The following is a 71,257-nucleotide window of genomic DNA, read 5'->3' as shown; positions in this document are numbered from 1 at the left end:
GGCCAGAGCTTTCGGCGTCACTGAATCCCCACACCAACCCTGAAAAGTGGGTGCTAGTTTTACATCCCCACTGGACAGGTTCAGAAACTAAGGCTCGGGGGTGAGGAAAGATCCCAGAGCTGGCAGGCAGTGGCAAAAGAGGGATGAGTGGGTAAGATTTGGGGCCTGAGGGAAGAAACAAAAAGCAAGCCAGTCACTTGGTCCGACCACCTGGGGGAGGACTTATGGTCGCTGTGTGTCCGCTACAAATGGGCAGTACCCGTGGCAAGCTGGTTATTAAATATGTCTAATATTCCTCCCCCTCCCCACCGAGAAAGGAGCCCATGGGTGGCCCAGGAGAGCAGAGTGCTCTGTGGGATGGGGGCTGGGGCAGGGGAGGGCTCTTGAGTAGGCAGGAAGGCCCCTCATTCCTGGAGCTACGGGGGAACTAGAAGGAGCCACCTCCCGTGGCTTGCCCTCCCTGGGGTGGTGGACTCTGTGAGAGGGAAGTCCTCTGCTTCCTTCCTTTTTCTCCTAAGCAGATTTGAAAGCAACCACTCCGGGGTCTTAAGGGCAAAGGGGGGAGCTGAGAGAAACAGCCGCCTCTGTCACGTTGGACAGAGGGCAGTACCCCAACCCGGATAGGGCCAGGCGAGGGACAGGAGCGAGGTGTGCAAGCCAGCGTGCGCAGACCAGGCCAGACCTGGCCACGGGAGGTCAGGCCGGCCCCTGTCTACAGGACTGTGAGGGTCCCGGGGGTCTGCGGAAGGCCCCCCACAGTCCCTTTGGCTCTGGGCCTGGGTGCGCCAGCCCCACCTCACAGGCCTCCGCTTTCTAACAGGAAGTGCCTTTCTCTTTCTATGCTTCCCCCCTTGGCCTACACCCAGCTATCCCCAGCCCTGAGTCGGGTGACTTTCAGGAAACTCATTGTGAAAAACCCAACGACTCCCAACTGGCTGCCTCCAGCCACCTGGGGTGAGGTGCCAAGACCTGGGCAAGCAGGGCCACCGAGCTGTGAGCATGGCCCCGACTCCCCAAGGCTGAGGCCGAGGAGCTAGGGTCCTGGGAGTCCCCTCCCCACAGGCCTCCCCCTCCCCCAGGCACTACTGTAGGAGCCCCAGGCAGAGAGGGAAGACACATCGCCTGAAGTAAGAGACCTGGAGGAATCACAGAAGGCTTCCTGGAAGATCCTTGGATCCAAGGTCTGAGGGATGCTTGGGAGTAGCCAGCCAAAGAGATGGGAGAGGTTTTAGGCAGAGGAAACAAGCCCATGCGGAAGCCTAGAGGAGCGAAGACCGGTGTGACTGGGGTGGGCTTGGAGAGAGGGACAAAGAGTAGCTGGGTATAAAAGTCAAAGTCTTTGCAGACGTTTAAGATGCGAGGCCGAGGAGGGACCCCATCAGACTTGCCATTGTGAAGATCCGCCAGGCAGCTATGGAGGAAGGGATTCTCAGCTCCCGCCCGGGGTGATTCTGCTGCCAGGGTACATGTGGTCACGTCCACGGACGTTTCTGGTTGCCGAAACTGGGGGTGGGCGCCCCACAGGCATCATTCACCCACCCCGGGTGGAGGCCAGGTTGCTGCTAAACATCCTACAGTGCACGGCAATCGATTATCTGACCCAAAATGTGGATAGTGCCCAGCTGGAGACACCGTAGATCACGGGAAAGCAAAAATGGCAGCAGGGAGGGTGGTGTCGATGACGGTGCAGTGAGCCTAGCGGGAGAAGAGGGTATTGGCTGTGACAACAGAGAGAGCAGACAGATCCGTGCCAGCAGGACTCGGTGATGGGTTTCATGTGGGGAGAGAAGGAACCGGCGCCCAGTCCCAACCATTCTACCCCCGTGAGGCTTCTCACTTCCGTTCTGTCCTTGGTCATCTTCTATTCCCACTGCCCTCTCAGGTGGACACGTGCAGTAAGCCTCCAGCTGGGCTCTCTGGCCTCCGGGGACACCCTTCCACTCCATAACGATGCCAGAGTGATCGCTCAAAAGCTCACCTCTGCTCAGGTCACACCCTTGCTCTAGAACCTTCTATGGCTCCCCAAGCCAGAGAAAATTAACTTACAAGACCCCGCTTGGCATTCAAGTCCCACCCAGCCTCCCTCTCCCATCCCCAATCCCACATCTCTCATGGCATACGTTTTTGGTTGCTTATCCAAAATCCATCTCCTCATCTTCCTAGCTAACAGAGCCCCAGTGTTGTCTGGTCACCTAGCCCCGTCCACACACATGCTTCCCTGGGCCAGTTCAATCCCGGCCTTGGAAACACGTGGAGAAGAAGAGGAGTGAGAACTTCCAGGGAAGGCTTCTTCACTGATACATAGACACTCCTGGGAAGACATAGTTCCTCGTCCTCTGCTAGACACTTCTATCTACATCTGAATCAGCAGCAGCCCTCCTGGGGCCATGGGGGGGACAGGCCATGGCAAAATCTGGGAGTTGAGGAGGGCAGGACAGGGAAGGGAAGAACTCGGCTCCCTGGCGAGATAGTTGAGCCATCTTATCAGCCAACCTGGCAGTGCCCTGCCTCAGGACTTCTTTCTGGCTGCAGTGAGCTGGAGTTTTCTATTGCTTGTAGGCAGATCCTGATACAAATCCCTGGCTCCAAACCCAACTCTCTTCCCACTTCTAGATTCATACTGTGCTTTTCCACTTCGGCGCTATCCCTCATACTGTTCCCTCTGCCCGTTTGTGGGACCTTACCCCTCCCCTAAGGACCAACTCAAATGCCCCTTCTGATCTTCCCTTGAGCCCAGTGACCAGAAGCAGCATCTCCATCGTCTGCACACGATCTGCAGCTTTGCCCTGGTGCGTACCGCTCTGCACCTGCCATTGGAGTCATTCGCCTTATGTCTGATTGCCACAGCTCGACTGTGACAAGAGTCACAGAGAGGAGAGAGGACAGAGCCCACGCATTAGTTATACTGGGAGACCTCATAGCACCCTGAGAGGTATCTACCAGCCACTGTACCAGCTTCTGCTGACCCCTATTCCTAACTGTGTTCATTTCCTTTTCCTACTATAACAAATTATCACAGATTTAGCAGCTTAAAAAAACACAAAGTTATTATATCACAGTTCTGGAAGTCAGAAGTCCGAAATGGGCATCCTTGGGCAGGACTGGGCTCCTTCCTGGAGATTCCAGGACAGAATCTGTTTCCTTGCCTTTTCCAGCTCAAGACCACTTGCATTCCTTGGCTCCAGATTCCTTCCTCCATCTTCAGCACCATCAGTGACATCAACCCAACTTCTGCTTTCAGCATCACACCTTCTCTGACTCAGACCCTCCTGCCTCCCTCATATTAGGACCTTTGTGATTACATCAAGCCCACACGATCATCCGGGATAATCCTCCCCATCTCAAGAGCCTTAACTTAATCACAGTTGCAAACTCCCTTTTACCATGTGAGGTCACATATTCACAGGTTCGGGGGATTAGGATGTGGACATTGGGGGTGGATGATTTTGCCTACCCCACCAACTAGAGCCCCAAGTTAAACAGCCAGAAATTCACTAGAAGGACAGTCATTCCAACAGCATCATCAGGATTAGAATAGAGACTGCAGGGTCGATCCAGGTTCCTAAATATTAGAATGCAAGTTTCCACTTTGGCATGTCCCAGGATCTAACTAAGTTAGCTCGAGCCATAAAAGACTTGAACCCAGAACTGGGACAAATAAGGCAAGAGAGAGCTGAGGGACAGCGAAAACAGATGCAAGAGACTTAAAATCTGAGACCCATCTCCTCCAGGTCAGGAGTGGTCCTAACACCGGGGATGGGTCCAAGGGGCCCCAGAAGAAGGAACAGCAAAGACACAGACGCTGGAAACTCAATAGAGCCTGTGACATTCGAAACTTAGCTGTCCTCCATCCCACGGCCCCAAAGCCCTGCTGTCTGTTATCAAATAAATAAGGCCACCATAAGGTGTTAGTGGGTGGTGACAAGTTGTTCTGTTATTCAGACTCTGGTAGGCATTTTCCGGTAAATAAGAACCTTTAGCCCAAGGAAGAAATCTCACATGGTGGAAATTCACTACCAAAGCAGGCTGATGGAGGAACCATCTGGCCGCCCCGGGCTGGCATACATGGTGGTGAGGCCCCACCTCGGGTGCCCTGGGCAGGACTAATTCATGGTCCCTCCGTTGGACTTCTCCTAAGCCATTCCCAGGACAGCCAGCCCCGCGGCCATAGCTGCTAGTTCCCCTGGGTGACCGCAGCAAGGCCCAGCTCCTCTGCACCTAGAGAAGGCCTCTCTGTCCAGGAAAAGAGAGGGAGACAGAGACAGTCAGCAGAGTTTTACAGAACTGAAAAGTGGTTACCATCAAAATAATCAAGGGCAAAGCAGGTCGTCTCCAATTCCCCTTTGAAGCGATTTCACAAACTGAATTCCTCCCTTTGACCAACTTTCCCAATCCTCACATATTTACCTTGCGGGGGAGGCTGCTAAACCCCCCAGCCCCGTGGCAGTGCTCAGCTCGACACGTCCCCCTGACAGCCACCCCCAGCTCTCCTCGAGAACCAGCAACCCCCCCAGCAGAACGAGGGTTCCAACGAGTGCGCCGAAAATCTCACCATCGCCCTCTGAGGGGGATCGGGTTCCCATTTTACAGATGAGAAAACTGAGGCTCCGAAAAGTTAAAGAACTCGCCCAAGGTTCACAACCAGCTAGTGAAGGGCCGGGCTGGTATCGGAGTCCAGGACAGCCGGCCTCCAGGCCCAGGGCTCTGCCCACCGCAGGAGCGGTTCTTGGACCTTCGGCCTCAGGCACGCTTTGCGCTCTTAAAAACGACTGAGGCCTCCGGCAAGCTTTCATTTTTGTGGGTTATATCCATTCATATTTGCTCTATTAGCAATTAAAAATAAGGAAACGTTTATCTTTATTAACTCGCTTAAAATAGCAATTAACAAACCCATTTTATATTAGCACAAACAGTATCCTTTCATGAAAAATAACCCTATTTTCCAAAACAAAACAAAAATTAGCGAGAAGCGTGGCACTGTTTGACATCTGGCAAAGCTCCTTAATGTTGAACTTCAGAGAAGACAGCTGGATTTCCGTATCTGCTTCTGCATTCAGTATGTACAACGTGCTATATGAGGCAGAGTATAGGGAGAAAGTCCTAGAACTCACAAAAGTCCCGAAGTGTCCCTAAACAAGACTTTGAGAATCGTTGCACTACGTATCCTGCCTCGTTTCTGAGGCTCCACCAAGTTCCTAAAATGGGGCTTGCCCGTGGTAGATGTTTATTATGTCTGTTGAATGAATAAACTGAGTAAGTCCAGGGCAAAGCTGAGCGAGGAAAAAGTGGATTCTTAGGTCCAAAAGCAGGTTTAGGCTTTATCTGACCCAGGCCCTGCTTTGCCAAGGGGTGAAGAAGGAGAAAGGAGAGTTAGCAAAACTTTTTAAATCAGAGTTGCTGTGAAGGCTTGTGCAGGTTGTGGATTCTGCAAGAACATTGGAGATGGTAAGTGGAAGCGGAGCCCAGCCCGTGTTCTGCTCACCAATCCTTATGCCCTGGAAGGGCTGAGGAAGGGTTGCATTTTTCTAATTTGTGCAATGCCACTGAGTGGGCCAACAGCAGCCAAGGCCTTGTCCCATAGGTGTGAGTCCCCCCAAACACACCTGGATGTAGCAAAGGGCAGGTAAGTCCCCATTTCTTAGCGAGGGTGCCAGGCAATTCTGCAGCCAGGCAGGTAGGACTGCAGAGACCGGTCATGAATGCTTATTTTAGCACCTCTTACAGAGTCTGGAACTCCCTCGGGACCCACCACAAACCCACACAGCCAAGGCCTCTGGCAGGCACCCACACAGATCAGCACCCACTGTCCATGCAGCCCTGAACACGAAAAAAGGACGTCAAAGCAATAGCAGGTACTAGCCTTTCTTGTACAGCAGGGGTTCTCAACCCTGGGGTAGCAATTGCCAATGTCTGGAGACGTGTTTTTTTGTCACAGCTTCGTGGGGGGGGTGGGGGGCGCAGCCGGGTGGGGGCGGGGCGCCCGGCAAGTACTGGGCGGGGACTGAGGATGCCGCTCAACATCCTGCAACGCGCAGGAGAGCCCCACACAGCAAAGAAGATCCACCCGCAGTGTGAATAGTACTGAGGCCGAGAAAACGTACTGCAATGAAAATACGGGCTCTGAGCTCGGAGGTCGTGGGTTCAAATCCCAGCTCGGCCACTTTCTCATTCTGTAAGTAGGGGCAGGTCCTTTAACCCGCTGTCCTCTTCTGGCAAATGGAGGAGGAATACCTCTCCTGCACGATGGTTGTGAGGCTCAAACCGCGGGAGTGCCTGCCCTCGCCAGAGGAAGGTCGCCCTCCCTCTACTCAACCAAGCTAACAGTGATGGTGACAACCCGGTCCCAGGTGTCTCTCACTGGCTGGCACTCTGCTGGCTGCCTGGTGAACGACATCGGTCTCTGCTTCCTCTCCGGAAGCTCACGGCGGGGCAGCCAAGGAAAGTTCCACGATTGCAGCTATTTAAATCGGCATGCATGTGAACAGAGACTGGAATGTCCAAAAATAAGAATGTTTATGGGCGGAAAGGTTGTTTTTTTTCTCTTTTTTTTTCCAAAAAAAGAAATCTTTAATGTTATTTTTATGTTGTTTTCCCATCAAAAGGAGAAAGGGGGGACGGGGAAAGAATTCAACTTGTTTTTTAAAAAATAAAAAATGTAGATGATTGAATAGGAACACAAGTGCCCTTCATCTAAGGCCTTCACGGTGGTCTGGGCATAAAGCTAATGTCCGTACATCAAATCATCTTCTACCCATGGTTGACCCTTAACAAAGGCAGGTGCTGGACCTTTTCTAAAGTGAAGAACAGTCCCCTTTACTCGTCTGCCCTGAGCAGCTGCGTTTTCATTTTGTGTAAAGCTGGACCCTCCTGCAGAAGCCAGGTGCCCTCTAAGTGCTGATGATGGGTAGCAGGTGTGTGTGGTGGGTGGGGACAGTCAAAGAAGACTTCCTGGAGGAGGCAAGATTTGTGCCACATTTGTGAAAGCAGGCCTCGGTGGGCAAGAGGGAAGGCCACCTGAGGGATGGAATGTCATGTGCAAAGGCTCAGGGACAACAGCCCCAAGGAGACCAGCCCTGGGGAGGCCTTGGAAGAACACTCTGAGCAAGGTCCTCCCGGAGCTGCCTGCGCTTCTGAACTCTCAGGTGGAAAAGCCAGTGGGCCAAGTGGAAATGAGTCCATGAGGTTTCCTCACCACTGTGCCCTCAGTCTCTTCACGGCCTACCACTGGGAAGCTGGGTGTCCTCCTTCTCACACTCACAGCACCCCATGCCCACCTACTCCAGGAGGCTCCAGCCCTGGGGATTCTCCACCTCCAACCCCACAGGCCCTGAGCCCTCCTCTGCCCTCCAGGGTCCACACACACCCAAGCTGCGCCACCCTGGAGACCTAGCCTCCCCTCTCCGAGCCTCAGCTTCCTAGCATTTAGAATGGGGGTGATGACATTCACCTTCAAGGGCTGTTGGAAGGAACCTTAAGGAAAGTGTTAAACACCCTGCCTAAACCCACTCCTTCTTAAGGAAGGGTGCGATCAGCCTCTCTCCCACACCTCTACCCCTTCCAGTGGCCTCCTCTGTGCTCTTAGGGTCTTCTGCCCTGCGGGGGCCAAATGCCAACCCCCACCCTACATGCTCTTTTGAGAGATCCTGCCTGAAATACAAAAAGAAGTGACCCAAGACTTAAAAGATTACACAAGATCAAGTTTCTGGTCAAGGCAGCAATGAGGGAAGCCGACTTTGAATATTTCTCCCCTCCTTGTTGAACCTACCACACCTCGGACGCATTGACACGAATAATAACAAAATCCCCATTGCTGGGCACCTCCTGAGTGCTGGGCCCATGCTGAGTATTTACACACAGCAGTGCCTGTGGCCCACAGGGAGGGTGCAGAGACACATGGGGAACCAGAGCCTAGACAAGGTAAGTAGCTCGTCAAGAGCTTCCTGGCTAGCCGAGCTGAACTGCATGATGCCTTTAATAAAAAGGCCGTGTTCCTTCTGCTAGACACCTCCCCAAGCACCGTCTTACCTACCCTGCAACCCTCCACCCCCATGCATTTGCATCTCCCATTTGGGGCAGCACTAGAGTTTGGCTGACCCACACTGACCCCCACCTCCCGCACCCATGTCCTCCTTTCATAGAAAGGCGGGAAAGCCAAATAATCAACTTCCCCATCTCCTTTGCAGCTCAGGGTTACCATATGGCCCGGTTGTGACCAGTGAAATATAAGCAGAAGTCGGCCGGGAAGGGGGGAGGCGTCTGGGAAAGTTTATGACTTTCCCAATAAAAAGTCAACAGCCCCAGCTGGTGTGATCTCTCCCGCCTTCCTCCTGCATGGCCCATGTGCATGATGCCTCAAGGCCCAACAGCTCTCTCTCAACCAGAAGGCCAGCAAGTCAACACACCAAGATGGCAGAGCACAAAGATCCAAAAAAGCCCGGATCTGGATCACATTGTTGAGTTTCTGCACCAGCTCGTGGCGGCCCACCTCTGGACCTCTTGCTTTGTGAGAAATAAATAATCCCCTCATTATTTAAACTGCAGTAAATTGAGTTTTCTATTACTTGTCCTGAACACACTCTTAATACACTATTCAAATTCTAATCTACACTCCAACCAAAACACACAGACAGCCCCAAGTCCCACCCCAGCACTATCCCTTAATACCATTAACCTCTGTAATCCCTCCCCCACTTCCGGCACCACCCCAAACGGCACCCCCCTAATTCCAGCATCCATTACCTGCCCCTAAACCTCCTAAACTGAATGCTCTTCTCCACAGGGAGCGGAAGGGCTCATTCCGTCATCCGTCTCCAACTCCACCTCCCACCTTCTGGCCTGGAGCTATCCCTGTCCTCCCTCACCCTCCCCGCTCCCTGAGCCTCATTAACTGCCTCCACCATCCTGCAGTCACTTTGGGAGGAGAACTGATTGCTCCCGAAGGCCCGAAGATCAGGTTTCTCTTTTCTGAGTCAGGACAGAGTTCGTTGTTGACCTGAGATCATGCACCCCTCCCACAGTGCAGAAGAGTTCTGCTCTGTGTGAAAAACAAAAAACAAAACAAAACAAAACAAAATTAAAACAAAACAAAAAAACCTTTTGCCTTCTCTTTAAGAACTTTATTTCAAAACACTGGACCACGTCGATCATTTGACAAACATGGCTTTGGGCAATACCTCTGGGGGCCGAGAGAGACACTCGGGGAACATCCTTCCACGTAGGGGTGAGCAGTCGGAGTCACAAAGGGCTTGGAAGTGGCCAAGCCAGGGTCACTCACTTAGGTAGGTGGGGGACAGAGGAACTGGAGAAAGAGGAGGAAGAGTCCGCACAGTCAGACACAATACCTTGCGTTCTACAGGCCACCATCCTGAGGACACCAGGAAGGGCTGCTGCCCTCAGGCTGTGATGGCGGGAGGCAGGCACCAGCCTCAGCTGACCTCGGAGGCTCACCTAGACACCCCATTGCTTCAGATCCAGATCCTGAACCTCTAGCCACCTATGGCGTGATTTACCCACCCACAGCTCTGCCTGCTAATGCAGAACTGGCTTGTGGGCACAGATCCCGGCCAGGGAGCCCTGGAGAGGGCGATGGAGACCAGGACAGAGTCAGGACAGAATCCCAGTGACATCCCTTCCGAGTTGCATGATCTTGGGCAAGTTACTAACCTCCCTGTCTCAGCTGTATCTTTTCTAGAATCGGGATAATGCACATAGTAGGTACTTCCTAAGACTATTTTGAAAATGCAATGAGATTAGATGAGACACTGCAAAGAGCACCTCATGCCTGTGGGTACCTAGATGCTGGGACAGGGGCAGGACCGGGCAGCAAGCAGAAAGGTCTCACTTCCCCAGGAGACACCTGCCTTCAGCCTCCTGAGAGCTGAGATGGGCAGCCGGCTGGGGAGCTGGAGGTTTAACCAGGTTAAAATGTCTCGCCCACTTATAATCTCAATCCATGAATTAACAACAGAAAAAGTGTAGGAATTAAGAGCTCACCCCAGGATTCCTCTGAAAGAAACAACTGCCTTTGTTTAAGGTGTTGGGGGAGGAGAATTATAAATACTTGCCGGTCCGTGGGAGGCAGGGTGAGGCTGGGAGGGGCCATGGGAACCTCTTGATGGTGGCTGTCAAACTCAGCAGCACCAGAGCCGGTGGTCAGAAATGCTTCTAACACAGCAACCCTGTAGCGGAGTGTGCAGAGTGACGTGCGTGTGCGCACACATGCTCAGAAAAAAAATGGCAGATGGACTGGAGTTTGGGTTTGGGGTGTCCCTGGGAGTTTTATCTGGATCTCAAGGGGCAGGATGACCCATGGTGACAAGTGGGTTTCCTGTGCAAGAACAGAAAGAAGACCCTCAGGGTTGCCATGCCCGTTCTCCCTCGCCACCCTCTGGGGGCTGTGTCTCTGTGTTTGTAACCGTGGGCCGGGTGTCAGTACCTGGGCATCTGGGGGAAGGCGTGTCCGTGTGCCTGTGTGTCCCTCCATCTGCGTGCCTGTCACTGTCCACCCCTGCAGGCCACGGAGGAAGAAATACAGCTGCCTGTGGCAAGTTTCAGGGTTCTCGGTGTTTCCTGGGTCCTGTGTCACGGGACTAAGAGAATCCTGGGCAGAAAGCCTGGGCAGAATCCTGGCTTTGCCTTGGAATCAGAGAACCTCAGAGCTGGAAAGACCTTGGAAATACGTTGGTCCAAGAACCTCCTTTTAGAAATGGGAGAAATAGGATGCATATTACAGGAGGGCAGAAAAGCTGTGGGGAAGGAGAAAGAGCACAGAGTCAGAAGTTCTAGAACTGCGCCGTCCAATACAGCAACCACGTGTCATAGAGACCGGTTAGGACTAGAAACGTGACAAGTCCAAATTGAGAAGTCCTATAGCATAAAATACACCCCAGATTTCAAAGATGTAATATGAATGAAGAATTTAAAATTGCTCAATAATTTTTATATTGATTGCACGTTAAAATGATTATACTGGGAGTATACTGGGTTAAAAATATATTATTAAAATTAACCTTACCTGTTTATTTTTACTTTCTTTAAATGAGACTACCAGAATCGAATTATGTATGCAGGTCCCATTTCTGATTCACTTTCTATTTCTATGGGACACACAGACTTAGAGTCTTGTACCAGACATTTAACTTCTCTGAGCCTCAATTTTCCCAACGGCAAAATGGCTGTGATAATGCCTATCTCTTGGAGATGTAGTGAATATTAACTGAGAAGACATATGAAAGTACTATTAAATCATAAAGAACTCTTCAGACAAGGGGATGAGTGGTGGTGGTAGTTCAGGCTCTGGCCCAGAGAAAGGGTTAGAAAGGATAAAGGATTGGATAGTTTGACCTTCAGGCAAACACCCACAAGACCAGCCCTAAGAGTAGGCAGGGCATATGGCTATCTACTCACCACGGTTTTGGTGCTAGAGAATGACCTTCGAGCCCCGATCACAACCCCATAGACCCATTACCCAGACCAACCCTTTCAAAAGCCCTTTCAGCAACTGGCCTATGAGCCAGACTACATTATTCTCACCCTCCACAAGTCCCAACTACCCCTCCAGCCTCCTCTGATCTGCAGGCTGTCTCTTTCCAAGGGCAGCATGAAGCTTTCCTCCCCGGGGCATTCATCCTTAAAAGGACCATTTGTCATCCGAGTGGGATTTCCCAACTATGCTTGTTCTCTGTTCTTTCACAGAGACCCAGGGTCCCAAGGGTTCTGAAAAGAGGGAGATGGCCCCAAACTTGGCCTGGGGGGGACCAGCCCCTTCCTGGGACCATCATCCAGGGCCATCCCTGTTGCAATGGTGGTCTCGTAACAATCGCTTACAAACCAGGTTAGGCAAGCTGCTTTTGCGTGATGGGGCTATCTTGAGTAAACAGCATCCTATGTCCCCTGCCGGTCACTTGCTCAAGACATTGCTGGACATTGCATTAGAGTCACTGACACACAGAGTTTTGAAAATGAAAACAGGCCCTCTGGCTTATGATCAGATAGCATTTAACTCATTCATGATTGCGCCAGGTTTTCCAAGGCCCTGGGGCCACAGAATGGATCCTGCCACAATGCAGACAGAGGATGGTGGAGACAGTTGGAGACTCAGGCCACCTACAGGATGAACAGGCCGGTTGGGGTCTAGATCACCTTGACCCCCATAGCCCCCACATGTGCCTCTAAGGCTGTTTAGCCCATTGGGCGAAACCTGAGACCCAGTTCAACCCCTATGGGGTTGGGGGGATAAGTGTTGTTCATTCCAGTCCATCAAAGTTGCCCCTTATTCTGAAGGCTTTTCCTACTGATGGAGATCCTGAGTTGAAAAGAGAGGATAAGACATACTTCAGGCATTTATTACTACATAACAAACCAGCCCAAAACATAGTGATGTGAAACAATAATGACTAAGGATTCCTCACAGTTCTGCTAGTTGGCTAGACAATTTCTCTGCTGGTTTTGTCTGGGCTCACTCACTCAGGCCACTGTGTTCAGTGGGCAGTCAGTTGGAATGGAAGGCCCCAGATGGCCACACCTGTGAGTCTGGAAGGTGGCGCCGGCCCCTGCCTGGGACACCCCAGTTCCCTTCCACGTGGTCTCTCGTCTTCCAGTTGGCTAAACGGCTTCCTCACACAGTGGTCTCAGAAGAGCGTCCCATGGGGCAAAGGTGAAAGCCACAAGGCATGCGGAGACCTGGGCTCCCGAATTCACACAACCTCACTTCCACCACATTCTGCTAGTCAGAGACACTCACAGGCCAACTCAGGTTCAAGGGGTAGTGGAATAGACTCTGCCTCCCCATTGGAGTTGCAGCAAAATATGTTTTTCAATCCAGCACAAGGTGAGAAAATATGAATGTCTTCATGGAGAACTTTCCCCACCACTAGAAAATAATTTGGCAAAGTTATATTGTCTGAATCAAAAACCAAAACTCCCAGACTGACAAAGAACTTTTGTCTAATTCATGAATGTGTGTGCAACGACAAGTCGATGGGCTCACTTTGAGTTATATGTTGCGTTATACTTGAGTTATAACTTATCGCATTGAGTTATTCAGCCCCGGCTGAACATTAAAGTCACTTGAGAGGCATCTCCAAATCCCTGGGTCCCACCCAAGACCTCCTAGATGGGTACTGTGATTAGGGATAGGGCAGTAAGGCGGGGGGGGGGGCGGTGCTGGGCCTGGGGATCTGCATTTTCAAGAGCTCTCCCAGTGATTCTGATCCACAACCAGGATTAGCTGGATTAGGAAACAAGCTTTATGGGAAAGATCAAGGCAGGATATCTAGACAAATGGGACATATGCCTGTCTTTTATACACAGGCTTCTCTTTAATCCAACCTAAGAGGTCGTTCTCAGAGCTAGCAGAGTCTGGAATGAACAAGATGCAGTCCCTGCTCTCAAATTATAGCTGACACTCACTGCCTGACGAGCCCTGTTCTGTAGACTGTCCATGCATCACCTCATTCGATCCCCACAGCTCCTTGAGTTGGGTACTATCATGAACTCCATTTTACAAATAGGGAAACTGAAGTTCAGAGAGGTTATGTGGTTTATCCCAAGTCACACAACCAGTAAAGAGGGAGAAGTAGAATTCAAACCCAGTCCACCTGGCTTCAAAGTCCATGCCCTTAACCTCTAGACCACCTGCCTCATTCAGAGCACATCATCCAGGACAAGGAGACTGATAATCCACTAGGTCAGGCCATGAGCGCTCTGGGCAGGGGGAAAAAAAAAGGCACCACGAGTTTTGGGTCTCTGCTTTCTCTGGTTCACTCACTTTTTCTTAAATTCAATTAATTAACATATAGTGTGTTATTAGTTTCAGAGGTAGAAGTCAGTGATTCATCAGCTGTATAGAACACCCAGTGCTCATTATATCACATAATGCCCATCACCCTGTTACCCAATCCCTCCACCCCTCGCCCCTCCAGCAATCCGCAGTTTGTTTCCTGCAGTTAAGAGTCTCTTATGGTGGGGCGCCTGGGTGACTCAGTCGGTTAAGCATCTGCCTTCAGCTCAGGTCATGATCTCAGGGTCCTGGGATCGAGCCCCTCATCAGGCTCCCAGCTCAGCAAGGAGTCTGCTTCTCCCTCTCCCTCTGCCGCGCCCCCTGCTCATGCTCTCTCTCTCTCTCTCCCAAATAAATAAATAAAATCTTTAAAAAAAAAAAAAAAAGTCTCCTATGGTTTGTCTCCCTCTCTGATTACTCCTTGTTTTATTTTTCCCTCCCTTCCCCTATGCTCCTCTGTTTTGTTTCTTAAATTCCACATGTCCCTCACTGTTCTTAAACCAGTGGCTCTCAACTCCGCACAGTAGAATCACCTGGGGAGCTCTGATTAAAATAGGGATGCCCTACCCCCAAAGATCTTATCTACCTGCTCCAGGTAGGGCCCAGTCATGGGTTTTTGGTTTTTTTATTTTTTTGTTTTTTTTAATATCTCCCCAAGGGAACCTCAGTGCACAGAGCTGAGAACAAAGGGTCTGAGAATGGCTCATTCTCCGTAGGCAGGGTGATGGCCCCCATGTCAGCAACACCTGTAATCACCATAGCCCATGAACTTCCTAAAAATCAAACAAGCTCAAGCGAAAAGGGGGCTCTGGATCAAGTGGACAGATGTTCGCACACGATGTTGTGCAGTGGCGATAAATGGGTAGCTTGGAAATGATCCGGATGCCCCACCCCCGATACTCTAATTGGGTTGGTCTGGGACAGGGTGGGGCGCCTCTGTCTCTCATACTCATCCCCCCACGTTGATTCTAATGTGTACCTGGTTTGGGAATTGCTGATCCAGCCCTAGACACTCCTTTTACAGATGGAGAAAACAAGGCTCGGAGAGAAGTGACTTGCCCAAGGTCCCACAGCACGCTGGCTCCAGAGGCAGAACTAGAGCCCAAAGCTCACAGCCAGCATTCTCTTCATGCTGTCGCCCCTTCTAGTTTGCAAAAGTATTTCACACATGTTACCTACTTGGTCTCTACCTTGCCACACTGTGTTGCTTCCTGTCACCATCCTCTCATTTCCCAGAAGATGAAACTGGGGCCCAAAGAAGGAACATTACCTGCCCCAAGCCCCCCAGTAAGAGACCAGATAAGCACTCAGGTTTCCTGACTGCAGATAGGGATACGGCCACACTTGTAGATGCCCAAGACCAGCCCTCTACCTGTCAAGTTCCACCAGCAGGTGAGCTTCTCCTGAGCCTCCACACCATGAACTGAAGGTTTGTACATCCCCGAGGGACAAGCTGTGCGGAGATCTGGTGGGCAGTTGCCAGGTGTACGGGAAGTTCGACTCTGTGGTCACCCCTTACCCCCTGTTCTAAACACACTGAACTTTCCTGTTTATAATGTGTTTGCATCTATTGTTTCCAAGGTGTGTTAATGACAAGCCCCCATTTTACCAAAGGGCAGACTGAGGCTCAGAGAGCTTTCAGAACTTTGCCCCAGAACCAAAGCCAGACCCAGACCCAGAACCTGATCCATGGGCTCCGAGTCCAGTGCCCAGGCCACCTGAGGCCAGACCCTGGGGCCTGGGCCTGTGCCCACCTGCTTTGTGCTTTGTGGACAGAGGGGCAGGGGTGCGTATAACCAGTGGTCGGGGGTGGGGGTCGGGAAGGGGGGTAGAGGAGGGGCTCCCACCTGACCAGTCCTGGTTTCTGGTTACTCGTTGCCAAAAGACAAATACTCCCCAAAGTGGTAGGTGTAGCAAACAGACCTCACTTTTCACTTTAGGGCAAGATGATTTCTCCCTTCTTCTAGCCTGACCAATGGAGGATGAGGGAGATTAAAGGCCTGCTTTCTTCTTGTCCACACCTTCTGACAGGAAGCTGTATCTTCAGGAAGGGCCCAGGTGGGTGCTCATTTGTTTTACTGTAAGCACTGATGTAATGTTCCTCTGGGCGCTCTGAAACATTTACTCATTTCAGTTGTCACAACAGCTCTATGAGGAGGGCACTGCTGTTACCCCCACTTTAGAGATTAGGAAATGAGGCACAGAGAGGTTAACCGACTTGCTCAAAAGCACACAGCTAAGAAGAGGTCGAGATGGGATTTGAACCCAGGCAGCCTGACTCCAGAATCCGTCTTAGAATTACCACGACTTACTGAACAACATTTGCGTGGGTTTCTGGTGTCGGTTCTGAGCACAAGGCAAAGCAAGACCTCACAGCCCACAGGCTCTTAAATCTAGAGGGAGGCAGTGCAGAGACTAACCGTTTTTCGAGGGCTGTTGTAATGCTTGGGCGTCCACTCGGATGCCCATTTCAGGACCTGCTATGGCTTCCCACCTTCCATCTCATATGCACTGCTGGGCTTGGAGTCTGCCCACCGCCCGTGCCAGACCCAGCTGCTGGCACGGTAATAACCCATTGTCCAGGAGGGAACACTGAGGCTCAGAGAGGGCATATGCAACTTGCTCAAAGCCACAAAGCTAATAAATTGCAGAGCTTGAAGTGAAACCCTCAGCTTCTGCCCCTCGCTTCATTTGATTCTTTCCAGGACTCTCAAAGGGCTTCACCAGGAACTGCGGCCACCTTCGTGGGAAAACTGAGATCAAGGTCCTGGGATAAGTATGACAGTGCAGCCTCTTAACTTCTCAGAGGGCCCTCTTCCTCCTCCTTCTCCCACCACTGGTCTGTGTCTGTTGTCAGCCATTTCTTCTCTCTGCTTCTGGAATGGGGAAGCACACGTTAGCCTGCTGAAACCTGCTCCGTGTCGAGTCCAGTACCTGCCGATGGCCCAGTGGATGCTCGGTCCCAGAGGGAGGAAGTCAGGTCCCAGCTGCCTGCTATTTCAGGGCCTGAGATGTCCAGAGAGCCAGTTCCTCCGCCTGCAACACCCGGAGAGTCAGTTCTGCCCTCCTGGGTGGATGGTGGGCCTCGTCATCAAGGGAGGAGACAGGGTGTGGATGGATGGCGCCATGTTCTAGGGGAGCCGGCGCCCAGCAAGGCCAGGCGCGGAGATCTCAGGAATAACAATAGCTAACACGGGCCAGGCATTGCCCTAAGGACTCTAAGCCCGGCATCCCTCTGGGCCGTGGGCGCTACAGAGCACTCAGATGGTTCGCTGCCCTTACAGGGAGGGGGGCCCGAGGATCACTTGTCACTGAGGCTGGCGGGGCACTTGGCTGTGGTCAGAGGGGCTGCTGGGGTCCAACCACAGTCCTAAATCCCAGGCCCTGCCCCCCACGCACCCTTTCCCAATCTCCGTTTTGCAATCAGTTAGCCTGACCCAGTAAACATCCGCGGCCGGAGCAGAACCCATTTCCCTGACCCTTTTCTATGTGTTTCAGAGACGAGCTGGGGGTGTGAGAGGAGGAGGTGCCCCAGCCATCAGACAGGAAGCCAGGAGAAGGCCTCTGGGTGTTGGTCGGGCAGCGCAAGCACCAGCCACCTTGCCAAAATTTCCAGACTGGCCCCAAACTCAGGGAAGAAAGGGCATAAGGGCATCACTGGAGAGGAAAGCGGACAGCACTCTGTTGCCACGGTTTAATGTGGAGGAGCCGGGGGGGGGTGGGTATGTCAAAGTTCAGAGAAATATTTCTCACTGCCTCCTGCTTGCTGTGCAAACTTAGGCAAGTCTCTAAATATCTCTGAACCGTTTTCCCTTCAGGAAGGGAATCCTGGCCCTCCTTCTGCTTCATAGGATTAATGATTCCTTACAAGGAGTCACCTGAGCCGTTTGCCTCACCAAGAGGCCATACTTCTCTCATTTCATTCCCGTGAGAGATCTGTGGGGTATACAAGGAGTCCTGGATCTTCCTCACAGTGCAGTTGAGGAAACTGAGGCACAGACAGGTTTACTACCTCCACCAAATGCTTGATAAGTACCTACAGGTCTGTGCTCAGGAGATGGGAGACTTTGGGGGAGCCTAGAAAAGAGCAAAAGATTTGCTTGAGGTGCCAGGGAGGGAGCCGCCGGGACCAGCCCCGGCTCTGCCTTCTAGCAACCGTGAGTTCCAAAGAGAAGAGAAAGACGCCTAAGCCCAGCTGCAATCCATCCGTGCTTCCTGTGGGCCCCATACATCTTCCCCATATCTACCCAAGCGCTTGGACTGTTCTAATACATTGACGCCTGGCCCTCGATAGAAGCTTAACGAATGCCGCATGCATGCGTGCGTGCAGGAACGGATTGCAGCAAGGGGATATGTGGGAAGGGCATTCTAGGTGAAGGAAATTAAGTCAACAAAGGTATGGAGGTGGGAAAGCCAGACCCGTGTAGCATTCCCACAACCTCTCTCTGTAAGGCCCTCGGGCCCCTTCCCCTGAACCTCTGTGTGCTATTGCTTTAAAAAGTCAGGGACGCGGCTAAGGAAAAGCGGAGATGTAAGATGGGTCAGGGCCTCTGCAGAGTAAAGAACTATACGGTGTGGCTGATTGCTGCCTCCCTTTCCCTGTGCCAGTCTTTCTTCTTTGGCCATGAGAAGGAGGGATAGATCTAGAACTTCTGGATATTGATCCAGAAGTTTCTATGAGCCTGATATCAGGGAATTTACATATATATTACATTACCTTTTTTCCTAAAACGTCACTGAGGTTGGAGGGACTTTTTAAAAATGATTATTGTCATTAGTATAAAAGTAATCCATGGTGGTTGTTTTAAGAATTCTAATCAGGAAATGAATGAAATGCCAAGTTAAAGGGAGAAAGTGCCACGCCCACTCCATCACCCCCTCAGCCTGACGATGAAAGCAGCAGGTGTGCACGCGTGCGTGTGCGTGTGTGCGTGTGCGTGTGCATGTGTTCTCCTGGCTCCTGGCTCCTCACTTGGAGCACCTCCCAGCTCCTCTCCCCAGCACCATCTCCCACTCACCCCCACCCGGGGAGGACCATGATGGTCCCCACTTCCTCATTCTGCAGAGCAAGTGGCCCGCTCCCAGCAACCAGCAGAGCCTTGCAGCTCTGACACGGCGGGACGCTGTTTTTCCCACAGGGAGTCTCAACCCATTAGTGAGTCAGGAAACCATTTCAGTGGTTGATGATTAGCAATGCTCTATATAAAACAGAAGATAAGAGAAAACATCAAGACGGCATCGTCAGAACTCAGCTATAGCTTTGGCCCAAGGGGAAAACTGAGGCCCAGAGGACAAAAAGGACACACCAAGGTTACACAGCAAATTCTATCTGGGTATCTGGGTCAGGATTGCACATCCATTCATTCAGTATTTATCACACACCTACTATGTTGTTCCAGGCATCAGGGAGTCTTTGGTTACTGTATGATCTCACGTCTGCGTGGAACCTAAAACAAATGAACTCAGGGGCACCTGGGTGGCTCAGTCAGTTAAACATCTGCCTTCGGCTCAGGTCGTGATCCCAGGGTCCTGGGATCAAGTCCAGAGTTGGGCTTCCTGCTCAGTGGGGAGCCTGCCTCCCCCTCTCCCTCCCTCTGCCTGCCACTCCCCCTGCTTGTGCTCTCTCTCTCTCTCAAATAAATAATCTTTTTTTATTAATTAATTAATTAATTAATTTAAAAAATGAACTCACAGAAACAGACCAGATTAATGGTTGCCAGGGTGGGGAGGTGGGGGAAAGGGGTGAAGGCGACCAAAAGGTACGAACTTCCAGTTCTGAGAGGAATGTGTTGTGGGGAACTATGATTATTGCCAATAGCACTGCTGAGAGAGTAAATATTAAAAGTTCTAACCAAAAGAAAAGGTAATTATGTGAGATTACGGATGTATGTAACCTCTTTGTGGAAATAGTTTAGCATTATATACAAGCATCGGATCGTCACGTGGTACGTCATAAGCTTGTACGATGTTAGATGTCAATTATCTCTCAAGAAAGCTCGGGGGGAATATTTTTGAAGAGAGAGAGAGAAGTGTGTCCTGCTGGAAACCAAGAGAAGCGAGCATCTCCAGATGACAGATGCGGTCAGCCTCACCAAATGTTGACCCGCGCCTCTTTTCCTGAGGAATGTGGCCCCTATTCGAACAAGCTATTAAATCCCCTCAACTCTTAAGATTCACTTTTCTTTTTCAAATTCTAACATTGCGGAAATCAGGGTACCCCTCGCTATCAGCGTTTGTCCCCACCACACACGCCAACCTTGCCAACAGATAAATAAAGGCTCTTACTAAATCAATACAGCATCTTACAATCAATCAGTGGGGGAAAAAAATAGGTTGTCATGACAACAAGGAGGAAGGCACCAGAAGAGAGGCCATCCTCAGGCATCTACTGTAGACCAAGATTTGTGCTTAAAAGTGTCACACTTTATCTCATCAAACATCAGGAGCAGGGAAAGAATTTATAAGGGAAAGAGAAACATTTTTCCAGTTTAGCATGATAAAGGACCAGAGCCTTATTCCTGAAAAGCAACGGGCTCTCCAGCTGGAAAAGAGGAAAAGCCAAGTTTATTTCTGTTTACTTTGCACATCCCAAGAGCCCTTCCCCCCACAAACATCATCAAAGAAATGACAGTCTGACCAAATTCAGGGTTTTCTCAGAATTTGTAAAAAAGCTTTTAACATATGTGAACACTGCAAATGTTTCCCAGTTATGAGTGTTTGCAAAAACCAGGAGACAGATTTTCTAAATAGGTAGGAGATAGAGCACTTGGTTTTCTGAGACGATTCTTTCCAAAGTTTTGGCTCATCTCTGCTTGACTGACCAAGCTACACCGACTTGCTGCTGAGCTGGGTTTACTCAAATCTCAAATCTGCTATCTTTGCACAGAAGGTCCTCTGGGCTTTGAGCACCTGCAAATAGGGCAGAGATTCAGGGAAATGGACGGGGCTTGTTTTGCTAATTTGTACTTGCTTGCTCACTATAAAATAGAGCTTTGTGAATGACACACTGATCTTGGGTTTTCCCTTCCTTCCTTCCTTCCTTCCTTCCTTCCTTCCTTCCTTCCTTCCTTCCTTTCTCCCTCCCTCCCTCCCTCCCTCCCTCTCTCCATTCCTTCCTTCCTCCCTCCCTTCCTTCCTTTCTCCCTTTCTTTTAATAGGTGTGGCCAATTCCAGCCATAGGGAACAGGAAATAGAGCCTAAACCTTTACCAGGTTCAGAGCCAGAAATATGGTGAAACTTAAGATCAAGGGTGCAACCAGACTTGCCTTGCCCTTCGCAGGGATCAAAAGCCCCTCAAGGACATGTTCTTGGCAGTTTTCCTTTCTTTTCTCTACTTCCAGGGGGCTGCATTTCCCTCCTTACCTGGGAGGTGCACCTTTTTATCATTATCAAGCCATCTGTCAGCAGCCACTCTGGCCGGCCTCGGAGCTACCCCTCCCCGGAGGGCCCATCTCTCCCTCGGCAGCCCCGCCAAGATCCTGCTGGGGACACAGTCTGTCACGGGGAGCCGCTGTGAGGGGCCAGCCACCTCAGGAACTGGCTGGGGCAGCTCGGTTTTCCCAGACAGCACATCGATGAGCACACCGAGGGCTGGGTCCCACAGCACCTTCCCACAAGGGCTCCCGGAGCCCGATTCTATCTGCCATCTCCCAGTGAAGCAATCCACATAATTAGCCGCATTAATACCAGGGCTGTCTGAGGCTGCCCGTCGCAACCCCGGGCCTGGGCGCCTGCTGCAATGAACCCTTTAATGATTATTCAGCTCCCTTCCCACCAGCTAAGTGTAGAAAAATGGGGTCTCACTCTGGGATGGCTGCCTAGCACCCTACCGTCCAGAACAGGTTTTTCTAGAAAGCTGACCCCTATGAGCCAGAAGAGTAGTCTTTGGACATGGCAGCCAAACTGCCAAAAGAACTGCAGGGATTCTGGACCTTGCTTTGGCTCTGGACATTTTTTTGTTAACCAACATCTTTCGAGACTTTTTTTTATGGGCAGAGCCCTCGAGAGCTTATTAAACTACTCTAAGGAAGGTCCTCTGACTGGTCCAACCTCCTACCATTTCAAAAACTAAGACCCACGTATCGGAAAATACAAATGGGGTGGGTGGGGAACAGGGCTGATGTCTACACTGACTTAGCAAGGAGGGAAATGCTGCCCCTGAAACATACCACTATCACCGTTTTTAGAGGCTCAGATTTGTTACGCAGAACCAGGACTCTCTAAGGAATGCTCTAAGAATATTCTGTGTGGCCTGAAGTGATTTGCTTGACCTCTCTGAACCTTCAATCCTGATAAATCCAGGACTAGCTCAGTCACTCTCTTGATTATTCTGCCAGCTTCAGGGCAGGTGGGTCTGCCTCCAGAGACCAGAGTGCACCCAGGCTCACACGGCCCTCCCAGAATGATGCTGATAATGGTGCACACAGCCACTGGGCACTGGGGAGGGAGGGTGGCTGGCTGGCTCTGCCCTGGGGACGGAGTGGGGGTCACAGGCAATGAGGGACCTTGAAGGGCAGAAAGGGAGGAGGTAGAATTAGGTTTTTTAAGGTCTAAGAAACAGAAAAGGCTCAGACATGGAGAAACCGGCAGGGGAAGTTTAGGGAAGAGTAAGAAAATTAAAGGGACCCTCATACCTTTGGCTCTGCCTCTCCAAACTCCCAGAACCTTCCTTTTCAGAATTGTCCATTTCCTTGGAGATGAAGCTGCATTGCTCAGCTATTGTGCTCAGTCTCTCACGGGGGTCCGAGGCCCCTTCCCAAGAGGATATCGGACGTGGGTCGTGGATGAGCGCGGGGATTGAGTTCGAGCCAGGAAAGATTTGCCGGACACCCTGTCATGGGTGTCTCTTCCAGCTGTCCCTGTCTCCCCTCGACCTTTTGTCTTTCAAAGCCCATTCCAAATGCTACCCCTGGCATTCCTCCACCCCGCATAGCAGCATGGGGAAGTGGCTCTGCGTTCAAATCCGGGCTCTACCGTTTAGGCGCCATGCCCCTCAGTTTCCCAGACTGTAAAATGGGGGAGTATCACAAAGGCTCATTGTGAGAACCAAGGAAGTCTAAGACACGTACTGTCTCTAGAAGAGCACCCAACACCTCGTGAGCAATGCATCAATGTTAGCAATGCCTAATGATTGCGTGTGGTTTTCCTTTATTCCCTCCTCTGGGAATCACCGTGTTTCTGCATTGGCATAACGCCTTTTCCAGAAGGTGCCAGAGAAGATGGGCTAAGTCATTGATGAGACTTGAATCGGAAGCCAGAGACAGCATGGCCCAGAGGTTCGTGGGTGGGTCCCGAAGTCCCACAGCTCGTGCGTGAATTCCAGACCCAGCCTCAGTTCCTTCATCTGTAAAATGGAGATTAAAATCACTCCCACCCGAAAGGGTCCCTGTGCAGATCAGCAAGGTAAGGCCACGAAGACTTCACCAGAACACAGTGAGGGCTGCTATGGTTCGGGCTCGCACAGCCACGTGCTCTCTGAGGGGCCGGAGGCTGGGGCTGGAGCTCCAGAGCACAAGATGAAGAAAGCGGCGGGTCTTGGTGTCCTCCTTGTCCGCTCTCCCTCCCACTGCAAAACAAAGATCTCCTTGCCTTAGTCAGTCAGGTAGCTGTGGGAGGGGCAGCCCTGGTGCACAGAGGACAAAAGTCCTTGATCTGCCAAGTACTATGTGTGTGGCCTTGGGCAGTCACTGCATATCCCCAAACCACAGTTGCTGGTAAAACACCACACCAATTAAGTCATTCACATAATTAGACAACCTGGGCCTTCCCCAAAGGAAATAGCCAGAGAAGCTCCTTAAGCATTGGTCCCTACACAAACATTTATTGATCACTGGGCTGGAGGCTGGAGATGCGGTGCTGCATGGGGAGGGTGGGAGGTGCTTCTAGAAGTTCCCAATCTCCTACAGGAGGCAGAGGCTCAGACAGAAAGCTCCACTAAATGTGCCGAGAGGCTAACGTGCATCGAACACTCACTGCAGAAGGCACTAGGCAAAGAGCTGTTCAGGCATGATCTCTTTCCACCTTGCTACAGCTCTGTATTATAAGTACGACTGCTATCATAGCCATTTTACAGCTGTGTACACTGAGGCTCAGAGAGGTTACATACTGTACACAGAGTCACACAGCTAGTCAACTGCTCCAAGAAAGGGGAGCACAGAGGAGGACCCTAGCAGGAGCAGAGGGTTTGTCAGGAGAGAAGGCTTCCTGGAGGAGGTGGTGTCTGCATCTTGGAACATAAGGAGTCAGCAAAGGGGCAGATGTATAAAAAAAAAGGGACAGCAAGGGCAAGGGCCAAGGGAACAAAGAGACCACAAACAATACAAAAGGGATATGACCATGTAAAGCAGGAAGATAGAGGTCAGGTGGCTAAAGGCTTTGCTGCTGAGCTAAGAACTGGGGTTTTTAGATAGAAGGCAATGAGGGCCCATCGAAGGGCTGGTTGTAAACAAACAAACAAACAAAAAAACAGGACCAGATTTATAATTCTGGAAGCTCTGCTCACACACCCCCCCCATAAACATCCAGGCTTCCTCGGGCTCCCTTCTCCTGCAAGAGGCTAGGGGGGCCTCTCAGACAACAAAAGGCCCCTTTTCTTTAGGCTACCATGGCCAGCCCATTCTTTTGACTCCACACTACCCACTGGCCCAGCTACTTTATCTCTCTGAACCACAATTTCTTCATCTGCCTTGTAAAATACCAGCAGCCCTGGGGTTACACTCTTACAAGCAGGAACCTGGGATTACGTCTGTAAATGCCTACTCAGTACATCAGACACACTCAATCAAGGAGCTGCCTTCCCTTCTCCTTTTCCAGAGAGGCATCCTTCTTGTTCCTAATCTGAAAATAAACAATTCACATGCATGTTCTTCGACTGACCCAATGATCGATGGATTGATTGGACCTTTATTGTTTTCCATATGGACTAGTTTGGACTATTCATGAGCATCCCTGAAGGCCTCTGACATGTAGTGGTTTGTAATTTAGCTGAGGCCTCGCTGAGAATGGCAGAAGCAATAAAGCTGGTGAGAGGAGCAAATCTTTTAGCCAGTGAGAAAGTCTCCCTGTATGATTTAGGCGGACACTGAGCTGCCATAACCAAGGGGTCCCAGCATGCAATGGCTTAAACAATACTGAGGTTCTCTTTCATGAGACAGACCCGAGATGAGCCATTCCGGTCATCGATGAGGCTCTGCTCCACGTGGTCATTCCCACATCTGGTTTCTCCACCATTCCCTAGACTAGAATTTTGCTGCTGTCTGCATGGCTGAGGTTGGGCCACCATCATGGCTGGGTTCCAGTTGTCAGAACAAGGAAGAAGTGTGCCCAGTGACTGAAGTCTCAGACCCACTAGGGGTACACATAACTCCCACTGGCAGGAACTCGGGCACGTAAGCCAGCCAACTGCTGAGAATGATGGGAATGCAGTCTAAGTGTCCATCCACAAGCCCAGCTACAACTCTCATGGTAGAAAAAATGGAAGAATGGCTTTTGTTAACCAACTGACAGACAGCAACTGCTTCACAGGCTGCCATCAACCACCCACAGGATCCAAGACTTTGTTGTGAGTCCCCATTGGTGGTTCTCAGATACATTTTATTTACCCAACACTAGGTGCACAATTTGGGGGAACTGATGGGCCATTAGGCAGAGAACGTTCTCTCCAGTTCGGCCACAGAGCTCACCACTCCCTACTTCTAGAATGTTGGCCAAATGTGCATAGTTTCTCATATCCTTGGCCACTGTAGGCATTTGAGCCTAGGGCCATTGTCCTGTAGTACCACTTACAATAGTAACTATTAAGGCTGGGAAATAGTGTTGAGATGTTATGCCTGAGAGGCATACCCACCATCTTACCACTTACTATGCTCTATCGTGTGTCATATCATTTTATTCCCATCTGCTTTTTATTCCCAATTCCTGTTCACCAAACCCACGCTCTTCTCTTCATCCTCAGCACACAGCTAGACTAAAGTATATTTCCCAGCTAGACTATAATTCTCAGCCTCCCCTGCAGTGAGGTGTGGCCACGTGACTGAGTTCTCCCTAATGCAATATGAGTGGAGGGGATACTGAGGCCAGATGCATAAAACCTCCATGCACTCTTTAACTATGGGTTGAATGGGTGGCTGAAATGAGCCCCAGGATGACCTTGAAAGCTACATATTTAAGATGGCAAAGCCACTGGAAGCCGGCATCCCCAAATGACTGCAGGGAACACAGCCACCAACAACTTGGGACAACCTGAGACTGTTAGGTGACAGAAAACACCCTTCTTGACCCCCGATACACGTGGGATCTATTTGTTACAGCAGTTAGCCTACCCTAACCAACACACTCCATTTTATAAATAGAGCAACAGACACATTGAGAGGTCAAGACATCTGCTCAGGGTCACCAAGATAATATGTGGGACTCAGGGATTCAAACCCACCGATTCCAAAGCCTGGGCTCAAAATGATTCTTATGACTTGTTTTTTTAGGCAGGTTTATTGAGGTATTATTTACTGCAATAAAATTGATCTTTGTAAGAGTAAAGTTTCATGACTTTTGACAAATGCAGTCACATACCCCTCTGCACAATCAAGATATAGAACATTTCTGTCATTCCCCAAAAGATCTCCTGTGCTTTCTGGCAGTGGACCCCTGTGTTTCCCCCTCTCCTAGCCCCTGGCAACCACTGACCTGACTTCTGTCTCTATATTTTTGGGATCACATAGTATGTGTATATGGCCTTTTAGGTCTGGCTTCTTTCACTAAGCATAATGATTTTTTTTTTTAAGACAGAGAAAGGGAGCATGAGCAGGGAGACGGGCTGAGGGAGACAAAGAGAGAGAATCCTTAAGCAGACTCCCAGCTGAGCGTGGAGCCTGACACAGGGCTCCATCCCAGGACCCTGAGATCATGACCTGGGCGGAAATCGAGAGTCAGCCACTTAACCGACTGAGCCACCCAGTCACCCCACCAAGCATAATGACTTTAAGATTCACCCATGTTATTGCATATATCAGTACTTTATTCTTTTCTGAGTAGTATTCCAATGCATGGAGGTACCACTATTTATTTGTCCATTCACTAGCTGATGAACATCTGGGCTGTTTCCACGTTGGGGCTATTACAAGTAAAGTTGCTATAAACATTCACATACAGGTATATGTATGGACTCATGTTTTTATTTCTCTAGGGATTGATGGGTCATAAAGAAAGTATAGGTTGAACTTCACAAAAAACTGCAACCATTCTCCAAAGTGGTTTCCCAGATTTTTATGAAGATGGCAGCAAAAGTGAAAACAGAAACCCTTGTCTCTCCCAAAAACCTAATCCAAAGCAAAGGCTTCAAAGACTAGGAAGACAGTGTTGAAGGGTGTCCACAACCACCAAAACAGTGAAGATCCACATGTCACCTGCTTTCAGCCCAAGATGCTATAGCTCCAAAGGCAATACAAGTCATCTTACAAGAGCATCCCTAAGAGAAACAAGCCCAACCACTACGCCACCATCAAGTACTCCCAACCATGAAGTTGGCCGTGACGATCAAGTCACCCTGGTGTTCATCATGGACATCAAGGCCAACAAGCACCAGATCAAACAGGCTGCGAAGAAGCTCTGTGACCTTGACTGGCCAAAGCCAGTACTCTAACCAGGCCTCATGGCGAGAAGGCACATATTTGATCCCTGACTACTAAATACTTTCGGTGTTGTCAAAAAAACTGGGATTATCTAAACTGAGCCCAGTTGGCTAATTCTAAATATAATAACCCTTTTTTTTAACCATCTTAAAAAAAAAAGCAGTTATCCCATTTTTTCTTCCCCTGAGCAATGTGCCTGAGTTCCAGTTGCTCTGAATCCTCACCAGTAGCTGGCATTATGTCTTTTTAATTTTAGCTATTCCAGTGGCTATGTACTGGTATTCCACTGTGGTTTTATTTATTTATTTTTTAATATTTTATTTATTTATTTGACAGAGAGAGTGAGAGCGCACAAGCAGGGAGAGCGGCAGGCAGAGGGAGAGGGAGAAGCAGGCTCCCTGATGAGCAGAGAGCCGGATGCGGGACTCAATCCCAGGACCCTGGGATCATGACCTGAGCCGAAGGCAGACTGAGCTTAACCGACTGAGCCACCCAGGCACCCCCACTGTGGTTTTAATTTACATTTTTCCAGTGACTAATAATACCAAGGATCTTTTCATAGACTTATTGGCCATTCATATATATTCTTTGGTAAAGTGTTTATTAAAAAAATCTTTTGACCATTTCTTACTCGAACTGTTTGTCTTGCAAATATTTTCTTCCCCCTTATGGCTTGTCGTCGTACTTCCTTAACAGTGTCTCCCAAAAAGCATAAGTTTTCATTTCGATAAAGTAAAAGTGATCAATTTTTTTGTGGTTTGAAGTTTTTTTATGCTGTCATTTTGTCTTGTAATGATTTAAAATTGTGTCTCTGCCTCACCTAGGGAGAGCTTTCTTTGCAGGATGACACTGGGAAGTGGATTTGCAGCAATCACTGGGTGATTTTAGAAGGTTATATTTACACATCAGAATTCCTTTGTTGGAGGGGGTATTGGGTTTTCATTTGGCGTGTTGTGGCTTTTTGAAATCTTTGTTTATGACAAGGGCCACCAAATGAGAAAGAAAAAAATTAAGGCAATTTGAAAAGGCAGCTCAGAAGTTTTGTGAGCCCAAGACTCTCTTGGCAGAAGCCCGATGCAAAAAATAACAGAGGAAGGAGTCTTGCCAAATGAATAGGAGAATGTGACAGGCAAGACCCATGGGCCTGGCACCACACACCTTAAACCTGTGGACAAGCCAACCCCCAAACCTGGGCTTGTCCAAGAGAAAACTATTCTACTGCTTAGCTAGACTCCCTCAAGTTCCCATTTATTGCCTCCCGTGTTGGGCAGACTTTAATAACCAAAGCACAGGGCTTCTTGCAAATGGCCCTTCCTTCCCCTGCAGTTATAACCGGCCAGGTAATTCCGGAACAATCTGACTCCCAGCTTACCAAAAAGGGAGGGGAGCAGATAGCATATTTTCCATGGCTTTCTCCATGTCCCACTGGCCCTGGAGCTCACTGGTGCCAGCCGAGGTATTTCAGGGCTGACAGTTCATGATATTACATGGCTGCTAACACCCAAACCTGCAACGGCCGACCCAGTTAATTCGAGACCGCGTCCGTGCCTGCTGCTGGCTTATGGGCCCGTTCCGCAGCTCCGAGATGGCATAAAATGTCACACGGTCTGGACTAATTGGATTTCCAAGGCCATCTGTCCAAATCTGGACTTTGCAAGAGAAAGATACCCAGGATCATGAGAAGAGTGCCTTCACTTTGGTGTCAGAAAGCTTGAGCTTAAAGCCCCTGGAGCACCACATCCCAGCTGTGTGACCGAGGGCAATTCACTCCACCTCTCGGGTCCTCTGTTTCCCCATCTATAAAGCAGGGATTCATAAAATAACAAAGAGGTACATGGACTGGCACACAAGTGCCCAGCACAAGTAGTCCCTGGCACGTTGTGAGCTCTCAAGCAAGCACCTTTCCTCTTCTTCCCCCTACAGACGGTCTGACAACAAGTCCGTGAAATCAACCGCTGGGGTTAAGGTGGACACAGACCTATTTCTCCATGTCTGTGCGTCTCAGCTTCCATATTGATAAATAACGCTCTGAAGCAAGAGACCTGGAGCTGGAAATACCGACCTGGGCAACATCACCAAGTGGAAGTAGAAGCAACTGCTCAGGTGGCGTCAGAAAAATGGTTGGCCCAGTGACACACCAACATTCAAGGTCAGCTGAAGGACGGGAGACAACAGTTGAAGACCAGTGAGAGTGGCTAAAGCGACAGGGAGAGTGTGGACACCCCACCACAAAGAGCACCAGGAAGAGAAGATCTAGCACATGCTCAGGGTGCTTGGCTTGGCTTTTGGGAGGTCATGTATTTCAGGGCTAGTGATGGGGGGTTGAAGGTGGTGGAAACATTGAGGTAGGCAGATGAATGAGTTCAGAACATGGGGAGAGAAAAAGGACAACAGTTCAAAAGCCAAAGCCAAAGGGGTCAAGCGATGATGTCAAGACGGGGAAGATCTTGGCACATTAAAATGTTGCAGGAAGAGAAGGAGACCAGACAGTGACAGAAAGCCATCAGGAACTAGGAGTTTCATTGGATCCACGTGTGGAAGCCAATGTCCAGGCCGCGGTGATGTTCGGTGCAATCCTTCACAGGGGCTGTTGGATGAGCTTGCACAACTTTGACTCATGAGTGATTGAGAGCAAGGTCAGGGCTGTAAACAGCTCTAGCAACCTTGTGACACAGTGCTGGCCCCGGAACGATCAGGCAATGCATGGATTCCTCCCGGAGTCCCAGTCTCTAGCAGTGTGCCCAGAGCAGGGAAACGGCAAGTTGGAGAATCACTACATTGGCCACATGATCCTCAGAGGACAGTGAGGATGAAGTCCAGTCAGGAGTGTGGATACTATCTCAATTCTCCCCTGGGATCTGTGAAACACCACGGGGGCCATGAGGGACGGAAGCATTAGGAGGAGGAGCAGAGAACCTGAGACTGGAGGCAAAAGCTCAACCCTCTGGGGTTCCGTAGCCATAGTGGGTTTGACTAATATCTGTCTTATCCTTTGCAAAGTGCTTTCACAGAGTGTATCTGAATTTGGGGAAGAATTAGTCCCATTTTACCGAATTGAGAAACAAGTTTCGAAAAGTTCAGTGGCTTGTTCAAGGTCATGCAGCTGGGGATGGCAGGGCTGGGACCCAGCCCCCTATTTCTGGGATTCATGGTCTAACTCCGACTCCCCACCCAGGGAACTTCTGAAATCAACCCAAGCAAACACACATTTCTTAAGCACCCTTGTGTCCTAGGCGCCATGCTAAGGCATGAACAATGAATTTTGTGAGTGGTAGAGGTGTTAGCTGTTTGCCCAACACCCACCCCACACTCTTTTATTGCTACAGAACTCCGATTTCACTTGGGGGAGCAATGTACCTTTGGACTAAACCAGACGTGACGATCCTGCTCCCCAGTGTCCTCGCAACTTACGGGTTGTAACATGACCCAATTCTGGCCAATGAGCTATAAGGAGAAATCTGCCAGGTGGGGTTTCTGGGAGGATTCTGCTTTCTTGATAAAAAGGGACAGACTCAGCTATCTCTCCCGGTCCTGCTTCTCTATGCTTCTTTCCCCGCCTCCCTTGCAACCTGAGACTCAGGGATTCATTTGTGACCCAAGGCCTGGGGATGGTGACCTTGCATTCTGCAATCATGAGCCCACAACACCAGGATGATATGGAAGATGAAAAAGAGGAAAAGCTCACATCTCTGGTAGCACCATGGAACAATAGAACAAAGGCCAGCATCCACCCACCTCTAGACTTCTAGCCTTGTAAGAAAAAAAACACAGACAAACGTCTATTTGCCCCAGCCATTGATATTAGACTTTTTATTGCCTGCAGATAAATACCTTCCTAATTGACAAACACGCCCACTCCAGGAAGGAGGCAAGCCTCAAAGCCAAAATCAATAATCCAATTCAATTATATATTTATTTGTGCGTTTACTGATTCCTAGCTATGATGGTTAATTTTAAGTGTCAGCTTGATTTGCCCGCAGATATTTGGTCAAATATCATTCTGGTTGTTTCTGTGAAGATGTTTTCAGATGAAATTAACTTGTGAAAAAGTAAAACAGATTGCTCTCCCTAATGTGGCAGGCTTCACCCAATCAGTTGAAGGCCTGAACAGAAAAAAACACTGATCATCTCCCTAATAAAAGGAAATTCCTCCTACTTGACTGCCTTTGATCTGGGACATCAACTTTTTTCCTGCTTTCAAACCCAAACTGAAACATCAGCTCTTTTTGGGTCTCAAGCCCGCCAGTCTTTGGACAGGCACCACACCATCAACTCTCCTGGTTCTCAAGCCTTTGGACTCAGACTGCAACTACATCATCAGCTTCCCTGGGTCTCCAGCTTGCCAACTGCAGATCTGGGAACTTGTCAGCCTCCATAATCATGCGAGCCAGCTCTAATAAATAAAAGATAGACAGATGGATAGATAGATAGATCGATCAATCGATCGATCCTATTGGTTCTGTTTCTCTGGAGAACCATGGTTAATGCAGCTGCCTTTTTTTTTCCTACACACAAACTGTATATAAATGGTGATAACAGCTATATTCATATTAGCCCAGAAATGGAAATAATAACTTTTATGTCCATCAACAGGGGATAGAGAAACAAATTATGATCTATCCATACAATGAAATTCTACTAAAGCAATAAAAAGGAACCCCTGTTGGTATACACAAGAACACGGATAAATCTCAAAAGTATTATGCCCAGTGAACAAAGCCAGACACAAAAGACCACGTACTATATGGTTCTATGTATGTGGAACTCTAGAAAAAGGTGAATCTGATATATAGTGACTGAGAGCATATCTGTGGTGGCTGGGACCAGGTACAAGAACATGGGGGTGATAGAAATGTGTCCCATATCATCGTTATGTTGGTAGTTACATGGGTGTATACATTTGTGAAACTCATCAAACTATATACTTAAAATGGATGCATTTTATTTAGGTAAATTTCACCTCATTAAAGTTGAAAATGCAGGGGCGCGTGGGTGGCTCAGTCAGTTAAACATCTGCATTTGGCTCAGGTCATGACCCCAGGGTCCTGGGATTGAGCCCCTGCATCAGGCTCCCTGCTCAGCAGGAAGCCTGCTTCTCCCTCTCCTCCCATTCGTGCTCTCTTTCGCTCTCGCTCTCTCTCTCAAAATAAATAAATAAAATCTTTTTAAAAATTGAAAATGCAGGGGCGCCTGGGTGGCTCAGTCGTTAAGCGTCTGCCTTCAGCTCAGGTCAGGATCCCGGGGTCCTGGGATCGAGCCCTGCGTCGGGCTCCCTGCTCCGCGGGAAGCCTGCTTCTCCCTCTCCCACTCCCCCTGCTTGTGTTCCCTCTCTCACTGTGTCTCTTTCTGTCAAATAAATAAAATCTTTTAAAAAAAAAGAAAAACTTTTTTTGATAAAATCTTTGGAAGGTGGTGTGAGTTAAATGCCTGGGAGTGAGGGCACCTAAGGATGGTCAGGTTTGGCTGTTTAAAATACAAATATTGGGTGCCTGGGTGGCTCAGTCGTTAAGCGTCTGCCTTCGGTTCAGGTCATGATCTCAGGGTCCTGGGATCAAGCCCCACATCGGGCTCCCTGCTCCGCGGGAAGCCTGCTTCTCCCTCTCCCACTCCCCCTGCTTGTGTTCCCTCTCTCACTGTCTCTCTCTCTCTCTGTCAAATAAATAAATAAAATCTTTTAAAAATGCAAAAAAAAAATGTGTTTTTTTTTATTTTGAAGTGGGTCACATAGGTGGATATAATCCAAGTATATATAAATAAAGAAATGGAGGAAAGAGAGGCTGAATGTAGGATGAAGCCAGGAGAAAGTCAACTCACAAAGCGCACATTGATCGCTTGATTGCAGGGAGCTGCAAATTGGGGCTGAGCTTCCCAGAAGCCAAAGCAAAAAAAGAAAAAGAAATGTTTACAAGCTTTCATATGTCCACAAGAGAACATCACAGTGCTCATAAAATAAAATTGCATCACAGAGATACGGTGGCTTGGAAATATTATGGGAACACAGAGAAGGAAATGACTAATTCTGTTTGGGAAAACCAGGAAATGTTACAGAGATGAGGGCTGGGGAAAAAAAAGAGCTAATGCTTGCTGTTTGGGGAGTATGGATGTTCGGGGAGGGGGATTGGGCTCCTGGAGGGGAAACAATCCGCTTAACTCATTTCCTAGATGCCCTTCAACTCCAAAGAGGTCGTGGTCTCAGGAAGCAGGAAGAAGGCTGGGGCCGAGCCCGCGTCTCTGCGGGGGCCCAGGGAAGGAACAGTTGCCCCAGAGCCAGGAAAGGCCGGTCGTTTCTTTACCCACCAGTTCACCACGATCCATCCAAACGAGGGTCAGACCCCAGCTGGACTTCGTCTGGAAGGCCTTTGCCGGGTCAGCACGACCCCTTTCGCTGCAGGATTCAGGGGCAGTGGGGTGGGGGGGAGCCCAGAGAGTGTGGCGCTGCTGGGGAGGCGGAGCGGATTACTAGCCCACACAGAGCACTTGGGTCTTTTAGCCACCACTCTGGCTGGACTGCGCTCAATTATCAGCTGTGGGTCGTCCCTGCCCACACGGATGACCTCTCCTCCCAGCCGCGTTCCGCAGTCCGAGTCATGCCTGATTATCACCAGCTAATGAGAATTCCTGGCCTTGGTCAACTGCCCACACTCAGGAATTCGCTATTCATGAGAAATGTCAACTTTACGAAAACGAGTCCTGTGTGTCAGCTCTTTTTCCCACATTCAGGGTTTACAGCTGACAGGACTTTGTTTCACATGATTTGCTGATGGGGAAGAGGCCGTAATCCAGGAAACTGCTCTGACAAATCATCCCCTGGGCCAGCAAAGCATTCTGGAACATTCTTTTTATTTGTCCCCTTAGAAACCGTCTGGAAAGGGAAACCTTGGGATTTAAACAAGGCTAGAGTGGAAGACGGGATGCCTAAAGGGAGAGGAGAGCAGTACTGTGAGGACCCCCGCCCCACGCCCCTTTCTGTACACACAGAACGGCCCCCACGCCAAGAGGAAAGCCAAGACCTCCATGTCAATCCCAGCATCTGGCAGAGACGAGAGCCGCTACTCAGGACGAGGCCATTCCACACCGTGACCTTATTTCTCCTTCATTCAGAGGTTTGAAACTATAAAGTCATTGCTACCGAAGATGACAATCTGCTTTCTGGCCCTGGGTAGATAAATGGGGACAATATCAACAAAGCGCCAACCCCCCTCCAGAGAGCACACCTGTTCCACCTCTAGCCACGTGACTGTCTCTCTTTCTCCGAATCTGACTTCTGGACTAACAGAGGACGCATTTCATAACTGATAACGAGGGCCGTCCTGTAGACGGCCAGCAGGGCCTGTCCAGAGGACGCATATTCTAGGCCAAGAGGCTGGGAAGGGATGCTTCCTCAGGAGGGACCTTCCTTAAATGCAGAGACCCTGCATTGTAGGATGTTGGACATGGTAATTCTGGATGGAGCAAAGCACAGGAAATACTAAAGCTGTACAAACAGCGAGAACAGGAGGGCTGGGCTCCCACGGGCACCTACCCGGCCCCCACCCCCAAGCAGTCCCAGCTCCCCCAGGGCCCATCCGGCCCCTGCCAGGTCCCCAAAGACCGTTGATATCATAGTCAACTACATCCTCATGGCTGTGTTTGTACGGCCCCTCGCAGCTTAGGACGGCTCTCCACCAAGCTTCCCACAGCCCAGCGGAGGAAGGCCCAGTGGCTGTGCTGAGATTGGGAAACCGAGGTCCAGAAAAAGGCCCCACATCGCACAGGTAGTCAAGGGGAAAAGAGCCTAGCAGCCAACAGCCGGGACTTTGCAGTCAGAGGAAACTCTCTGAAATCATAACCAGCTGCCTTCAGCTTGGTCGCTGGCTCGCTGGAGCTTGCCTCCTCCTCTGCGGTACGGCATACCCTCCAGGAACAGGGTCCCAGGACCACCCTGCCAGGCTTCACAGCTCAACCACTTGCCAGCTGAATGACTGTGGGCAGGTTACTTACCCCCTCTGCGCCTTCCTTTCCTCTCCTGTAAACCAGGAAGGGTATTGGTACCCGGTGCACACACGACCCGGGAAACTCTCACACACATATGCGGAGAGAAAGAAGCCAGACGTAAAGGACCACACTGCATGATTCATCGATTTGATGTTTGAAAACGGGCCAACGGCTTCATGAGTATGGGGTTTTCTTGTGGGGTGCTGAAAACGCTTTGGAACTAGACAGAGGTGACGGTTGTAGAACATTGAGAATGTACTAAATACCGTTGCATTGTTTATTTTGGAAATGGTTAATTGGAGGGTGAGCCTGGCTGGCTCAGTCGGTAGAGCTTGTGACTCATGATCTCGGGGTTGTGAGTTCGATCCCCATGTTGGGTGTAGAGATTACTGCAAAATAAAATCTTTAAAAATAAATAAACAAACAAATAAAGTGGTGAATTTTGTTACATGAATCTCACCTTAGTAAAATTGTATTTATTTACTTACTTGTTTATTCAATGGGCCAAACTCACCTAACAGGCTAGAAGTCAAAAGAATGGTTACTTGAGGTTTAGGGAAAAATGGTAATAACTGGGAGGGGTAAAAATGGTAATAACTGGGAAGGGAGCCTTCTGGGAGATGCTCTGTATCTTGATCTAGGTGGTGGGTGGTCACATGGGTAAGAACTAATCAAGTTCCATGCTTGAGATTTATGCACTTAGAGGGTTGTTGTGATAATGAAATGTAATCCATGGCAAGCTCTTTAAATTAGCCCTGACACATAATAAGTGCTCAATATTTTTTTTTTAAGATTTATTTATTTTGAGAGAGAAAGAGAGTGTGTGTGTGCGTGCGCACACGTGCGTGAGCAGGGGGAGGGGCAGACGGAGAGAGAATCCTCAAGCAGACTCACCGCTAAGTGTGGAGCCCAACTCAGGGCTCGATTCCAGGACCCCGGGATCATGCCCTGAGACGAAATCAAGAGTTGGACATTTAACTAACTGCCACCCAGTTGCCCCAGTGCTTCATATTCTATCTGAATAAGAAGATGGACGTTAGCTGAGCCTACTGTGGTGATCATTTCACAGTATATGTAAGTTAAACTATCGTGCTATATGCCTTAAACCTATGCAGTGATTTAAGTATTTCTCAATAAAACTGGAAAAAAATAAAAATAAGTAAAATAAGATAAGAAAATGATAATTATCTCAAAAAATAAATGCTCAGTAATTAGTAACAATCATTAGTATGATTATTATCTCATACTGTTGGAGGACTAAATGAGACAATGCACATAAGACATTTAGTGCAGGAGCTGGCTTTCCATACACATCCCCTAAATAGAAGCAATTTTCATGCATATTAAACTGGACCCAAACCTTATGGCTCAAGACTCAGAGCACTTCGCAAAGCACCATCCTGCCTACTCAAGAGGTTGGTATGACATAAACCTTGGGGAAAAGAGCCAAGGATTTAAGGATTAGAGGTTGGTACAACATAGCACAGCCTCGGGATAAGCTGGGTTACCTCCCGCCGACCAGCCTGCATACAGGGGAAACCATTTATCCTCATACAGGCAGAACTTGAAAGGGAAAAGTCACCTCTGGGGAAAGACTGTCCTTGCTAAATCCTGCTGACAGGTGGCACCCACCCGGCTCATTAATGTGCTCCTTTTTTTTTTAAGATTTTATTTATTTATTTGAGAGAGAGAGAGAGACAGAGAGCAGGGGGAGGGGCAGAGGGAGAGGGAGAAGCAGACTCTCTGCTGAGCAGGGAGCCCAACATGGGGCTCGATCCCAGGACCCTGAGATCATGACCTGAGCCAAAGTCAGACGCCCAACTGACTGAGCCACCCAGGCGCCCCTAATACACTCTTTTGATAGGACTCCTACATTGCCCAATTACATTTGATTGGCAAGCTTCATACAAACCCAAAAGAATGGCCTCCTCTCTGTTGGGCCACACTGTCCCAGGTACATACTCACTTCCCTGGGATTTATAAGGTGTGACAATTTTCACTCAATTGCGTGTGTCTCCTTCCAAACCCCAGCTCCTTGCAGCAAGCAGTCCTGTGCCACCACCTTTTCAGCCCAAGCTTAGCTCCCAGAACATCACAGAGAATTAATATATATGTGAGGATTGGAGGGAGAGAGTCAGGGGCTCCCTGATGGGGCAGACCCTTGAGAACAGAATCATTTCCCTACCTCTGATGATGAGAAGATTTGTTCAGGAAGGAAACACTGAAGCAGAAAGAGGCCAGTCTCGGGGCAGGGGGAAGTGCAGAAGCTTCCTGGCTCTTTCTGAGTCAGTTTAATTCCATTTAGAAAGGATTATCAAGATCCAGAAATTGCAGTAACTTTTGGCTTGGGGTCAGAGGGGAGAATGAAGTTAGGTGCAGAAAACATGGTTCTATGATGTTTTTTGTTTCTGTCATGGGTTCAGGTCTTACTCCTTATCAGCACGGCTTTTGCAAGCATATAATGCCAACCACAACACACTTTCATCTAGACTAAATGAATTTAGATCTTAAAAATAAATGCAACTCTTTACCTCCAAGGTCTTCCTCTCCAGAGCCCATAACTCCAGACTAATCATGAAAGAAGCATCAGACAAATCCCACCTGAGGAATATTCTACAAAATACCCACCCAGTACTCCTCAAGACTGTCAAGGTCATCCAAAACAAAGTCCAAGAAACTATCACAGCCAAGAAGAGCCTAAGGAGCCACAACACGAAATGTAATGTACTATTCTAGATGGAATCCTGGAATAATAAAAGGGCATTAGACAAAAACCAAGGAAATCTAAATAAAATGTGAATTTTAGTTATTAATAATATATCACTATTGGTTCATTAATTATAAAAAAAAATAAAAAGAAGAAAGTACCATTCTAAAATAAGACAATACTGGGGAAAACAGGTTGCATCGCATATGGGAACTCTGTACTATCTTTGCAATTTTTCTGCAACTCTATTCTAAAAAATAAAGTTTATTTTTTTGACAAAAATCACTGCAGAGCATTCTTCAAAATGTCAACAACCTTGTCCCACTCACCACCCCCTCCAAAATGGACCTGCTCATCAACACTAACACATCAGAGATTTTACCTGCCTTGTGTTTCTTCCCCCCACAGTGCTGGACCACATGCCCGGGCCACCTCCCATTTCATTATTTCAAAAATCAAAATAACTCTAATATTTTTAGCCACAGACTAAAAATTTGCCTACTTCAGGTATCCGAACTTGAAAATTCAGTCATGTAAAAAAGCTATTGCTATTTTATTGCATGCCAAGCATCGAGAAACATCCATGAGAGAGACAAAAGGGTCCCTTCCCTCCTGGGGCTTATAGTTACATCCTAGGATGCAGGGTAGGCAAGTGAGCCAATAAGGGGATGAGGGTGTGACAGTGACCGAGAACTTCTGCTCAGGGTTTGCTCCGGGGGCAGTGGTAGGTGGTCAGAAGCCATCCGTACCCTTTGGCTCCACCTCTCTTTGGACCAGAAAGATGGTTAACTGACATTTGCTACAGCCTGTGGCATTCAGGTTAGAGGTTTTTCCAGTCCTAGTGATTTGGGGCCTGAATCTTATCCTGAAGACAAAAGATTTCTTATGGAGGCTCCATTACTTCGACAAGTCATTAAAAACTCTTCATCAGAAAAATTTGTCTTGAGTGTCTGGGGAGTATCCAGTGCTCTGCTAGAAGATGTTTATATTGTGAGAAAAGACCCAGGGAGCTCAAAGTCTAGCATCAGACATAAACCAGAAAACAGACTGTGAAAATACAGGGTGGGGAGAGCTAAGGTAGAGAGCCGAGGCCCGCAAGGCATCCCAGAGCCAGATTCCCTGAATGGAGCCTTATTTAAAAATAACCTTTATTGAGAAATCATTTACATCAGTCAAACCCATGTGTTTTAAGTGTACACGTCTATGAATTCGACAAATGTGTATATCTATGTAACCACCACCACTATCATGATGTAGAATATTTCCATCACCTTAAAAATTTCCTTGCACATCTTTATACACAATCCCTGCCCTCCCCACTCCCAAACCCTGGAAACCACTGATTGGTTTTCTGTTTTTATACCTTTGCCTTTCCTAGAACTTTCTGGAATCCTACAGTATGTAGTCTTTCTCATTTCTGGTTTCTTTCATTTAGCCTAATGCTTTTGAGATTCATCCATGTTGTTGGGTATATCAGTGCATTCCTTTTTGCTGTGGAGCAGTATTCTATCGTTTGGATATACCACAGTTCGTTTATCCATTCACCAGTTGATGGGCACTTGGATTGTTTCCAATATGGGGCCATTGTGAATAAAGCTGCTATTCAGATCAGTCTTAAAGGACAGTGGAGGTTATTCAGTCAGAGAAGAATGTTCTAGAAAGGGACATCAGCAAAGGGAGGATGAGGAAGATGAGGCTGGAGAGACAGAAGGAACAGCAAGGGCACCAGTGCTAAGGGAAGGCAATGGTAAGACATGGAAAGATTTTAAGCAGAAGGATCACTTGATCTAGCTTGCAGATTGGAGTCTGACGATGAGCTCCTGAGGGTTGGAGCTGGTTATTGGTGATGCCTGCCAGACATCCAGGTAGGGAGATTTAATGAGAAGTGGGAAAAGAGCTGTGCTAAATTAACAGTTGTTATGTAATGGTTGAAGCCATGGGCGTTGGTGAGTTCAACCAGGCAAAGCACATACAGTGAGGAGTTAGTGGGTGCTCATCTGTCTCTCCCATGAGCATGGAAGAACCAAGCTGAGCATAGTGCAGTGGTTAAGAACATGAATTCTGGATCCAGACTGCTGGGCTTCAAATGCCAACTGTGTGACATGGGGCAACTCACTTGATCTGTCTCCTTATCCATAAAATGGATTATAATATACCTATCAGAGGGCTGATATAAGGGTTAACCGAGTTCATTCATTCCTAGCTCTTAGAACATCATCAGACACTTGCACATAAAAAGTGCTACATAAGTTTCAGCTACTATTAATACAAAAAATCCAGAAAGTAAGTATCAGAGAGACCTAAATTTGAATGCCATCTCCATTCATGGCAAGCTGAAAGACACTGAGAAATTTAACATCTTGGGGCACCTGGGTGGCTCAGTTGGTTAAGTGTCTGCCTTCAGCTCAGGTCATGATCCCAGGGTCCTGGGATTGAGCCCCACAGCAGGCTCTCTGCTCAGCGGGGAGTCTGCTTCTCCCTCTGTACCCCCCAGCTCGTGCTCGCTCTCTCTTGTTCTCTTTCTCTATCTCGAATAAATAATAAAAAAAGAAAGAAAAGAAAAGAAATTTAACATTTCTGAGCTGAAAGTCCCTTACCTGAAAAATGAGGATAATTGTTAACCTCACAAAGTTACTGGAAGGAATAAATGAGTACAAGATTAAAAGTAGAAACCATCAGAGACCTCTCCCTCCAGGGTTAATCTTTGTTTCCTCCTCTCCTCCTCTATGTTCCCATGAAACACTATTCATATTCTTTCCAGCACTTTCCTCACCAATAGGATAAACCGTTTGCTGATATATTAGTCAGGATGGACTAGGTTATGCTGTAGTAACAAATAGCCCCAATTCTCAGTTTTGGGGTTTATAAACAGCACAGGTTTATTTCTCATTCTACCCTATGTGTCCAGCGCAGATTGGTTGCTCCTCTGTTCCACTTCACTCTGGAACCCAACTGGACAGTGGCAGCCAGTTTGGGGGATATTGCCGGTTGTGATGAGAGAGGGAAACAAAAAATATGTTTAAAAAGGTGTTGACTTTTAAGGCTTCTACCCAGAAGTGGTACACATCCATTCTTCTCCCATTTCATTGTTCAAAGCAAGTTAAATGACCACATGCTGGTTGACCATGACAACGATGTGCCATTTTCCTAAAAGAGGGACAGTAATACCCGATCACAAATGAGCTGCATCTGCCACTCCACTGAAAGCCTCTGGAATGAAGCACTGAGCACAAGTCACAGCCACACTCCCTTGCTTGGCATCATGCCTTTGAGGTTTGATGAATTAAGCAAGACTGAGAGTTCTTTAATTTGGCCTGGAGCACATAGGTTTACTTGGCCCCGGAGTGGAAAGTCCTCCTATAGTCACTGCTCCTGTAGAAAAGTGAATGAGCCTGCTATCACCAGAGGACAAGTCCCCTTTCCAAGTCACCAGAAGGCGGTGTGTCTGCTGGTGGATAAGGAAACTCCTACAGGTGCGACCTGTTTCCCAGGGGACCGAGCACCTTTTGTATGCGGGCACAAGAACGTTATTCAGCAAGTGCTCTACAAACATTGTTGCATTTGATCTTCAAAACATGGCTGTGAACCATATGATGCAGGCAGGTAGCAGCATCCCTAGGGGGCAGATGAGGCCATGGAGACAGTGGAAATCCTTGTGCATTGCTGGTAAAAGTACAAAACAGTGTAGCCACTGTGGAGAAGAGCATGGTGGTTCCTCCAAAAGCTAAACATAGAATTACTATATGAATCAGCAATTCCAGGGGGTATACATCCGAAAGAGATGGAAGCAGGGACTCAAACCGGTATTTACACACCAATGTTCATAGCTGCATTATTCACAATAGCCAAAAGGTAGAAGCAACCAAGTGTTCATTGAATGGGAATGTAGTTAAGGCCACAGACGTGTACACTTAAAAAATGGTTACGATGGTAAATTTTATGTCATGTATATCTTACCACGATGATAGTAATAGTAAAAGGACAGAGTCGAGTAACTTGCCCAAGGGCACACAGGCAGAAAAAGGAAGACTTGGGGCTTAGGAATTGGAGGCCAGGGTTTATCTTCCAATATTACATGGCATCTCACTGTCCCTGGCTCCGTCTCTGTGCCAACGTGCGTATCCTGCTTCCCTCAGTTCCCTCAGCACCTGACTATGGGATATCTCCCTTACCCAAACCTAATCCTAGGAGCTAGAACATAGTGTCCTATGTCACTGATTCACTCATTCATTCATTCATTCATTCATTCATTCAGCAAACAGTATCAGAACATTCGCTATGCATCAGGCCTTCCCTATGTTCTAGCTGTCAGGGATGAACAGAGCCCAGTCCTAGCTCTCCAGGCCAGACACTCTGTGCACAAAGTCCTGGAAAATAGGGGTGAGCAGGAAGATACAGAAATGCAGGGGAGGGGACGAGCTGTGACACATGCCCAGACCAGCTGTGACGCATGCCCTCGACTCTGTCTGGAGACATCAGGAAGGCTTTCAAGGGGAGAAGACATTTGATCTGAGCCTTGGAACATAAGCAGGAGTTTTCCAGGAGGAGAAGGAGAAACATATTCCATAGGGAGGGAGCACGGGGTACAAAGTTGCAGTGACAAGACCAAACAGAGGCCGAGGCAGAACCCAAGTCGTTGAGGCCAGGCCAGACACTTGGGAAGCCGAGAAGTTTGCAGGAACCACATCACATCATGGAGGACCTGCTATGTCAGAATAGACTCTCATTGTCTTCTTATGGGCAGTGGGGAGCCATTGCAGGATTAAACAGGGGAATGGCATGATCAGCTCATAGGGAGTCAAGGCCAGAGGCAGGAAGTACAACAACAACAATGTCGTCAAAGCGCAGGCAAGACATAAGAAAGGCCTGAACCAGGAGATGGTAATGGCTACGAAGAGATGAGGAGATGAAGCCAACTGGGAAGTCAGCTCCACAGGACAGAGATTTTTCCGTGGTTCATTGCTCTGTGCTCATTCCCTGGCACCCAGTGGGTGCTCATATTTATTGAGTGACCAGTAAATATTTGTTGAATGGTTAACACCAGAGACAGCTCAGAAGCAGAGGAAACAGGGCCCTGAACAAGTGGACGGACATTGAATGAATGAGGAATTACGGAAAAGCAGAATCTAAAATGACTCCCAGGGTTTTGTGCTGAGCAACCAACTAGGCTGAAATCTGTGTCTCATCAAGATAGGGAACTTGGAAGTGAAAGAAGTGGTAGGTTGGACGATGACGCTTGCAGCTTTGGGCTCTCCAAGCCTCGGGTGAGATGGTTGATCATCCCGGTGGAGAGGACCGACACCCAGGTGCCCTGGATTTACAGATCCTGAGTTGGAAGGTGAGATCTGAGCTGGAGAGAGGCATTTCCTCCAGGAACAGTAGGCTTTACGGTTTGGCCCAAATTTCCTTTTCAAGCTACGGAAGCAGTCGGGTCTCTGCTAGCCTCTTCCCCTTGGAAAAATCCCAGAGAAGGTGGTACACACCGGCCCATGCGGATTCAGCCTCTCAGCCTCTGGCCACACTCTTCCCTCCTCAAAGCCGGTGCCTTGCTAGGCTTACTCCTTCCGTCTGCTCAGCCTCCAGGAGGATCCCACCTCCCTCCTCTGTCCTGGAGCGGCCCCCAGCCAGCCCAGCCCACAGAAGTCTGACCTCCAGGGTCTACGTTCCTGTGGCATTTGCATGGACACCCACACTGCGCCCTTTCACGCTATAGTGGTGTCCCTTTGGGTCTGGGCATGCGTCACACCTCGTCCGTCTCCCACTGAGTGCCTACTGCATGCGAGGCTCGAGCCTGTGGCGTGGCCCCCTAACTGCCCCACTGCCCTCAGGGGTAAGGACTTCAGCCCCCTAACCTGTCTCCCTCCTCCAATCTCGCTTCCTCTCCAGATCAGTCCAGTGCATCTCCAGCCCATCTGCCAGAGCCAGGCACTTGAACCCAGGTCGGGCATCCCTCCCCTACCCGAAAACTTCCTAGAGGTCAGCAAGGCCACAGGGCAAAAGCCAGGCTCCTCGGCCTGGCATATGAACTTCCTTTGAGCTAGCCCCAACCTATGCTTTCAGTCTGACTCTCCGCTCTGCGGCCCCTGCAAACCTAACAGTCTGGCTGATTTCACTTCCCCGCCAGAGCCTGCCTCTGTCGTCTACCAGCCCTGTCACCATGGGCAAGTTCTCGAAGCTTTCTGGGCCTCCGTGGAATAAAGATAATAACAGTATCTACGTCTAGGACTGCCGCAAGGATGAAGCGAGTCAATGTTTGCGAAGTGTAACGGGGCTGGGCTCATAGGGCCGGGTCTGTGGCCATTATCGGCACCCCTGTTCCCTTTCTCTAGCATCTCCTTCGGCAGCACTGAAAATTCGCAGAGTGCAGGCCTCTGACCTTGAAGAGCCCTCTCACATGCCACCCAGCCCCCCACTGCCCAGAGACCCGTGGCGCTGTCTGCATTTCCGCAGGAGCCCAGTGATTTCCGTTCATCCATCAGCAGATAGTAAGCTCCCGCGGCTAGACACTGCGGCCCGTCCCCTTCTGGAAACCCCCACGCCTCTCAGCAGAGCTCTGGTACAGGCAGGGCAGCGTGATTAGCGAAAGCGGAGTCTGACAGTCTCAAGCGCACACCTTGGCTCCGACACCAGCTCGCTGTGCAAACTCGGATAAGTTACTGAACCTTTCTGAGCCCTGATGTCTACTGACTCACTCTCACCGAGTTGCTACGGGAACAAGTCCACTAATGGCCCAGAGGAGGCCCTCGACCAAGGTCAGTTTCCTTTCCACCCTTAATACATGTTGAGTTCTTCCACAGCTTGAATGGAAGCATCCAGAGGGCAGGGACCATGTCTCGGTCCTATAAATGCGGGGATACGTGCGTGCTCGTCATAGTAGTTGCTCAATAAACATGTGAGCCACAGCAGTACGAAGCTAGAAAGAAGCAGCCTCCTGTGAAGTCGCTCCTCGGCCCCTGGGTCAGGGTGGCAAGGGTCAACGTCTAAGTGACCCTGGGGCAGGCGGGCAAGGTGGGGGCTGGAGGGAGCAGGAGGACTAGAGCGAATTTGATTTGTGGCTGACTTGCCTCGGGGCACAAGTTCTGCCACCGGCCTCCTTTTAAAGGGGGATTAAAGGCTCCTGCTCTCAGGGGGCTCCCAGAATCCCTTTCCACGCCACCTCCAGAGGATGTGAGACACAGCAGAGGCTCCAGACACCAGCCAGACCCGGCAGTATCTCCCTTCCGGCTACAGGAGGGAGAGAGGAAGCCATCCCTGTCCTGGATCCAGCTCTATTTGCTTTGCGAGGCAAGGCCATCCCTGCGGGCTGTGTTCTGTGGCCCCGCGCCAGGCTGGTATGTAATATGCTCTGCCACCCTCTCGTTACCTAATGCTTTCCTAATCTGCAGTTTACGCAAGACGGGTACAAATCTCTGAGAACACCAAGAGAAACACCCCACCAGGCACCTCCCGGACCAGCCTGCACCCCACGTCTGCACTGGTGGCTTCATCACGGAGCTGCTCACTGCCCATTCCCACACGGCCACTCGGTGGGTCACGCAGAGCTCCATCTCTCCCGCGAGGCTTCGCCCCTTCTCTGCCATCCCAATCTGTGCCTTTGCCCCTTCTCTGCCGTCTCTCGTAATGGATCGGAAATTCTATTCTATATGGAATGGTGGGCAAAGCCTTACATCTTTCTGTCTTGCTACAGTAAAGTAGATCTTTCAACAAATGTTCCTGGAACAATTGGACAATTGAGATATGTATCTATGTAGATATATATATACTTAGTTCATATCACATATAAAAGTCAACTCAAGGTCTCAAAATGGATCATTGACCTAAATATAAAACCTCAAACTCTAAAGCTTTTAGAAAAAAGTAAATGTAGGATAGATACAAGCTTTGTAGCATTGGATTAGGTAGAACTTTTCCTATAACAGCAAATATGTAAACCATGAAAGTGGGAAATTGGGCTTAATAAAAATGAAAAACTCTTTTCTTTGTCTGTTTGTCTTGTTTCTTAAATTCCACATATGAGTGAAATCATAAGGTATTTGTCTTTCTCTGACTGACCTATTTCATTTAGCATTTATATCCTCTAGATCCATCCATGTTGTTGCAAATGGCAAGATTTCACTCTTTTTCACAGTCGAGTATTATTCCATTATATATAATATAATATAATATAATATATAATGGAATATAATATATATATCACATCTTCTTTATGCAGACAAACGGAAAAAAAAGACTCTTAGCTAAGGAGAACAAACTCATGGTTATCGGAGGGGTGGTGGGTGGGGGGATGGGGAAATAGGTGATGGGGATTAAGAGTACACTTGTCATTATGAGCACTGAGTGATGTATGGAATTGTTGAAAATGTACTGTTGAAAAACAGTATGGAACTATTGAAAAAATAAATGTAAAACTTCACCTCCTCCAAAGGTACTCTTCAAGAACATGAAAAGACAGGTTATAGATAAGGAAGAACTATTTGCAAAATGCATCTTAGATTTAAAAAAACTTGCAACTGGAAACTTAAAAAAAATTTCCCATAACTCAATAAGAAAACAAACATCCCAGTTGAAAAGTAGGCAAAATACTTGAGCAGAGACTTCACCAAAGAAGAGATGGAGATGGCAGACAAGCACAGAAGAAGATGCTGGGCTTCATTCATCACTAGGGAAATGGAATCTAGAACCATCATGAGATACCATGACACATCCACCGGAAACGGCTACAATATCATTTGATTTCTCATCAAGTTAAACATACGATCCTGCAATCCCACTTTTAGGTATTTACCCAGGAGAAATGAAAACATGTATCCACACGAAGATATGTACATGAATGTTTGTGGCAGCTTTATTCATAACCCCAAATTGGAAATAACCCAGATGTCTTTCAACTGATGAAAGGATAAACAATATGTGGTATATCCATACAATGGAATATTACTCAGCAATAAAAAAAAGAACACACTGGTATACATTCAACAGCATAGAGGAATCTCAAAAGCATTCTGCTAAGTGAAAGAACACAGACATGAAAGATTATACCCATCTGATTCCCAAACTCTAGAGACAGAAATCAGATCAGTGATTGCTAGGGGCTATGGGTAAATGAGATTTGCTACAAAGGGCACAAAGGAACTTTTATATGGAAATGTTTGACATCTGATATTTGATACCCATTTGCTTCACAAATGGAACCATTTGGCAAATCTCATCCACCTATTCACTAGACAAAGGTGACTTTTAGTGTAGGGACATCTTAATGAATATGACTTTTAAATAACAGAAAATAGAATAAAGTAAAATAAAAGGTAAATCTGATAGTACTTGTCCTTCACATCATGAGGCTAAAATGACGTTAATAATAGTAACAACCAGCGTGCAGCAGACATTGTCCTAAGAAATTTTCCCACATTGTCTCATGTCAACCTCAAATGATCCTTGCAGGTCCTCAAGCACACCAAGCATTTTCCTGTCTCAGGGCCTTTGTACTTGCTGTCCCCTTTACCTTCCATCAACAACTCCATCTCCCACATTCCTCTGGTCTCTATTCAAATGTCACCTCCTCAGAAGAGGTTTTTTTTCCAAAATAGTATCTAAATATTCTACCTAAAATAGTCCCTCAACGTATCACTCTCTATCCCTTACCTAGTTTTATTTTCTTTGCAGAGCTTAGTACTACCTGCCATTATATCATATACTGTTTGTTTATATCTCTCCATAAGAATGTCATTCTTTCGGGGCGCCTGGGTGGCTTAGTCGTTAAGTGTCTGCCTTCGGCTCAGGTCATGATCCCAGGGTCCTGGGATCGAGCCCCGCATCGGGCTCCCTGCTCCGCAGGAAGCCTGCTTCTCCCTCTCCCATTCCCCCTGCTTGTATTCCCTCTCTCACTGTGTCTCTCTCTGTCAAATAAATAAATAAAATCTTTAAAAAAAAAAAAAAAAAAGAATGTCATTCTTTCACTCATTCCTTCTATTAGACCAACACCCTTTGAGTGCCCACTCTGGCATGTGTGGGCAAAGCCCAAGCTCCAAGAGGCAGACAGTTACCCCAAGGCCAAGAGAGTGTTGACCAACTTCCTATCTCCCTCCCACAACCCCTCTCATCACCTGGACCCACAAGGGGCTTGTTTGTTTTAGGGTCATAGAAGCTGCAGCCTGGAAAGAGCACTTGGTCTAGGAGTTAAGACACCTTTACACCAGCCCTTCCAACATCGCCCTGGAGACCTTGAGCCAGGCACCTCACCTAACAAGGCTTCCATGTCCCCACTTGTAACATGATTTAGACACGTGTTTTTTAAATGTTAGCATGAATGGGAATGCCTTAAGACACTGATTAAAAATGCATACTCCTTCCCCAGAAAATATGATTCAGTAGATCATGCATGGGGTCAGGGAATCAGCATTCTTAACCCTCACCCAGGACAATGTAAGGCAGGTGGTCTAGGAAATAAATTTTGGATATTAATGATGTTCCGACTACTTTTCAGCTGCAAAAATCTTCCTCCAAATAAAATTTTACCCAGAAAAACCACATTTATAACATATAAATCAGAGAGGATCTGGGCAGGGGAAGGGAGCACAATGATGCTGGTTCCTCTCCAAGTTTTTCCTCTCACACTCCCTCCATCCCATCATTCAGTGGCCCCAGACACCGTAGGGTTCCTTGGACCATAGTTCGAAAACCACCACTCTAGAGGCTCCCTAATTCAATCATTGCATAAATATTTGTGAACATTTATCATGTGTTAGGCACTCTTCCAGATACTGGGTATACAACAATAAATAGAACAGAGAAGTCCCTACTCTAACAGATTTCACATTTATGAGGATGGCTTGCATGGGATGGTTTGCATGTATTAGCTCATTTACCTTTTGTTTTTAAGATTATTTATTTTGAGAGAGAGCATGCACATGCAAGTAGGGAGGGGCAGAGGGAGAAAGAGAGAGAGAATCTCAAGCAGACTTCACGCTGAGTGCAGAGCCCAGTGCAGAGCTTGATCTCACAGCCCTGAGATCATGACCTGAGCCGAAACCAAGAGTCCGATGCTTAACTGACTGAGCCACCCAGGCGGCCCTGTATTAGTTCATTTAATTCTCACCAGAACCCCGCCAGAAAACTACCACATTTGCCTTATTTTACAGAAGAGGAAACTGAGGCCCAAGGAGAATATATAACTTGCTCAATGTCATACCCCAAGGTTGAAACCCAGAGGTTTTAGCTCTGGCCAACGTGCTTTTCCAAAATCCTGCCCAGTTCTCTCTGACCTTGGGCCGTATGCGGGAGGTATGCGGGAGTCCACCTGGGGGAATGTGGGCCTGTCTGCCTGTGTCGCCCTGTGTGGGCTCAAACCTATCTCTCTAGCACTCGGGCCCTATGGGGTTAAGACTCTGAGCCTGGGCTCCAGGTGAAACTAGATCCCACATGACTTCAAGTTGACGCAAGTGGCCTTCTCTACCTGCAGGGACGCTGGGAGGCTCATCTCTGGGGTATAGAAGAATGTTCTCTCTGGACCAGGTGCTGAGTTTATTCTGGTGTCCATTGCATCGCTTGGCCTGCTATGGTGAACAGGCCCGTGTCCAGCAGGTCTGCCAGTGTTCCTAAGTGGACGGGTGACATCGATATGTCTGCAATTAGAACATCAGCACCGAGTTAGGAAGCAGAGTGGGGAAGCAGCCAATGGAATGCTGAGTAAGAGTGGCGCACCCAGGGACAGATAAACTCTTCCAACAGGAGGTGGGGGGGCCACTAGAGGTCATTTACACACAGGCCACTCACTTCCAGCAGGGAAACCGAGGAGGTGGCTTGTGTAGGATGGTCTCGGCTATGTTCTCAGGCTCCTGCCATTGCCTCCGAGATCCAGAGCGACAGGTGATCCTGGTGATCCACTGGTGATGGATTGGAAGCAAGGTGACGCAAGGCCGTATCTCAGTCCCATCTTTTGCTAAGTTTTGGGACCTGGAGCGTTGAACAACTGAGTCCCAGTTCCCCCACCTGTACGGTGGACCTGAGAACATCCTTCAGCTGCGCTGCGAGAATCCCAAGAGATAATTCATTCAACACACCCGATGCCAAGCAGCCACAGTAAATAGTACTTTCTCTCCACTCCCCTCCTCCCGGATTTACCCAAAATTGACCCATTTTCAGGAATTAGCTCATCTTAACTGAGACCCAACAGGTTTCTCTTTGTAAATGGGTTTCAGCCCCACGCTGCTCTCACTGTGGTTGGTAGGCTAGCAGCATTGACTACACCTGGAAACTGCTGGGAAAAGGAGAGTCTCAGGCCCAGCTCCCGCCCTGATGAAGAGAATCTGCATTTTAATCAGGTCCTTCACGCCCGTTCATGAGAAGCATTGTTTAGGATTTTTTTTTTTTTTTGATGGATTGACTTGCTGCGTTTGACCATCCTTGATGCCGCTTATTGGTAGCCAACATTTGCTGAGCATTTTGTATATGTCAGGGAAATGCTTTACAAGCAGGATCTCATTTCAACGGCACATTCTCAGGAGGCGAGAATTCTTACTAACCCCATTTCACAAATAAGGCAACTGAGGCTGAGGTGGGTAAGTACTTGGGCCCCACTTTAAACCTGGGCCTCTGTGACTCCAGGCTCCTCTCTCTGCCACCCAACTGGCCGGAACTAAGCTATCCCTGCCTCAGCAGAAACTGGCCACGTGTTAATTTTTTTAATCTCTTCTGTCCTTGTGGGGTCCCAGTGAGACCTCTGTTTTGGGAATCAAGGTGGTATCCGCAAAATGGTTTCAAGTCACACACCCCCTCCCCCCTGCCCAGGGTGAGTTTCTGATGCCCTAGAGGAGCGGGACCTCTAGACAAGGTCAGAGAAGCCCAACTGCTTGCTCCTGAACGGCCCAAGGTCAAGGTGGGCAGGCCCCCGGGCAGGAGGTGGTGGGAAGGCTGACCCCCGGGGCACTGCCCTGCTCCCTGCCACTGACCCTCCCCTCCAAGCTGTCCCCCAGGACAGTCAACACTCTGACTTTGGCAAGCCCGCGCGAACCACAAGGGAAAGAGTAGGGAAGGCTGAGGAGGGAGGGGGAAATGCTGAAGAATGACAAGGGGAACGCTCATCTCTGACTACAGTCCCAGGCCGGGTCCCTGGTGTGATTTATCCCCAATCCTGCCCGCAGAGCTGTAGCTCTGCAAAAATGCTTATTGTTAGGTACCATTTTATGGATGAGGAAATTCTGGGTCCAGAGAGGCTTTGCAATTTGCTGAAGGTCAGAGAGCAAATAAGTAGCTAGGCTGGGATCCGAATCCAGGTCTGTCTGACCTCCCCGCCTGGGTTCTTTCCACTTCGAAGTGATGTGCCCAGCTTTCAAGGCAGCTGTGTGGCACCTTGGGGCTGGCCCCGGACACGCATTACTTCATGTAACCCTCACCGCCGCAGCCTTCCGAGGCGTTGTTGCTACAAATGAGGAAGAGGTCAGGTGACTTGTCTCATTCCTAAAGCTGATTAGCTACAGAGCTAGGATTTGCTACCAGGTCCCTCTAACCCTAAAGTTCAAACCTTTTCCTCTTTACCCCTAGCTTTGCAAAGTGTCAAACGCAAAGTGTTTTCCCTCAAGGGAGGTCAGGGGACACTGACATGATAGGACTTTAATTGTGAGAATAAAATATAAAAGGTGAACCCCTGCCGAAAAGGGGGTAGCAGGTCACCCACATGTTAAAGGCATATTCTTTAGAGTGAGACGCCCCATGGTCAGATCCCATTCACTCTCTGTGTGACCTTGAGCAAGTTACTTCACCTCTCTGGGCTTTCACGTACTCACCTGTAAGACGGGACAAATAAGATTGCCTGTCTTACAGAGTTGTCCTAAGAATGAAACGAGACCGTGTTTATAAAGTGCTACGGCAGGGTTGGGCAAATACGACGAACTCTGTACATGCGGGTTCCTTTCCTCACCGTTACTCAAATTATTCATAGTGGACACCGGCTGTGGAACAATGTGTCTGAGAAATACTGAGTGTTCGGGGGCTGCCGGGGGAAATGTCATCCACAGATTGACTTACCCAGCGAAGACTTAAGAAAGATGCTTATCAGCAGGAAACCAACTCTAACTCTGGCTATGGAGAAAGAAATTTCCAGAAACAAGACAAGCATCGACTGCAAATTTGCTGTACTTTGCCCTCTCGGACGTGGCTTCCCCAGCTGGAACACGGGGGTGATGCTGGACTAACCTGCTTCCTGGCCGCTGAGGGCTGCGGCACCTTCCCGGGCGCAGGGCACAGACTGAGCAACCGTTCCCGGGGAGGCAGGGAGCAGGTGGGCTGGCTCTTCACCTCCCAGAGACCAGATACCCTCTTTACTCGGAGCCGGGTGAGAAATGTGTCTGGAGTGTCCTGGAGCCCCGACTCCCGCAGGTCTTCCTCTTCAGACAGAGGGAAAGCCTTCCTTGCACGGATATTTCCCCGGCTCACCCCCGCGGTCTTTGAGCTAATGAGGCGTGGAATTAAAGTTCGTGAGGGAGCCACACAGCCCCCGGCCTGGCTCAGCCATGAGCAGATGAGGAAACTGACAGAGACACTCGTGGAGTCACTGGTCTAAAGGTCAGACCATTTTTCAAAATGTCATGTCCTGTGGCAAGCAAAGTCTCGGACGCGTTCCACGGAAACGCCTCACATTCACCTCCTTCTGCTCTAGACACGTTCTGGAAGGTCACACCAGCCAGCACCCCAGGGAGCCGGCACAGCAGGGCAGGGCCTGGGGAGGCTGGGTCCGCAGTGACCTTGCCTCCGGGTCTCAGCCTTGATTTCCTCTCGCTGAAAATGGGGGCAGTGTGGACTTAATGTGTTTTATTAATAAGCTTTTCATTTTGGAATAATTTTAGTATGTACAGAAAAGTTGCAAAGATAGTACAGAGTCCCTCACTGGGTTTGCTCCACTGTTACCACTTTACATTTGCACGGTACGGTTGGCACACGAAGAAACCAACACTGGCATGTTATTACCGATCCAACTCCAGCCTTTGCTTGGATCTCACTCATTTTCCCCTTAATAGCTTCTTTCTGTTCCAGGACACCACACCGCATTTCAAGACTAAATAAATAGTTTCTAAAGTTTAGAAAGTCCCCTCCCAGTTCCAAAAACAAAGGGACAATAGGCCTTAAGGGCTCTGGGTGTGTTAATTAGCAAATGAATGCCGTGCTGTGTGACTTTGGGCAAACCCCTTACCTTCTCTGAACCTCAGGCTCTTCATCTGTCAAAAGGGGATAATAGCAGTACGCTTGCTTTATAGGGGTGCCGGGAGGTAATCCTTTGCTAATCCTCTTAGTATAACAGGAGCACCCTGTTGACAAATCTCAGCTGGTAGAAATCATAGCCTGAAAACAGGACTAATCCAGCATACTTACACTTCCTGGCAAAAAATGTCCCAGCAAAATAGCTGCTCCAAAAAGAAGACTTTGTGTCGCTGGTCTAGCATCTGTCAGACCCAATCTACAAAGCACAGGACAGGAACGGGCAAAGACCTGCTGTTACCAGGCCTGGGTTGGAGTCCGCCCCTCTCCCCCCTCCCCAACCCTCTGGCTTCGGGACCTTGGGCAGACAGTCCAGCCTCTGGGTCTCAGCATCCACATCTGTTAAATGGGAACAGATCACCCACCTTGAAGGGTTGCTGAGTAGAATGAGGTACGTGCCGTCAAACATCTAGGAAGATTGAGGTGTGATGTTTGACTACATCTTGCCCTTCTACGAACCACAAGTCATTGACTGCAGTTGGGATCATTACAGAATCCACCAAAACCTGGTAAGGAAGGTTCTGCGGGGTTGGTAATGAGATCCCACTCTCCTTTTTTTTTTTTTTTCTTTTTTTGAGGGGAGGGAGGGGGCGATTAACTAAATACTTGCCCTCCCTTTCCCTGCCAAAGCCCTGTTGAAAAGCCAATTCCATAATCTTTATTGCTGCAATGCCTTTCCTTGCCCAGAGTGAAATTAGACAAGGAACCCAATCACTCGGCTGTGCTGTTTTAAAAGGAAGCACAAAACTATTCCCATGGTCAGTCTGACGAAGATCATTATAGTACCTATTTTCACAGAATCACGGAATCATTCTGTTTTCCCAGAATGGCAGCTGAAAGGACGGAAGAAAGAAATGAAGGAGTATCACTCACGTTTAAAGATGAACAAATAAGAACCACAGTGGCAGATCTGTTTGTTCAAGGTCATACAGCTGAAGGGTTCAGAGCTAGGACGAGACCCCAGTCACAAGATTTGTTTCCTTGCTTGTGGTTCTCTGAGCTGCTGGAAGACGTGCATCCATCCATTCATCCATCCATCCATGTTGGCACGGGACACCTTCCTTGTGGGAAGCACTGCGCTGGGTGCTGGGGAGCCAGGGGTGAATACGACTGTCACAGTCCTCCCTGACCCCATGGAGCTTCCCATTCAGTGAGCTAGGACTAAGGCGGGGTCATGTGTTTCCCAAAGATCTACGGGTGCCTGGCACATAACATGGTGGGTGCACAATGTTTATTCAATCATGTATCTCTCATCTTGCATAATGCTCCCATCTTTATGACTGAAGTACTGGCTGGATCTTTTCGAAGAGGTTAACTGGGCTAAAGACTCAGTATTTGTATTTATCTCAAACCACCTCCTTCAATCATCATCCTACCGGAAGACTTTTACGCTGCAGTAAAAGTCTGTGGTGTGCAGACACCACAACAGCACTGAGCAAGGAGTCCAAAGACCCGAGTTCAAGTCCCAGCTCTGAGCAGCTTACCCCGGAGTAGGTGCCTAGAGACACTTGGGACTCAGTTTTCTCATCTACAAAATGGAGCAAGTCATATTTGGCTTGCCTAGTTCGCTTCTGTGAATATAAAAGGGGGAAGGAGGAGGGCAAGAGTAAACCTTCTAGAAAGTATGCCGTGAACAAAATGTTATCGAGATGTTACTTGCATGATTTACTCCAACAACAGGTAGGTTGAGGACACAAGGGGAAATAAAAGTGATCGGTTTCCCAGCCTGCGCTCACACACTCTCATTCCAAACGTCTATAGTGTAGCCGGGTAAAATTGCCCCAGATTTGTTCCTACCTTGGAAGAGATTACATTTATGTATCCGTGGCATCACATGCCATCCCAGCCAATCCTGACCCATATTTCTCTCCACTTGGTACATGTAACAACAGTACTAAGATATGTTGTAACCTTAATTGCTTGCAAAGTGTTTTGAAATCCTTAGATGAAAAAGCTCAGTGAAGTCCAAAGTATTAGCCTTCTGTATGCCCAAGGAGTTACACGGAGCCTCGTCTAGATATGTTGGAACAAGGAGACACCACATTGCATATTCTGAGGCCCCAGGAACTTTGGGCTTAAAGGGTCCTATTCATGGGATGACCCTAGACCAACCCCCAGCTTCCTAGTTTCTAAGCTACTCGGGCATTTGGCCATTTCCCTCCCCTGCGTCTGATGAGCTTTTTCCATTTCTTTTAAGTTCCTGGGTCACGAGGCCTGAGTTGCAATTTACTTTGGTGTCATAGGTCTGCTTTCCTGGGTGATCTCAGCCTGAGTCCTAGAAAAACGCAGTTGTGTCATCTGTCACTTCTGTTTGCCTCTTCATTTAAACCCAGGGTTGATTTATTCCATTCTAATTTTCACTGTGAGAACGAATTAAAATTCTACCCGGTGGGAGGGGCCCTCAGAGGGGGTGTCAGACGGGGGCTGACCCGGGACAGGGGATCGTGGTGTCCCGGCCAAGCGTTCCTGATCCCACTGGCTGGTTATGCCAATGTCTGGCTTGTGAAAACTCAGAGCTAAACACTTTTATGTGCATTTGTCTGTATATTTGCTATGTTTTACAGTGTAAAGTCTTTTTTTAAATCATTTTCGATGCTAATTTACTTCCTTTAAAATAGATTCTGATGTAACCCAGAAGCTATAAACCTAATTATATAAGAATCCTTTCTTTCTCTTTACCTTTGTGATTCAAAATGATGTCACTTTGGTTTTTGCTTCCTTTATTTTCATTTTTACACTTACAGGGGGAAAAAGGAAATGCCTCGATTAGCCTTTTTAATGAAATCTAATGGGGGGTGGCTCTCACTCAGCAGGAAGCCTGGGATGCCCTCAGGGACACACGCAGACCTCTCACAGTTTTAACAAAATTCTGTTGGATTTGCCTGTGTCCACTTTTCTAAGTGGCCATAGCTTTCATCAAATTCTCTAGGGTCCCTGACCTAAAAAAGACCAGAGGCCAGAGGGATTGTTCCATTGCTCCTCTTCAAATGTTTCTCCGCTCTGTACCAGCCCACAGCCCTCACCCACCTGATTTCACCAAACTGGCTTCACCCATCAAAATGAATTTGCCCACTTCAATGGAAAAAGTGAATGGGTTCAACGCTGCCAAAGGTCATACATAATAATCATCAGCTGTTTACTTCTGCGTTTCCCCTGTGATATTCCAAACCCGGATGCCAGAGACCTTTGCATCCCCAGCATGAAGTTGCACAAGGCAGAAGGCAGACTGGACTCAAAAGGAATGCACTGCGCCTATTTACGAAACCAGATTTATTAAAATTTCTCTACAAGTCAGAAACGGTCGCCTCACTGTTCACATATATACACACGTACAGGAAGGATCTAGTGTTTCGAGCTTTCCCGGCAGAAGCCCCAGCCAGCCCAGAGTCCTCAGCCGGATAATGTATCACAGATACAACAGTCAGCAACCACGAGCACGTTAGTACGACAGAGGCCTCTGTCCTCCCTCTTCTCCGAGTCCCATGATTCTGTCAAGGTAATATTGCCGATAATCATTCACATTTCACGTGGTTTTAGACACGCAGGTTATTCAGACAGACACAGACAAAACAAGCCTCAGAGCCAAAACAATAAAACATATTGGACAATAGGTATAAAAGGTAAAATATATATATATATATATACACAAAGTACACAGTACGTGAGGTATACACAGCATTCTCACAATGCACGTTAGGTGTTTGCCTAGGCGTAGCCCTTAAAAATGACTGCCTGATTTTGTGCCATTTTTTTTCAAAATACAGTATGTTTGGTTTACCCGTTTAACCACCTGATTTCAGTACTGAGACATTTATTGATATTTTGTGTGTTCTGGTTTTTTTTAATGCAAGTTGCAGTTAAGCTCTAGCTTTTGTAGGTAGTGAGCTCCCATCTCTGGAAGCGTTCAAACAGAGGCTGGATTCCCACCTGAAGGAAGATGAAGGGAGGGCGGTCGGGGGTGGGGCTGGATTTCTGCTTTGGGAGGTGGCAGAAAGAGGAAAGAAGTTGGATGAGATACTTTTAAAAAGGCTCTTCTGACGTTAAAGATTTGGGGCCATTTCACTCTAGATGCTGATTATAGAGACATATTTGTAAACCACACCAAATTTAAAATACGAACAACCCATCATGCAAAACTGCAAACACACGCACAATGCCGGAGGCAGACCATATCCATGAAGGGTTAAAGTACAATCCTGGAAGTGGGTCTGAGAATCGTCTACGGCTCTCCAAAATTCAGTTTCTCTAAAGCACGAAGATGTTTAACGTTTGCTCTCGGGAGAGGCGAGGAGAGCCTCCCCTTATCTTTCTCCTCCTAGACAAAATGCTCCACCCTGAGATGGTCTTGGGAACAAAGGCTAAATGCCAACACGTTTGAGGGGAACCAACAAAAGCTCACGGTTTCCAAGGGCTCAAGTTGACTTTACCAATCTGCAGTCTGTCTGAGCTCAGAGTTCTGAAATAGCCAGGAGTTCAAATCTGTTGTGATGCTTCTCCACGGTTAGCTGGTAAGTGCTTTTCTAGCGAAGAAGGGGACGTTTCAAGGTCAGAAAGAAGGCATTAGTGCAAATGAGGTCTTGGCAGGAAACGGAGGCGAGAGTCTGGGTTCGTCGTGCGGGCAGGCTCCCATGCTCCTCAAACAGTCTGCTCCCACAACGGAGCAGGGTCATTGGTAAATGTGAGGGTGAAGAAAGGGTGTGTGTTAAACCAAACCCCAAAAAGAACTTCCCAACAGAGAAGCTGGGGGAGTGACAGTCTAGCTCCCAAAGACAAGTTCAACGATGGCAGGTTTATTGGCCCAAAATGATTTGTCACCCTGTTAAGATATGGTTACTGCCCCAAAATGCCACTGTACCACTCACTTCCTCTCCGTTTAAAATGTTCACCTTCCTTTCACTCGACCACGTTGCTGTAGGACATCCATACTCTTTGCCACCTCTGCAGACTCGGAACGGCCCCGCATCTGACAGCAGGACAGTTGGCGGCGGGAGGGATCGTGGAGAAGGGAAACAGCTTTGCAGGGCAGCCGATTAGAGCGTGCACAGCTCAGATCCATAAGGCCGCTCGTCGCAACAAATAGAGAGGGCTAGCGCCAGGTTGCATTCAGCAGCTACAATCTTTACGCCATCACATATCTGGTTGGCAGCACGCCGCAAGGCCGGTCCATCTTTAGAAATGGAAATGCCATGTGTGAGAATTATGAGGTTTCTGAGGTTTGGGGATTAGCAGAAGAAGGAACTAATGTCACTGTCCTCTTGGTACTCTGGAACAATCTGGTCTGAAGTTCCTATTTCTGAGTCGACGTAGCCAGGTTGCAAGACAGACTCGAACCAGGGATGGAGTAAGATCTCAGGAGCAGTGAGTCTCTCGGAGGGCTCCCGTCGCAGGAGGCTGCGAATGAGGCACCTAGCTTTGGGGGAAATGTGGTCAGGAATGCAGAACTGTCCACGGCGGATTTTGGAGAAGAGAGCACTGGGATCTGAGTCATGGAAGGGGTAGCGGCCCACCAAAAGGGTGTAGAGCATCACCCCTAGGCTCCAAACGTCGGCCGCCTTTCCGGAGTAGGTCCCCGTGGTGTTCAGAATCTCGGGGCTCACGTAGGCTGGGCAGCCATGTTTGTCTGACAGAGCATCGTCTTCCCCCTTGATTATGTGTGTGTCTTCTAGACTTTCCAGTCTGAGCTGGCTTCTGCAGGAGAGGAAACAAGCTATTACTTCCAGATCAGCTGCTATGAAAAACAAAGCCTTCTCTATAATAGCACCCACAGGCACTAAAGGCAAAGACCCAAGGAACGCCATTTACCCCTTCATCCAGTAAGCAGTGCCCTGCAACCACCCAGGACTCAGGATTTCACAAACCAATACAAACTGCAATAAACATTTGCAAAGTTATCGAGAGAGCCTGGGGCGGACGGTATGATGCAAAGCCCCACATACTCTTCATTATGCTAGAGCTTAGAAGAGATATCCTAATAGGGTTACACAATTTACAAAGTTCCCATTGCAGAAGTGGGAGCTTGTCTTAGGGGAATGCTGAATTTTCTGCAGAGCTATCAGAGAAGAACAGTATATCCTACTTCTTCTGGGCAGGGGGCGGCAGGTGGGGCGGGGGACGGGGACTGAGCATCCTAAAGGCCCATCTTATTCTTTCTTTTTTTTAATTTTTTTTATTTTTATGTTAATCCCCATACATTACATCATTAGTTTTAGAGGCCCATCTTATTCTTATCATGCCACTGACTGCCAGGGCTACTTGGGCCCATACTCTAAACTATAGAACCTAGGGCCCCAAGTCACCGCTATTCTGCTCATGCTGTCAGCACTCCTGCTCACGCTGACATACACACACAGAGGGAACCCTGTCCACCTGGGCCCAGGCCAGGTTAACTGTGATGGGAAAGGCTCCAGGAAGGTTCATCACTTATTGGGGTGTTTAACTGCAAAGAACACTTAGCCTGGACCAAGAGGTTATAGGAGCAAACAGAGGTGGCTGGTGGATTTCAGGGATGCAGGGCCTACAAACATCCATACACACGGATGGCCCACCAACACCTGAGCCTATTTCTTCTACGTGGGGGCTTTATCTGTTCAGGTCAGCGCTAAAGTCTGAAAAAAATCTTTAGGCAAAGGCTCCCTTCTGAAGCTGCAGGTGCCTCCTCATTCGGACCCAGCCACCCACGGTTCATGGATCCCCCAAAGCCCAGAGGCATGTGGGGAACCTCTATCATCTGGTGGCAGATTGTGCACCTCCCTGCTTCTCTGAAATAGCCCTGTTTCAGTAAGTCCCTGGTGGTGAAGTCAAATGCAAACATTTGGTACTGGCTAATGGGTCAATTTTTTTTCCTCTCAAAGGTCTGGTTGGTTTTTTTTTGTTTTTTTTTTTTTTCTTCCTGCCTTCCTGTTCCCTGGAGTGTAGTATACATGTGCTAACTTCAGTATGTCCTCAGCCTGACCTCCCCGTCGTTATGTAAAATACCCATTGGTTCTGTAAACGGAAAATATGACTCAACCCACACTGTCTGCCCCTGATTGGCTGCTGTGGTTCTAAAACCCTGCACCTGTGCTGGTTACGAGACTAGCGTCAGCCGGCCATTGCTTAACCCTCGGGTTGCCAAACTCCACGCACATGGCAGTCGCCTGTGCAATGCGGATTTCAAAAGCTAGCAAGGAGGTGTGTAAGGCATGTTTCAGAAAATACATCAACATATCAAAGGAGCATGTTCCAGGAATTGGAAACTTCTCCATTGCAAACACGCTGCTTTTCTTTGCTAATCGGTATGTTCCAATAAGTATTGCAAGGTCAGATATAAAGCTATGCTTTATGGCAATTCAACCCCGTACTCTTTCCTACGATCTGGAGTTAAGGGTAAAAACGCAAAAACGCACAGGTCGGGGCAGCCCAGCGAGAACAACTGCAACAAAGTAACGCACACGCAACCCCCGCCCCCCAATTCTGAACAACTGCAACAAAATAACACACACCCCTCCGCAATTCTGCAAGGGTATAATATTGCTCTTAATCGACCCGTAAGGAATATGGCCCACCTCTTAAAATCAGGTAAGGTTTATTTCCTGTGGCTTCTTGAATTCCCTTGCCTGAAACCTCAACTCTGAATCTTAATGTCTCATTATCCTCTTATCAAGCTCATCCTGTCCTTTATGAGGGAAGTCATGACCTATATTTAGCAACCAATTCCAGCCAACATCCATGTATTATTCAATGTGGCTATTTTCTGAAGATGTATCCAAACAAGAGATCTAAAAGAGCCACCAGAGAATGTGAAGAAAGTACTGGGGACCAGCCCAAAGCGGAACAGGAATAGGGTACCAAGGAGCAGGGCAGAAGAGTGCAAATACAACAGTTAGCTCCGTGATACTTTCTAGGTACAAAAAAAAAAAAAAAGCCCCCCACTTGGTTTAAGCAAGGATTTGAAACCTTCCTTTAGGCGTCAATGTTGTGAAGGACGGGTTGACCATTTGTACCCCAGAAGAACTGACCTTTCTGACCACAATGGGGAATAAACTTGATCCTGGAGTGGAAGTGGGGAGGGCATCCTGTCCTCATGTGACATCCCACAGAAAGAAGCACCAACGTGTCCCCGGGCCACATCCACGAGAGTGCAGAATAAACCATCCTTGGCCATGGCTCCTCGGGAGAGGGCTTCTAAATACTAATTCTGGGACAACTGAGCCCTTGGCTTTGGTGTGAACCAACACTCTGCATCTAACCGCGGCACCTGCCCCGAAAGGCCACACGGGAGGAGCTGCGGAGGCTGCTCACCTCTCCTCCGTGGAGAAGACGAACTTCCTAAGCTTCAGGTCCCCGAGCACGATGGCTGACTGGTGGCAGTGGGCAACGGCGGAAACAATCTGCTTGAAGAGCCGGGCGGCCTCCTCTTCCCGCAGCCTCTTCCGGCTGCGCACGTAGGAGTGCATGTCCCCAAAGTCCTTCTCAAAGAAGACATAGGCCTTGGTTTCCCCAAGGATCACTTCCACGATGCCGGTGATGTTCCTATGTGAGGGCAGCTGGATGTAAGGCCGGATTTTATCCTGGTAGTGTTTAATGGGGAACACCTGCAGAGAGAAGGTGACCCCCCCCCCATTTAGGAGGCTAGGGAAGCAGAGGCTGCCTCCTGAATCCCAGACTGCAACTCTCAATCGTTGGCCTTCCGTTGACAGTAAGGCTCCCTTCATTGACAGCCCCTTATCTCTGCCGCCCCACCTTATGCAGCTCCAGCTGCCTCTAACCACCCCCCCCCCCCAGACCAGCAACATTGAGGGCTCTGGGCTAGCAACTGGGTTACTATACGGATGGTTTAAAATAACTGTTTTCTATCTATGTTACCTCCTTTCATGAGGCCATCATCCTCCCCCACCCACCGGGGAGAGCTAAGCCCTAAAGCCCCCACCCTCTGTGGCCCTTCCTTGTTTGCAGGCGAGGCTGCTGGAAGTAGCTGATGAAGGTGTCCCAACCTTCCATCAGCAACTCCCCCAACCCCGGGATCTCCAGGAGCTGAAAATGCATGACCTCCTGCAGACCCAAAGCTCTCAGCACAGAGCACACAGAATGTGGTGACTCTGCAGCCTCCAAGTGGAAGCAGGGGGCTGGGGAACATGCAGATCTGTCATTAGTCAGAAGGAACAGATGACTCGCAGAAAGACTGTGACAACACAGCCTTAAACAATCTGCCTACAGTCTGACTCAGGTATAAGCAGCCTGGAGTTAAAATTGTCACAGGAGGGATATGGGATGTTCTCCATGGTTTTTACATTTGTTTGTTTATCTCCCCCCTCCCACGGAGGGGGGGGCAGCTCCCACCCCCACCTTCACCGGGGAAATGGGTAGTATCTCCTCTCAGAAACTAGCTGGTCTCTTTAAGGGCCTTTTGTTTGGTCCGGTTACTCATATCCTAGACTCAACTGGAAACGGTGACACACATGGGCTGTCACCATCTGGATTCAGCTATTATCTGCTCAGAGGAACTGGAAGGGGTTGCACAATGGCCAGACCCACCCGACCTCTGAGGCCTCGCTCCCCTGGCCCCGGCTAGAAAAATCTCTCTGCTCACCAACCCCCTCCGCCCCCCGCCCCGGCCCCACACAACGTATCTTCCCCAAACCGCTCTTAGCCCCAGCGAGGAAGAAAAGATTTCCCCCTCCTTTAAACTGGGCTGGAGCATGCATTTGAATTTCATTCAGGTCGGACGGTAGGTGGCAGCAGCAAGCCCGGGGGGTGGGGGGGGGGCTCGGGTGGAGTTCAGGTGAGTTGCGGAAAACCCAAGAGCAACTTCAACTGAGGGGTGACCCTGTCTTTCGGTTGAAAAGGAGCAGCCCGGAGGCTCCTCGGGGAAGTCTGAGACGGGTGTCAGGCTCGCAAAGGCTGGGCTGCGGGAATGTTCTGCGTCTAAGGGCGCTGGAGGGGCACGCGGAGGATCCCGATTCCAGGAGTTTTATCTTCTCCGGAATGGAATCTCTCGTGGTCAAAAGAAAATCGCTGGCCGGAAAACACAGACATGAATGGAAGCGAGGGTTCCTAGCCGCCACGGGCTTTCCCACATTTCTGCGCCGGGCAAATCCCCCGCCCTGGCTGGAAGACCGCCTCAGACTGCTCTCTGGGGAGGACGAGGCTCTCACCCGGCGCAAGTTCAAGCCGGAATCCCCAAGCCCCGAGCCTGACACGGTCTTCCCACCCCCTCAGCGCCCACAGCTGAGCCCAGGTGCCTTGGAACCCCGGCAAGAGAGCCGCAAGCTGCTCCGGGCTCCAAGGAGGCACCCACTGCAGGGCGCCCTTGCAGGACAAGGGGCGGGGGAAGCCACGAGAATAAGAGAAGGGGAAGGGCATGGCCCAGGAATCCAATTCCACAACTTATTTGGAACGCCGTGCGCCACACTGGGCGCCAAGCAAAGAACAGAGATAAAGCCCCCCGAACACCGCACTTCCTCTTGCCTGCTGAGCCCGCATTACACCACTCCATCCGAAATCCCTCAGTCCCCCAAAGGGTGTGAACCCGGCCAAATGCCGCCCACCACGCTCAAGTCACCGCAGACGGCATCTGAGGCCCCCCGCGCCGGCGAGGGCGAGACCCCAAACACCTTTGCCGGCCACCGCGTCCCCGCAACCCCACGGCGGGTCCCGAACCCCGGGCGCCTACCTTGCAGCGCAGCTCCCGGCCGGTGTGGATGCACAGCGCCCGGGACACATGCTCGCGCTCCGCCAGGGGCAGCAGCAGGTAGTCTGCGATGCGGCTGGGCCCCGGCGCGCTCCCGGAGGCGCCGCCAGCCCCCGGCGCGGCGGGCGGCGGCTGCGGACTGCAGGGCGAGCCGGGGGGGCTGAGGTAGTCCGGGGGGCTCGAGCACTCGGAGAGGCGCGGGCACTTGGCCGCCACGGCCGCCGGGTCGTCCGCGTCCAGCAGGCGTTTGGCCGGGGCGCCCCGGGCGGCCGGGAGCAGCAAGGCCGGGCCCCGGGGCTGCGAGGCGCCGCTCATGGCAGAGCGCACAGGACCGACCCGCATCCCGTCCCGGGACGGCCCCGGCTTTGTAGGTCCCGGGATCGGCGCGGGAAGGCGCTGCGGGCTCGGCGCCGGCGCCGCGACCTACTCCAGCGGGCGGGATGGACTTTGCAGACGGAGCTCGGCTCAGCCCCCACGGGGGGCAAGGCAGGAGCCGCTCCCAGGCGCTCGCGTTGCACGCGGGAAGCCGCGCGTCCGGCGGGGGCAGAGGCCGGCTCAGGTCCCGGGACCTCGGCGGGCACCGGCTCGGGGCGCCTGGCCGGAGGCGGCCGCCGCTATTGTTGTCGAGGCCGCCGACAGTCCCGGGGGCAGAGGCGGCGGCGGCTGGTGCTCCCGACGTCCGGAGCCGCGAGGGCAGGATTCCGCAGGCTCGGCGGAGCCGCGGAGCCAATGCCCTTCCCAAAGCCCGAAGTCCCGGAGAGAAAGCCGGAGCAACTTTTCCGCGGCGCTCGGGATCCTGCGCGCTCCGGGGCTCCCGGCGTGTGTGTGAGCGAGCGAGACGCGCTCGGAGAGAGTGACTGAGTGTGAGTGAGTGAGTGTGTGCGCCGCACCGATCCCGGCCAGTGCTCTCCTCCTTCTCCTTTTCCTCCACCTCCTCCGCCTCTCGGTGACTCACGCTGTATACACACACACACTCACAGGCCGGGCTGTGTAAACAGTTGGGAAGCCGGGTTGAGCAATGAGGTGGCTGCGACGACTCGGGCCCTGCCGCCCGGCGAGCAGTCACCGAAGCGGAGGGAGGAGGCCGGGGCAAGGCGGGAGTGGGGGGGGGAGGAGGTGGAGCTGGGTCGACGGGGGCAACGGGGGTGGCCCGAAGGCCGGGGATGCTCCGGGCTGCGCGCGCTCGGGCGCAGGTGGTGTGTCCCGAGCCAGCTGGGACGCGCGCACACGCCCCCCGGGCTGGGATGGGCAGGAGGCGGCGCGCGCCCTCCCGCAGGCCCGGGGCTCAGCGCTAGCAGCCGGGGGAGGGGGCGGAGGAAAAGTTCCCGTGACGTAAGGGTCCCAGGGAAGTGGGCGGGAGGGGCGGGGCCGCGGGGGGGCGAAGCGACCGCTGATTGGTGCGCGCTCCTCATTCACACCAAGCACAATGGGCTGCGGGCGCGCGCCTCACGGATCTCGGCACCAGCCGCCCGCTACCGCGGGACGGTTACGCCGTTCGCCTCAGGGATCCCTCCACCGCCGCGCGCCTCGCGACCTCCGACTGGAGCCGCGGGCGCCGCCCAGGCCCGGCTGCAGCCGGAGGAAGGGAGGATAGGAAAGGTGATGAATTCCAGAATCAGTCATTCACCCCCACGCGGTAGTTCCGGGGAAGACCTGTGCGTGGTAGTGGATGTGGCTTTTTTTTTTTCCCCCTTTTCCTTCCCCCTCCCAGCTCTAATCCCCAGCGTCTGTTCGCTTCCACAAATAGAACCTTCTGTTGGATGAAATAAAAGCAAACACTGGGCCTTCTGCGCTGCCTCCACCTCCACGCCCCTCCCGCGCCTGCCGCCCTCCCGGATTGCACGGAAATAGCTTCTCCAGGCTCCCCGGCCGCCCCTTCGCGGTGACTCGCAGAAAGAGCTTCCTGAGCTGGGGCCGGTGGGAAACAAAGGATGTGGGGAGCTGGCGGAAGGGGCCCACGTGGCTGCCGCCGGATTCCTGCCCCGCCGCCGGATTCCTGCCCCCTCCCCGGCCTCCGCACGCGCAGCAGGGTCTGGGGCTCCGGAGCCAGCCCCTGTTCCGTGGTGGGCGGGTAGGGGAGTAGAAGTCATTCTGGCCTCTGGCTGTGATATGCCTACACCCGGACATCCCTGCCAGGTTGTGTGCGTACATTCGTGCCATGTGATTTGGGTGAGCATGAAATGTGTGCCAGACCCCGCACCAAAAAACCTCCGAGAAAATAACTTAAAATCTGCCGTTTTTCTTTCTTGAGAGAACCAGGTCAATTTGGAGTCTCTGAACACCCCACCATAGATAACTATTTCAGAGAGGCTCTGCACTCCCGCTCAACACTTGATTTTCTAGAAGGAGGTGGGACCCCAAGGATAAATCCTTTTACATATTAAATCTCCATTCATTCAACAGACACTAATTAAGCATCTACTAAGGGCCAGATGCTGGGGGTTAGAAGACGGAAATGCAAATAATAATTGCTCACATTAATTGAGGTCTATAATGTGTCAGGCACTGTTCTTAGCACTTTACACATAATACCTCGCTTTGGTTTTACAACCAGCCTGTGGGGTTATTTTTTGCCCGATCTCATAGAAGAAGGCTTCAAAGATTTAAGTTCCTTGCTGGAGTTGAATAGCTAGTGAGTGGTGGAGCTTTCAGGCTCTTAAGCCCTCTCCCTTAAACTCAACGGAGAGATTACAACGTGTTTGGGAGAGAAGAGGACTAGGGAGGAGTGCCAGGTAGAAGGAGCATTTGACCTGGGGCATGTGTGGGATTGTGAGATCGTTGCTGGGGGCGTGGGAGGGGGCCCGCGGGGTATGAATGGTGGCTATCAGGGGAAGCAGGGCTGGCTCAGAGACTTGCAAGGGTGGTGGGTGCTGAGCCTGCAGAAGTCTTGAAGGGCTCCAGGGCCACGCTGAGGAGGCTACACTTGGTCCTGTGGCCAGCACAGAGCCTACCTGAGGTTTTCTTTCTTTCAGTTTATTCTGTGCCAGTATTTAAGATCCACTGAGCTACCAGCTGGGCATCTGCACTTGGATGGCAAAGTTAACATGAGCCATCAGCACCTTCCTCCAAGGGGTATACTTCCTTCTCTGTCTTCGGAGAGAAAGGCATCAGCAGCACCCACCCCACCCACCCTCCAGGGCACTCATTTCCCCTTGAATCTGCCCTTTTCCCATTCCCCACAGCCAGGCCCCGGGGGCATCCTAGACCTCTCTGAGCCATCCCCTGCCCTCCTCTGCGCAGCTCTCTGGGGCTGCCCCTGGCAAACTGTTTCCCATGCTCTCTTGCCCACTAGCTTCCAGCCCCATTTCCCAGTGGGAGGTCCTAGAGGGAGATGGGAAGGTGGGAAGCTGCTACTTCTTTCTTCCCTTTGTGTCTGCTTGGGTTCTGGCCGCACCTCTTCTGTGGCTCTAGCTCTGCCTAGGCAGGCCCTCTGTATGCCAGAGCCCTCTTCCGGATCGAAGGATTTATTCCTCCAGTTGCTGGGATTGCCTTTTAGGAGGCCTTTTTTGAAAATCGCCTTGACTGAGAAGAGCTACCTTGCCCAAGGTCACACACCCTTCCCAAGAGGTCTCTATCTAGTGGTTGGACTAAAAGGGTCCAGCCTCCTTGCCCCAACTTGGTTGGACTCTGAAGGGCATCCCAGCTTCAGACCTCCCAGCTGATGGTCACCTGAGGCCCTCCTTGAGACTGCTGCACTCAGCCCAGCTTTTCCCTCTGCCCAATCCTGTTCCTTCCCTTCCCTTCCAAGAGCATTCCCTGAGAAGCCTCCCGCCTGCTAGTCTCCATCTCTGACTCTGCTTCTTCTGGAACCCAACCTTGGCGCCCCTCCCTCTTCACAGTCCTGCTTTACTATAGGGACTCTGGCTCCAGGGATCAAATGACACCTCTTTTGTCCCTTCAGGCCCTCAGGTGGCAGCAGCTTCCTGATGTTGCTAATCTCTGGGTTGCCCCCCCAACACACATGAACGCTGTTGTTCTGTTCTTCCAAAACTTTTGTAACAAATTCTCCACTGTTCATTTTTTCCATGGAACTTCCTGGCCTGTTGCACTTCCCAACTAGGCCCCGATGGAGACGAACCCTATACTTGCCCCATGTCATCCCCTCCTCTCCACTCTCATGATCTTTGTTCGGGACCTCCCCCTGGGTTTCTGCAGTAAGCTGCCTACTGGGTCATGCATTCATCCCTTCAACAAACAGTGAGCACCCACTCTGCTGGCACACCTATGAGGTGCTGACACAGCGGGGTACAAAACAAAATGTGCCCTTTACCTCCTCATCCATTCCCTGCACACCTATCAGAGTACTTTTTCTAAAATTTGAATCTGATCACATCAGGCCCTGGCCTAAAACTTTGCAGGGACCCTCAGATAAAATCCGAGTACCAGAGTGTGGAAATGGGGGCCCTCTTCTCTGGCCCCTGCTTCCCCTCCCAGCCACACCTTTCTTGTCTCCTTACCTCCACTCTCCCCTTTGTCAGCTCCTGCCAGGGTCCTTAAACATGCCATGCCAATTCACACCTCTGCACTTTTGCCTGCACTGATTCCTCTCACTGGAATTCCCCACTCCCCCTGCCAATCTGATAAACTATTCATCCTTCAAAACACCACTCAGATTTCCCCCAGGACCACAGTCAGATTTAAATGTTCTGGGTGCTGTTGGGTCCTCCATCCAGCTTTCTTTCATGGCACCTTCCACTCAACTGTGTTCCCAGAGGGCATGGGGCCACATTTTATTTGGCCCTAGATCTCTAGTCCCCAGCCCAGTGTCCGTTGTAAAGGAGGGGCTTCGTAAGTGTCAAGCAAATAAATGGACTCAGGGCAGAGGGTCACAAGCAGGGAGGGTGGGGAGGGAGAACTGGCATTTGGGCAGAGATGGGGGCTGAGGAGTAGGGCCCAGCTTTCAGAGTTGAATGTCCAGCCCTGGAAAGCAATAGGATGTGGTGGTTGGGGAAAGGAAAAAGAGCTTAAGCTTTTGCGGCCTCCAGCCCAGATGCCTGGGAGGATGGATATGGACCCTTGGCGGAGCTGAGATCAGGCCAGCCAAGGGGACAAGTGAGCTAAAATTGTCTTGATTTCATTGCTGGGGCTTTATCTGCTGCAAAGTCTGGACGGACCTTCCATCAGACCTTTTTCAGATACTGATTTGAGGAAGCTCATTATGGGGCCTTAGTTATTTCACCTTTGAAATGGCATAATAAAGGCCTGCTTTTCCTCCCCGATGAGGTTCTTACGGAAACAAACAGGTACCAAGATGTGAAAAGTACTTTTTGAGGTACCTACCCGTCCACAAACATGATTATCAGGTATGGGTATTCCTTGACTTTGAACTATGTTCCTCTAGTCAACGAATGTTCAACGAGTATTCATTAAAGGTTTGCCATATGCCAGAACTGAAAAAGCCTCTGCTATGAAAATCCAAATTGACAAATACAAATATCTGTAGATAAGTAAACAAGATGTTCATTAGGAAGCAATTCTTCCCATTTCATAGAAGGGTTTACCACAGGATGCCATGAGCAAGCTCCTTCGGTGTATTTTTTATGCGGCTTGGTAACAACATAGGAACCGTGGAGCGAGAATCGTGGTGAACTGGGGAAAAAACTGATTTACCTCCAACTTTTCAGGAACTCACATATTACATAATATGGGGAAATCTGTATTGATTTTTCTGGACAGGGTTGGGCTCATCATGAGCTCAGGCTTGATTTGTTTTCATTCATGCCCAGGTAAGTGCCTGGCAGCAATATGAGGAAGGTGCTAAGCATTCTGCCATTCTAAAATGCTGGGAGATCCTTGGAGCTGAGACTCCCTGCTTCGTGGCAAACAAGGCTTCATGGCCACACACAGCATGTGTGATGCTCCCTGACCCAACAAACGAACAGCAACAAAACATCAGGACACATCTAAGGAAGACAATATGAGTGCTCAAGACAAGGTTCCTGGGGCGCCTGGGTGGCTAAGTGGGTTAAGCCTCCGACTAGTGATCTCAGCTCAGGTCTTGATCTCAGGGTCATAAGTTCAAGCCCCACATTGGACTCCATGCTGGGCGTGGAGCCTACTAAATAAAATTAAAAAAAAAAAAAAAAAGACAAGGTCCCAAAAGCCAGGCAAAAAATAAACATTTACCAAGTTCCTTCCATATGCTAGACCTCGGTCTAGTCTCTTGACATTCAAAATAATCTCTGCCATTAACTCCCAGGATGAATTTGGGCAGGTCACTCCCCCTCTTTGGACCTCACTTTTCTCCTTTTTTGCATGAAGAGGTAAACTGGTGGTTTTCAAACTGGGTTCCTGGGAACCCCCGGGCTTCCGGTTGGCCCCTTAGGAAGAGAACAGGAGCCAATGTGGGATTCCAGGCTACCCATTCCAGGTTTTATCAGATGTTCTACATCATGCTTCTTCTGTAAGATCTTGTTTGAGAAAAGTTTTCCACTGCTTTAGAGAAAACAAGTTTGAAAATCACCAGTCTGATGATCTCTGAGGCCTCCCCCGTCTCTAACACTGATTCTTTTCTTTACTGTTAGGAGTCACAAGCTAGGAGCTCACAGGCCAGATCAGATCTGCAGCCGTGTTTTGTGAGAGGCCCCTACAGCGATGATGCCTCCTTGGGTTGTGAGGCCTGCCCTGTCTCGCTCACCACAGCAACCACCCCTGCTCCTTTTTGCGGAACCCCTACCACCTTGCATTTACATTAGCAGCCTGGCCCCAGAAGTCTTTGAGTTTGCTTCTTCAGAAATGCTCCGCAGGGATCCTCTCCTCCCAGGAGACCCCCTCCCCCACTGATGGCAGAAAAGAGAGGGGTGCAGAGCCTGGAAGCAGATGTCCCCAACCTAGAGGGAGTGGCGTGGTCTAGCTCTCATGGCTGCCCCTCTTTCTTCCTATCCGCCCAGCCCAGAAGACCATTGTGGCAGTTTGAAAAAAATATCACTGCAACTTCTCTGCCACTCTTCCCCTCGAGAGGCAGAGTGTCTTGAATCTGGGCAGGTTGATGACCAATCCAGTACACGAAAATGCCTCTCTGGAGATTTCTAACGAAAGGCCATGCAGCACCTGCTTTGTGCACTGGGGCCCTGGCCATCGAAGTCTTGGGTGGCCAGGTAAGAATTCTGTCTCCCCTGAGAACACTGTGCTGGAGAGGCCACAAGTAGGCCTTCCAGATGACAGACCCAGCCGAGCCTGTCCTGCAGCTGTCCCAGCCCAGCTGCCAGACAGGTGAGTGAGGAAGCCAGCTTGAGAATGACCCTCCAGCCTCA

The 71,257-nt window shown here is 49.7% G+C and overlaps 1 protein-coding gene and 1 non-coding gene across 3 annotated transcripts; one reads left to right on the top strand and one right to left on the bottom strand.

The window, feature by feature from the left end:
• Positions 1-35,686: 35,686 nt before the first annotated feature.
• TRNAM-CAU (transfer RNA methionine (anticodon CAU)) lies at positions 35,687-35,759 on the top strand. The gene has a single exon. It is a non-coding gene; the product is annotated as a tRNA-Met (tRNA).
• Positions 35,760-56,590: 20,831 nt separating this feature from the next.
• On the bottom strand, positions 56,591-65,108 carry TRIB1 (tribbles pseudokinase 1). 2 transcript variants are annotated; one of them, XM_081816536.1, is made up of 4 exons: positions 64,309-65,106; positions 63,987-64,260; positions 61,616-61,908; positions 56,591-59,023 (listed from the first exon to the last, which is right to left on the bottom strand). In XM_081816536.1, the coding sequence occupies exons 1-4, from the start codon at positions 64,344-64,346 to the stop codon at positions 58,558-58,560; spliced, it is 1,071 nt and encodes a 356-aa protein (XP_081672662.1). In that variant the 5' UTR covers positions 64,347-65,106; the 3' UTR covers positions 56,591-58,557. The 2 variants fall into 2 exon arrangements, with proteins under 2 accessions (XP_081672662.1, XP_081672661.1); XM_081816535.1 differs by having other exon boundaries at positions 63,987-65,108.
• Between the last annotated feature and the right edge of the window lie 6,149 nt (positions 65,109-71,257).

This window comes from Leptonychotes weddellii, chromosome 4, assembly GCF_054177405.1.
Source record: "Leptonychotes weddellii isolate Sample4059 chromosome 4, ASM5417740v2, whole genome shotgun sequence".
NCBI classification, from domain to species: Eukaryota; Metazoa; Chordata; class Mammalia; order Carnivora; family Phocidae; genus Leptonychotes; species Leptonychotes weddellii.
This window is presented reverse-complemented; position numbering and strand designations above follow the sequence as displayed.

Coding starts and splice junctions, on each gene's coding strand:
- TRIB1 (XM_081816535.1), bottom strand. CDS start 64,346: ATGCGGGTCGGTCCTGTGCGCTCTGCCATGAGCGGCGCCTCGCAGCCC. Junction 61,909..63,986: donor GCCGGGAGCTGCGCTGCAAG/GTAGGCGCCCGG, acceptor TTCTCTCTGCAG/GTGTTCCCCATTAAACACTA. Junction 59,024..61,615: donor GTCTTCTCCACGGAGGAGAG/GTGAGCAGCCTC, acceptor CCTCTCCTGCAG/AAGCCAGCTCAGACTGGAAA.